This window comes from Diplotaxodon limnothrissa, linkage group LG12 (assembly GCF_057381915.1).
Source record: "Diplotaxodon limnothrissa isolate DT_005_m linkage group LG12, D_limnothrissa_male_GT1.1, whole genome shotgun sequence".
Lineage (NCBI taxonomy): Eukaryota > Metazoa > Chordata > Actinopteri > Cichliformes > Cichlidae > Diplotaxodon > Diplotaxodon limnothrissa.
This window is the reverse complement of record NC_140607.1, coordinates 19,824,878-19,896,966: the sequence shown is the minus strand read 5'-3', so window position 1 is coordinate 19,896,966 and position 72,089 is coordinate 19,824,878. Positions and strand designations below refer to the sequence as shown.

At 43.0% G+C, this 72,089-nt stretch overlaps 2 protein-coding genes across 2 annotated transcripts in view; one reads left to right on the top strand and one right to left on the bottom strand.

Annotated features, from left to right (window-relative positions):
* Positions 1 to 21,122: 21,122 nt before the first annotated feature.
* Positions 21,123 to 58,554, bottom strand: setbp1 (SET binding protein 1). Its single transcript, XM_085367273.1, has 7 exons — positions 57,773 to 58,554; positions 51,655 to 52,247; positions 33,786 to 34,207; positions 31,613 to 33,553; positions 31,284 to 31,491; positions 30,098 to 31,166; positions 21,123 to 25,528 (listed from the first exon to the last, which is right to left on the bottom strand). Exons 2-7 carry the CDS (start codon positions 52,087 to 52,089, stop codon positions 25,023 to 25,025), a joined length of 4,581 nt encoding a protein of 1,526 aa, XP_085223399.1. The 5' UTR covers positions 52,090 to 52,247; positions 57,773 to 58,554; the 3' UTR covers positions 21,123 to 25,022.
* A 7,247-nt stretch (positions 58,555 to 65,801) lies between these two features.
* Positions 65,802 to 72,089, top strand: part of cdk7 (cyclin-dependent kinase 7) — a 9,175-nt gene continuing 2,887 nt past the window's right edge. Inside the window, exons 1-10 of the mRNA XM_085368182.1 lie at positions 65,802 to 65,868; positions 66,104 to 66,163; positions 66,258 to 66,291; positions 66,376 to 66,443; positions 66,584 to 66,652; positions 70,267 to 70,377; positions 70,483 to 70,601; positions 70,815 to 70,914; positions 71,029 to 71,115; positions 71,248 to 71,397. Of these exons, the coding sequence (XP_085224308.1) occupies positions 65,803 to 65,868; positions 66,104 to 66,163; positions 66,258 to 66,291; positions 66,376 to 66,443; positions 66,584 to 66,652; positions 70,267 to 70,377; positions 70,483 to 70,601; positions 70,815 to 70,914; positions 71,029 to 71,115; positions 71,248 to 71,397 (864 nt within the window). The 5' untranslated portion in view covers position 65,802. The remainder of the gene's footprint in view (positions 65,869 to 66,103; positions 66,164 to 66,257; positions 66,292 to 66,375; positions 66,444 to 66,583; positions 66,653 to 70,266; positions 70,378 to 70,482; positions 70,602 to 70,814; positions 70,915 to 71,028; positions 71,116 to 71,247; positions 71,398 to 72,089) is intronic.

The following is a 72,089-nucleotide window of genomic DNA, read 5'->3' as shown; positions in this document are numbered from 1 at the left end:
TGACTACGTCCAACAGCCATGCACACTCTCTCACACACGCAGACAAACACACCCACCCACCCACACCCACACACACACACACACACACACACACACACACACAAACAGGCCATTCACTCACTCACTCGCTTACACACACCTATCCTAACTTTAACTGTTATTTGGTGTTATCCACAATCATTTGAAAAAGCCTGGCTGTTTCCATAAGAATTAAGTGGGTAAGTAGCAGCCATGAGCTGCTAATCAAACTTGATTAACTGATCAGCAGCAAGTGCGAGCACATCTATAAAAACCGTTTTGGCACTTTGCTCCTCTGGCTCACTCTGCCATAATCTTCCCAAGAATGAACAGCAAATTCACCCCAAGGTCAGATCGCACAATGCTCAGAGAAATTTTAATAAATCCAGGAGTCACATTTTCGACTCTATGGGCCCTGATTTTTATCTTAAATGTTAAAAGTTCAGGACTGTACAATTTAAAAAAACAAGACATCTTCTTTCTAAAAAGAAGATGACAGCAGGGCTTAGGTTTGCAAAATAGCATCTGAGGAAACCACCAGAATTCTGGTACAATATAGATTTGGAGTGAAAACGTTTGCCCATAATGCCGAGAGGCACAGTATGCAAAACCAAACATCATATCAGCACAAACACCTCATACCAGCTGTCAAACACAGTGATGGAGGGGTGACCTGATTGAAATGCTGTGGTGGGACTTTAAGAGAAGACGAATGAATGTCCAGAAACTTCAATGAACAGAAACAATGCTGACAGCTGCAGTAGTTAGCATTGTTGCTTCACAGCATGAAGGTCCTGGGTTTTTACATGTTCTCTCCATGTCTGCATGAGTTCTCTCCAAGTCGAACTAGCCAAGAAAACAGTTTTGCTACGAATAATTGCAAGTCTGTACAATGTGCTCTAAAGTGAAAGACACCTCTAATTCTTATGGTGCACCACTCACTTGAAAAATGTGCAAATGTGTGTGTATGTGTTCATGACAACTTCCCAGCACTTTCTGCATTCCTGACATATTTGTGCTGTGCTAAAAAGACATAACAGGACAAAAATGGTCAAATATTTAAGCTCCTTCGCCTCCTCAGGAGAGTCAGGGGGGAAAAAGACATATTGTGAAGCCAGATTTTTTTTTAAAAACAAAAAACATTTAAAATCCTGTATACTGACCGTTTTTATCAAGGTGAAACCAATACAGTTATCAGTTTTCATCCTCAGGATGTCAAATACTCAATTACCAGACTGTAAAAATATTATTTATATTTAATTTATTACTTACTTCTTTGTATTGACGTTTCATGAGGACAAGCAAGGCAAGCAGTGTTTTGGTACGTTTTGTAGACGTCAATTAAAACATACTAAAGTAAAGTGAACCCTCTCCTTTCATCTCAGACAGCACTGTCTTACAGCTCCTCACCTGTCAATGAATATGTGCATCCGTCCTTGACATTACTGCCATCTTTAAACCGCTTTTGGATATTGTTGCTGACGTCTGTGCTTATTTCAATCTTATAGCAAAGTGTTGTTGTCTTTGTCTCTGAGGTCTTGTGTCCATCTCGTGTTAACAATTATTGGAGCTAGGCAAACTGAGCAGCATCTTGTTTCTGGTGGTTTGCCCGTGCATCATGGATAAACAGGTCTTTGACAGGAAACAGGGGCTGTGTCCCAATTCAGGGTCTGCACGCTTGAAGTACGCACACTACGCGTACTACGTACGGTGCGTACTATAAGTACGAGAAGTGCGGAAGTGAGAGGCTTGTGAAACGGGACGGTCTAGCCTTCGTCGCGCTGTTCAGGTTGCCAAGCAACCATGATACTAACCGCGAGAAACGTTACATACAGCTTTGTGTGACAGAAATGAAGGAGAAAAATGTTTTGTTGGTCATTCATTTTTGTCATGACATCACTGTGATTAGTTGAGTATCTGAGGCTGAGACCACGGGACTGTAAAACATGATTGTTAGGCTTCATTTCAGTGCTGAACAGTTATTTAAGATTAGTTAGTAAATAACAATTAGCTAATGTTGTTCATGAGACTAAAATCATCTCACTGTGGTAATGTAAATATAATATGGCCAATATTATAGTATTGTCAGATTATTATGATATATATATATATATATATATATATATATATATATATATATATATATATATATATATATGTGTGTGTGTGTGTGTGTGTGTGTGTGTGTGTGTGTGTGTATAAGGCTTTACAACCAAGTTAACGCTGAAAGTACAAACATCACTAATGTCACACAACTTTGCCGACACGTGACCAACAGCAATGTTTTAATGCTCTTCGTTATTAAAGATTCGCACATAAATAAGTGACATCATATTCAGTACTTACTTTTGACAGTTCACTCTTCGGCCGCTCCCTTCTGCCATATTTTGAGGCAAAATTATCCACACCGACCGCCGTGCTATGAATTGTGGGATATATGGGACCACGAAGCGTGCACCGGACCACGCTTGATATTTGGGGAAATCGACAGCGCATTTGGAGTAGGGCTGAACGATATATCGCATTTGCGATAATATCGCGACATGATCAAGTGCAATTTTCTAACCGCAAAGGCTGCGATTATACTGCGATTATATTATACAATTCATGGGCTGCATCCTCCTGAGGCCGCATTTGTAGACCGATTACGTCACAGCGACGCGCCGAAGGCTGTCCAAATTACTACCATATCCCAGAATTCATAGCGCGGCCCAGCCAAACTCCAGTTTCCAGCAATGGCGGCCGCTACTAAGTTTTAAAATTACTCATACTAATCTTTCTGGGTCACAAAATAAACTTTTAACATATTTTCAGGCGAGAAAGTAGTTGTGTAAACATCAAATATCTGCTCGGTTTATCAAGATATCCCATATTTGCAAAAGTGCTTCGACGTTTTCAGAGGCGTCTGCTACCCACCAGCTCGACAGCTAGCCGGGAGCTCGAGGGTTACTGATGCGGCCGAGAACGGCACAACTCCCGGCACATCATTTTCAGATCACCGCGGAGTTTCGCTGCTCGGGTTAAACGTAATATATAAGTCACTTAGACAACCTAAAAATGTTATTGTTGGGCTTTTTTCAGTGTTTTGTTTGTTCGTGAGTAAATCGGTTTGGCTGAGATTAAAGTTATTAGATTAGATAAAATAAAACTTTATTAATCCCCCGGGTGGGTTCCTCCTTGGTTTTCACACAGCTGACTAAACGTCAAACAGAAAACTTATTAAACAGAAGTATGAGACAGTCGAGAATTTACACCAGTGTCTGGTTATATTTTAGATAGCAAGAAGCAGACGGCCGAGTTTATTAAACTCCACCGAGACAGCGGTGACGCTAATCAGAACTAGACCGTCCAATTTCACGCCTTTAAATTTTAAAGGCGTGTTTGTGTGTGTGTTTATACAATTGCTATTATGTTTGCACTTTATGTGTAATGTTACTGACTGCAGAGATCAGTAAGATGTGTGTATTTTTTATTTATTAGTTTTATTTATTTAATATTATTTTTTAATTGAATGACTGTCTAGTAGTTCACAGATGTCGAAAAACTGAGTGTGGTAAAGCCACTGATTTTTTTTTATGTATATTTCTGCAATCTGCACATTGTACTGACTTTCATTTTAATGTTTACACCAGGGTTCCTTGTCAGCACTTTATGCTCAGATGTTTGTAAGCTAAAAATAAACTATTGTGTATGTTCAAATATACTGTTGTGATTGAAGAAGTTAAATAAAAATGTCAGTCATCAATTCATGCATCACCTCATGTCATCATAACAGAGGTCTGTCTTCCAGGAAAGAACAGTTTAAAATTAATGTAATATAGTATTGGCCATACTATATGATGTATTGCTTGTCTTTGTTTAATAATACAGAAGACAAATACCTTAAAAAATAATCGCATATCGCATCGCAATCGCAATATTGGGGCAAAAAATCGCAATTAGATTATTTTCCATAATCGTTCAGCCCTAATTTGGAGTACACTTCGAATAGAGATTGACAGACTACGTGACTTTCGCGCATTGCATGCCGGGAACTCGTGGCAAAACAATCCAAGTACCGCATCAAATGCAAGCATTTGCAGCACCGCAAAACGTTCATTCTCCGGTTCCAATCCCTTTTTGCTTTTTCTTTGCCCCCCAAAAAGCCATGTACAAAACGAAGGAGAACAATGCCAGTCCGTACAAAGACAGACTTGATGAAAAGGCAAAGAAAAGATACGAGGAAAAAATCAAAGGAGTGAAAGGTTTAGACCCTTACGAGCACACAGAGTGGACAAAATACGTTAGCGTGCTGCCCAACTTTCACCACGCTCATATTTATAATTATACGGTTCTTGGAGTGAGTGCATACACTCATGAAGCTTAGTAACTTCAGGTCACTGCAACAAGCCCAGGTACAGTTTACCGCCGGATGGGTACAGGACCTTGAAATGCACCGTGTAGAATGAAAGACCATCGTACTAACAAAGGTAAGTTTACCTCACAAATCGTCTTCATAAATACACATTCGTTAACCGTTTATTAATAGGACCTTTGAGCTCAACGGTAATTAATTAGTAGTGGAAATAATTTCTGGTAGCATCACAGAAATGTAGCAGTGACAATAATATTGTATGCTGTAATCCTACTGTGCAATTAGTGATACAAAAAAACTGTTTTATCCTGTGAATAAAAGTATATGTTTTTGTCAGTGTACCATGGTAATAACAGAAGCGAAACGCAATATTGTGTCAGGACAATTCACTATTTATGCACAATAAACAAAGGAGAATAGCGCGACAATTTCTGTTCAGCGCCAGACTTGCTTGTAACCTATATCACCAATTATGTTATAAAAATGACGTATTAACTACTACAAAACACTGACCTTCGTGTAAATGCTTGGAGCAGACTAACATGTGAGCTGGAGTGTTCTGGGACGTTATATTTGGTCTTTGAATGGCTGCAATCCAGGCCATCCGTGGCTCTTTGTTACTTCGGAAACATGGCTCGAACAATTTCTCTTCAACGACGTAATCCGATAACAACCGATCTCTTTACCCGTCGGCTTCCCGTGGCTGTCATGCGACCGGCTATTGCAGTTAATAATACAACAGCTTCTTGACATTTTTGTGTTTCTTTTTATCGCTGTATAACTGAGTTCAAGTGAAAGTCTGCGTGCGCTAGTACCTCTTGACACGAGTTCCCAGAATCCTTTGCGGTTTTACCCCTGAATGACGTCACATTTTCAATCAGCCGTCGTCGCGTGGTGGTGACGTAATCGCACTTAAAATGCGTACTTCAAGCGTGCAGACCCTGAATTGGGACGCAGCCAGGGAAAACCGGAGGGTGAGGCAAGCTGCCACTGGCTCAGCTTTTGCTGCTCTGAGATCAGTTACAATCTGCGCCTAATATGGAAACTCTGCTACCATTAGCAACTAAACAAGCTTCAGTGATTTAACATTATAACAGACGAGTTTTCCTTTTGCTAACGTGCTTGGCCATCAACCAGGATAATTATAACCATGACAGCGTGGGGACAGCAGCTCTGACCGTGTCCCATCTAATAAAACAGGCAAGTTGAGCAGGTGTAGGCTTAGCCAACAGTTTCAAATTAGCATCTGTGAGAATGTCTGAATGTAATAAGTTTAACCAGCAGGTTTTTTTTTTTTAAATAAACACAGTTTAATATACCTTAAAAAATCAAATGTAGGTCTGTCTTTCTAAACTTACAAACAACTATTTTTTACTAGATATATGTTCCTCACTGGACAGCACAGGCATATGATTTATAAAATATAATGCTGGACATTTAACAAAATCTCAATTATAGTATTAAATTATATAGTAAATTTATATTTAAATAAATGAGCTCAACCCTAAAGTTATGCAGCAGTAATATTAATCTATTTAACACTAATGGGGAACATTTTTCTGGATTATAATTATTTTAACTTTTCATAATTCAGTTTCATGTGTAGTGAGTGGAGAAATGTTTTCAAACCATTCCTTTAGAAAAAGAAGCAATAAAACATTAGGAGAACACCTACTTTGTCATGTTTAGCTAATAATAATTATTCTTTGGTAATATAGTAAATATTTATTCAGCTATAGTAGTTATTATCTCTACCTGCATTTCTCTAAAAGTCATCGCCACCACTGGTTGCAGGTAAGTCGTCCTTTCTTTTATAAATTCATGTTGCACAAAAATCAGCTCTGATACCTCGTGCATGGACTGTTTTTAAAAACTGCATTGTTACTGGATTTCTCTTGCAGCACAGATATTTCTCATTTTAATTGCATGCATTATTAACATATACACAACATGCTATAACTTCTCATAGAGTGTAGAGTCTCTATCTTAATTTTAGAGCTGTTGTCACTAAAACCCTCCAGTATCAGAGACCTGCTCCCTTCCACACCTGTAACACACCTTCAGCGCCATCATGTGACAGTAAGCCTTAGGTGCATGACTGTTGTATTTATTGATTAACTCAATAGTTTGAGGAATTGCAAGGGAATGAGTTCTTACTTGAAGAAAGCTGTTATATTATAGTCCTAATGATCCGTGGCTTGATGTTGAGAGTTAACATGGGAGTCTGAGACAAAGCCAGAAGGTCAAGGAAAGGGTGTTAAAGCAAGTTAATTTGCAATTAATTGCAGAAAATAGTTTTTTTTTAAATGATGGCATAAATTACTTGATTTATAGTTTTATGGTTAATGACCAAAATGACTCCTCAAAATCCTAAAATGCTGACAGTAAAATACAAAAAAAAGAATATGTGGAAATAGATTAAGAGAGAAAAACATTTTGCTCTTCAGGTTATTGAGGATCTTGCAAAACATAACATACACCGTGAAAAATGTCTGGTCAAATATGAGTCCTGCAGAAATCATTCAAGGCTTGTTTATTATCTATGTGGGAAAGGTAGAGCAGATCAGATACCACTGATACTGCTGTGTGGTGTGTTTCTTTACAATTTGATGTGACCACAGATATTGTCTGAGAAGCATATGTTGTTTAAGGGCAGATTAGATTATGAAAGATTACCACGAATATTCTGCTTTGCTGACCTTTTACTAAAATGCACAGTTGGGTGAGCAGTGTGTTGCTATTTTAGACTTAGAATTGCAATGCTCTGAGCTAGCTGTGCTGATGTGTGGCATCATACATAGACAAGCCTTGAGGCTAAAAGTACTATACCTGACCGCAAACAAGCAATGAATGAAGCAGTTAGCACAATAAACTTGACAACACTTCGTATAAAAAAACCTCCAGCCCTTCTTTGTCAAGAACACAACTTCAGTGTTGTATCACTGCACAGTGCACAAGCTATGAGAGCATTTGTAGACACTTAATTTGGGGGTGGGGTGGACACCTCAATAACTCTGTCTTCTGATAGAAATGGGTTTTCACTCCAGAAAAGTCTGAAAAACACTTATGCAGATATTTTGTGTACTTTAAACCCAAAGCTGTGTGCACACTGGAGTTATGAGAAAGCTTGTGCAAGGTTGTACTGTAAGTGTGTGCAAATTGTTTAACACTGCAGAACAATTAAATTCAAGAAAAAACAAAGGCTATGGGCGCTCAGACTGGTCAAGTGAATAATAAACACAAAATAGCATGTTAACGTAAACTAAATCTGCATTCTGCCACAAAATATCTGTATCTACAGCCGTGCAACATGAATTATAAATGACTTTTGGATGACTGGATGAATTCATCTGTTGTTCCAAAAATCTCTGACCAGTACTTTGGTGTTTCCATTTAAACAAAAACAAAACAAACATTATTCTGGATGCTGTTCGCTTTCTTTAACATTCAATAAACTGCAGTTCCCAGAAACCCAGACATGATCCAGCCATTTGTTCGTGTGTGTGTGTGTGTGTGTGTGTGTGTGTGTGTGTGTGTTCAACAGCCGGAGAGCGAGGGACAGCCGCAGGTATAAGGGAAAACAAAGGCTCGCTTGTTCACAGCGGTACTTTATCCTCATTACACTCCTCATTTGTTTACACTGTTAAGTCTCTCACTTCCTCCATCCTTCACTGCCCCCCTCCCCCACCTCCGATTCATTTAGTCCACAATCTGTAATCAGTGTTTACACTCTTGACGCCCTTCGTCATGGCATGAGCTGCAGCTCCGACATGTTACTGTAAATTTGTCTGCCGTGTTGGCGGAGCATGCGACTCACAAACATTTCGCGTTTCAGGAGGAGAATCACACCTAAGGAAAGTGCATTTAAGCTAACAGTGAGGAAGGTGAAGTAGTCTTCATGCAAGAAAGGATTAAAAGAAAAACAAAAGCATGAGTGGAAGTATGCTCTGGTGGTGCTGGAGAGGTTAAATCTGTCGAGGCAAGGAGGATGAGAGTTAAGACTATGCAGAAGAATTAAAATCAGACAGACGGAGAAAATGGGAGCAGAAGGAAGAGATCAAGAGGACAACAAAGCAAGGAAAAAAGAGAAAGAGGCCGAGCAAAGGAGAGCAAAAGACAGAAAGTAATTGGTTCTATGATGGCTTCCAGCTGCATGGCACCTGGCCAAACCAACTTTTCATATTATTCAGACACACACACACATTCACACACTTTTCGAGGGAGTTGTGCACCATAAACATTAGATCTCGGTAGTTTGTGACAATATATGTTAGGAACTGTGACATGCTCGGTTGCTCAATGTGAAAAATCCTTTGTGAGATTGCAATAATGACCTGTTCCTCTCAGTAACGAGCAGATTCCTTCCTGTGCTCAGTGCTGAAGGTGTGCAACATAAATAAAATGCAGTTATACCGCCAGGATTGAGGGGCCAAAATAATTCTGTTAGAGATGTATCTTTGCAGCAGAGACTTTCCAGGCAATTCATCTCCCCCTAAGGTGCAGATAACCAGCGTCTGCATTATGAAGGGAATGATATTAGGCCAGTAGCTCACTTCAGTAATAGGAACATAGTCTGTGTTTAATAGAGACAGAAAACAGTTAGCTGATGATTAAAACTTTTTTATATGCTGTTGTAATGAGTCTCTTGTGAGTTGTTGAAACTCAGCTGGAGACGTCAAACTCCCGGCGACAAAGACTCTCTGACAGTCGATGTAAGCACATATGGGCAGATGTGATATACGCTCGCGACGATCTGACTGCAGGAGGCGTGATGTGACATCTGTTTGAGAGACAGTAAATTAGCAAGTTTGCCTGGCGTTAAACTACAACTCTAAAAAACAACAACTGGCAGGCAAAAACTAAATAAACAGCTACAACAGTCTCAGCAGAAACTTTGATCACTGGTTGTTGCTCTCGTTGCTGCAAGGTGCAAGCTACCCTGGATCCAGCCTCTCTGTTGTGCCAGTAGCTCATTCCAGAGGATGCGGTTCCATGACTTGTGAGCCCTGGGATCATTTTTTTAGTTCCTTCCTGCCTTCCTTCCTTCCTTCCTTCCTTGGTTGCAACCCTGCCCATCTGTTCCCTCTGCTGTTTGTCCCTTACTTTCCCTTTTTGAAGGGATGGACTGGACAGGTGTGATCCATGAGCTGATTGTTAAAACATATAGAAAAGTTTTGCAATGTCTATCAACGAATGAAACTACAAATTAAAGCAAATACAGCAAAATTTGCCTTAAAAGCAGAGGATCCCTGGTTCAGTCCTGGGAAGAGACACAAATCTCATTGGGGCCACATCACGAAGGGGATCCAGTGTAAAAACTGCCACCGCTGTGGTGACCTCTTGTGAATACGGGAGCAGCCGACAGTCGTGTCTTCTCTACTTTTGCTGTGTGACATAAGCATTTTCAAAGTCAGTGTCACAGGGAGCAGGAGGCTTTACAAGTGTGAACATGTCTTTCTTTTTTTTTCTTACTTGGAAGGCAAAGAAGAAGAAATAAAAGGTGGAAAAGTAAATCTGTCTGCCAGTTTAACAGCTCATTTTCAGTTCTAGAGTCTACAAAGAAAATCTCTCTAATTGATATGCAGCTAACACTTTGTCTTACACTGAAGGTTAGTCACGGGCTGTTCACTGATACTGTAACTCCTAAAACAAGGCTTCAGATGGCTAATCCAAGTCTTGAGTCAGTAAAGCCGTCTGCTGTTTGACATTCTCACAGCTTCTTGCTCTCTCCCCCTCCATCCCCAGTTGCCTGGGGGCTTTATCCACTAAGTCTAAACATTGGCAGCTCCAATATTTTAATTCCTTCTTGAAAACTGATTTTTCCCCTTTATGCCTCATGCTCATCTGTTTTTTATGTGGCCGTGACCAAGACTATAATGTTATTAGAGTCCGAGTTAAGACAAAAGCGCCATTTGGATCAGATAAGCTTGATGAGGGCTGGAAAGAGCAACTATGAATCCGTGCGGCTTTCTCTACATTTCTTTTTCTCGCTCTCTTGCGCTGATGGATGTCCTCTTCTCTGCTCTCAAACAGATGGCAGTGGTATTAGGACTTGGATGTTCAGGAACAAGAGAACTAAAATTATTATCTCTGACATTTCAATACAGCCTTTAGTGCGAACTACCACAAGGGCTTCCAAATCCATTCAAGCTAATCTAGACCCCTCTTCATACAGCTTATCCTTCTCAAGCTTCTTCCTCTTTAAGCTCCTTGGATCACTGCTCGTCAAAATCATCTCAAACAATTTACAGTGTGTAGAGCATAGCCGCAACATAAAGACACCATCATGTAATGACATTTAAGCCCTCAGACACTGACTGGAAGTGACTGGATCCATTTCTCATGGTGTTTATACTCTCAGCAGGAGACGAGCCAAATCCCAGGCTATGGCATGGTAAATTAACATTGACTGTGGTCTTCACTTTCACAGCAATACGAGCAGTTATCAGAATCACACAATCACACAAGAGAGTCTTATTATGCATGGTAGTAAATGACTAATCTTTAATGAGACCCACATTTAACCTTCTAATGGCTCTTTATTAGACTAATGAGCTATGCCCTAGTGTGTGTGTGTGTGTGCGTGTGGAAAAGGAGGAAATGTGTGTGTGCAGACTGTAAGTGAGTGCAGCAGTGAAACACTAATTAAGCTGTCGGATGGTGCAGCAGATTAGGCAGGGCCCCCTGCAGAGTCTTCGGCCCCGGTAGGCAAACAGGCTTCATCCCTCAGCCAGCCAACCCAAATACATCCCAGCCCAGCTCTAACCAGAGCTCAGGAATAACATCAGCGCTCGCTTCACCCAAATATCTTCAGCCCAGTGAGGACAGATCAGATGGCTAGCCAGAGCCAGCAGCCCAGACTGAAGGCTGGACAGAGATTTTCGCCTCAGCTGTGGAGGAGATTAGCAGCTTTTCTCACACTCTATATGCACACATATTCAGGGGACACATATAGAAGCACATGCATGAACGCAATGAACACAAGCATAAAAAAAAAACATTTGCCAGAGATAAAGTTCAGAGAGGAGAAATGAGTCTGTGTGCATCGGCTGCACATCCTGACCTATATTTAAATAAATCATTGAGGGAGGTTGTGCATGTTTTTACCATATAAATAACAAATAATACATGACACTTGTGTTGCAGATGAATTTTTGTGTGTGTGGGGCTGGAGGCCACAAACTGTCTAGAGGGAGCACCAAAGAATAACCACAAATAAACAAAAGATTGCATTCACCTCCGGAGTGTTCACATTTGTATCTTATATTTTACCTGTTTGGGATAAAAGCACAGGTTGCCTGTGTCTGCTGCTCATCCTGGAGGATGTAAGGCTACTCTCCCAGGCTCTTAAAATGGCCGCTTGGAGGCATGGAGACAGAGGGTTCCTTTTATTAATGCTACACCTTTGATTAATCTCAGCAAATCTGTTCCCCATCCAATGCCTGACAGCTCTGGGGCTGATGCAGGGACCCCAGTACACACGCAGACACACACACACACACTTGCGTATGCACAAACACTGTCAGTGAGTGTTGACACAGTCCAGATGTTGGCAGCTCTGTTCCAAATGAAAGCAGGGCAGCCGGCCAACAACCTGAACCACTCTCCCCATCAAATTATATGTTTACAATAATACTTTTCTGAGACTCTGGAGACACACGCACATGTGTGCATGCATGCACAAAGACAGTCCATACACACACATACACACAGCATGCAAGTGCATTCTCAAAGCAAGGGAAATGAACTAATGGAAAGCAACGTTACCACATTGGGTGCAAAGGCATACCAACTTGTGGTGGGACAGATGAGAGAGATGAGACCAAGACAAGGAAAGTTTGGTATAGCAGAAAGTAGAGAAAGGCAGAAAGCAGAGCATGTGACAAATAGTGTGATCAAAAGAAAGGAGCGAGTCATTATCATTGCCTTGTTTGGATCTGTATTTCCCCCGCTATGTCAGTCAGACAGAGTGAGGCAGGGGATGGAAAAATAATAGTGTAGTTATGTAATGTGCCCGGGAGGGCTGGAACTGCAACAGGCAAAGAGGGAGGAAAAACACCTCTGGTTACACAGATTGGGGCAGTAAAGGTCAGTCTGGACCTACTGTTTTCTATAGCAGTGTCACTCATATATTTCCAACCCCTTGACCTCCTTTCCATCCTCCAAAAAGTCAGTGAGAACTAGTTTTGCAGGATTGAGGAACAAAAGTTGTACAATTCATTCCCACATGATAATTTCCAAGGTGAAAAATAACAAGGTAGTGCAAAACTGTCAGAAACTGCACTTCCTTGAGGGGCCACTTGAGGCTGGCTCCACAGGTGAGACTCCACTGTTAAGTTTACAGCAAAAAAAAAACCGAAAAAAAAAAAAAACAGGTCTAGGTCTCTGCTGCTAATTTTCCCCATTAAAACAACTGTTTAAATGTAGTTTAGACTTAAACTTGTGCTTAATCAGGTCCTCTGCAGCTTTGACTGACAGGTGGCTATTACCACTAGCTTTCAATGAACTGCGTCAGAGCCAAGCTAGAGGAGTCGTTCAACTTCCTAATTAATAACACAGTCGCAGAATTTGCTGCAATTCAGCTGGGACTGCAGCAGAGCGCTTTCATTAGAGAGTCATCAGTGAAAGAGAGTGAGTGGAGCTATACAATAAATATATACACCTGCTTTTTGATTTGATATTTAGTTTCATTTGAGATTTTCTTACAGGAAAACCAACATTCTGCTTATTTTTTGGTTAATGATTTATACACATTCCCTCAATAGCTTCAGTTTGCAGATGATAACTGGACGTTTGAAACATTAGATAAACACAGATGAAACTTACACATGTGTATAAGAAGCAGCTGGTTGTGGTGGTCAGAGGTGACTGCTATCAGGTGACAGCCTCATGCCTGAAATCAAAACATCTTTTGTCTCAAAAACATGTTTGGACCATGAAATTTTGATTTTGGGGTTGAATGGTAAGTGAGCTGGTACTTACACAGATGTTTTCTACTCTAACTGAGCACTCAGAGGGCTCTTTTTTTTTAACCACTAGCCACATTCACCAATCCAAACATATATTCATAGTGTGGTTTATTCTATGTCTTGAAGCATTTCATGCACTCACACTAAGATGATTGCATTGGGGGAAACTTGGGGTTCATTATTTCGCCCAAGGACACTTCTACATGCAGACTAGAGAAACCGAGGATTGAACCACGGCCTTCTTATTGGTAGACAAACCACTCTATCCTCTGACTCAGAGCCACCCACTAAAGCGCCCATTCATTCTGGACTGCGGGGTGAGCAGAAGTCTGGGTTTTTGTCTGGAGCTTTAAACCATGCTCTTCCTTTAAGATTATTTTCAGTCTAATTATCTGACACATGCCCTTGTGGTTTAAACATAACAACAGCTTATCCAGGAAGTGTGTGCTCCGGATTGTCTGAGTTAAATGTTTTCATTTTATTTATGAAATGTATTTTACCTTCATTGATTCATATCCTATCATCCTGTGCATGTGCATCCGTCTATGGAAAGTCTATGCATTTCTTAAAAATCTGAATCTCTGAAAAAGAGCAGAAATAGCCATAAACATTGGATGCATTGGATGATTTCTTTCATGTTGCGTGATTGCTTGCACATTAATGTTGCCCTGTGTGGCTACTTTTTGTTATAGGCTAACTAGACAGCCAACCTAGGGCATCGCCAGCTGGAGGGGCATTAAACAGGAGAGAAAGTATTTTGTCATTAATCATACATACAGACGTAATTTCCTTAGGGATTAATAAATCTGACATTTGAAAGTCTGCCGCTGACATCCTGTGCATACCACACATTGTTACACTACAATAACCAGCTAATGCAGACAGACTGAAGGAAAAGTGTCTGAGGGGAACTGGTTCTGAAATATCCTGGAGTTATTTAAAGCTTTTTGATCTGCAGTTCAGTTGCTAACACTGCTAGGAGGATTAACATATGAGTAACCAGGTTTCTGACGTTCTCCACTAGCATTAGTGTAATATAATCCACTCTGTGATAACTTATAATGCGGATAATATTGGTATGTGCAAGTCTGAATTTGTATGAGTTAGTGTGTCAGTAGCTCAACAGTAATGGGGATTCCCACGGTGGTCATACTGATACCCTGTGAACTATAAATCCAAATGTTAGGGGGACATAATATCCAAATCTCGCCTAGAAATCAAAATGAGTAGAGCTCTTGTTTTCAACTATCCTTCTCTGTCACAGACTCTTGTGTTGACAGACTGAAGCGTCTGCACAGGTGTTTTTATCTAACGACTGCCTGAAAATGTTTCTATATGTCGGTACGTAACCAAACATTGTCCCATGCATTTAATGAGCAGCCACTCAGTTCCAGTCCAGTGACTTTAATCATATGCCTGTTCTCAGCATGTAACTCCTGACACCAAATGCAAATCTGCACGGCTGCGTTCACAAAAGTGACGGTTTAGTCAGATAACATTACACGCACAAACATACAAACAGATATTGTTGCTGAGATGTGGTTTACCGTTTCCTGGGAATTTAGCAATCAGATGGCTTATCCTTGTCATTGTTTGCAGAAGACAAGCCACTGCAGGCCTGTCTTTATCTCAGAAGAAGGGAATGAGTGCCTGATAAAGACCTTAATCTATTCATAACTTCCAACAGGACTAGACAACCACCCCAAAAAAATGAGAAAGAAGGAATAAACCGTTCAGAATGCAGATTGCGTGCATGCATGCTGTAATGCAAATGCTCTCAGATTCACTTCTTTCTGTATTGGCTTTTTAGCAACTGTATATCATAAACTACTAAAAATATCACCAACATTTGATAGCATTTGAGACAAATTCTGAATTCTAGAAATGTTTAATTTGATATATCAAGAATATCAAGAAAATATTTTCTCATGACTTTGGTTGATGACACTACAATTTGGTGCAAAGCACACTTACACAGAGGCCTTCTGTGTGGCCATAGACTCTAAATGAACTTAGTCACATAGAGGAAAAGTTGATGCACTCCCAAATTTGTAAGACAATATATCATTGAAGCAATATAGCATTGGAGAAAATTTGTCTTGGATGAGCGTGCTTCACCACTGTTGCTCGAATTGCCTGGCACTGTTGAAACATATGGTATGAATTATCTGCACAGCTCTGCAGAAGTGGGAGAGACAACGAGACACAGAGACATGGAACAAAAATCTTCTTTCTCTTTTTTTTTAAATCCCAGAAATGTTAAAGTTAATAATTGAATGTTCTCTTATATTTTGCTGTTTTCGGCCTTTTGAAGCTTGCGCTGTTCCGTGCTATCACGGGGCTGATGGAAGTGTAATGAAGTGTGGAGGAACAGTGCCAGCTTCAGCAGGAATGCCTGTGGTTCTGCCTTCCAGCCCAACACTAACAACGCAGCAGACGGGCGACGCAGATGAAAACTAACAGAGGAGTTGAAATCATTTTTTAAAACTGAGACACCACTCCCCGTGCGCCACATAATCTCATCCACTAAGGGGTGTATGTGTTCACTATGGGGGTCCATTAATAAAATATGACTGTATCATATAATAGACTCATCTGCCAAATTACAGGAGACAAGAGGAGGCTTATTAGGAGGATTGAGAGGGAGGCGTGTGTGTGTGAGAGATGGAGTCTAAATAGTGAGATTAAGTGGCCTACTCTCATCAAAAAGGCACATTACCTAAGTGTTGGCATCATTAATAAGACTCAGGCAGAGCCAATCTGCTAACAAAGACTCTAACTGTGACCAAGGAGACATGAGAGGTGGAAATTACTCTCAGCACAGAGGAAATTTTGTCAGTTTTTTTCCCCCCCGTCTTTCACAAAGCACACAAACTGCAACCGTATATGAAAACATTTACATACTGTATACGCAGGAAAATGCTTATACACACACACACAGACACACACACACAAAACAGGGCACCTAAATCAAACTGCTCTGAGTCACACTGTCACCGTGGCAACAGTGGCCGGCTCCATGCAGAACGCACTTTGTCATGTCTCTTGTGTTATTTTCTGTTTGCACCCCACACACACACCAGCGCGCACAAACACCGAACCATCGTTCAGCTGCAGTAATTCCTGCACTGATCTCTCAAGTGGATCACTGAGCAAAGCACTGCAGGTGTGAGTCCTTCAGGTCACAGGGCAGATTTTTATCCTTTAAATCCTTAAAAATAGCATTGCATCTTCCCTGTTCTCTGCTACACAAAGTGCATTTGTTCAGCTGCCACATTTTCTGCTGTAACCGCAGCGAGTTAGTTGTTGCTCTCTGTCCTGTGGATGTGACATGAAGGCTTTTGAGGGGACTGTAGTCGCACTGATACGTTTCACCACCAGATGGTGTCTCCCATCGCTGTGCAGAGGAGAAGAGAAGAGGAGGGAAGGAGGGAGGAAGGAGGCGCTTTAGATGTTGCCTGCTCTATCCATCTTCATAAACACAAGCAACAGTCATCCTCTGAAAACACCAACAGAGATAAATTGAGAGGATGCTTGGTTACGGCAGGCTTCCTAGTTAGTTGGCCTGGACTGCAGGGCTATCTGTTGTAAATTTATGACTCTGTCTGTTGTTGGTGGTCTGTGTGGCTTTGGATGTGCTTCAAACAGACACTGATATTCATTGGCAATCACTCGTGCATCTTGACTCAGGTCAACAAAACTGATTTTCAACAAATCTGGCTCTGCGGTTTGAGTCTCACCATGAAGATTTTTGTATTTGTAGTATTAGGCTTTGATGTTTATTAGAAATATTTTGGAAGCAGATCAACATTTTGGTAAATGCACATATTCTCTTTCTTGTCAAATGTTAGATGATCGAATCATTACTCTTGAGTTTGTCTGGTAATTATGAAGCTGGAGGTTATCACAGCATAAAGCGGGGTGAATATGTGCCACAGTGATTTATGCAACGTAAGAAAAGGGCACTATAACTCAATAACTAAAGCAAAAAATGGTTAAGAGTGATTACAAAAAAATATTTTACTAACATAAAAAAATAATTATCCTGCAACCTTCAAGGTGTCTGATACGCACTAATGCATGGCTTACTGATAAAATACTGCACAGGGATCTAAATAAATGGCAGTGTGGTGTCAATGCAGTCTTTTGCCTTTTTGGGGAGGTGGGGGGGCTGGTCTTGTTTTTCATTGAAGATTGTGATGGGCTGCTGGTTGAATACAACTCTGTGTTTTGCTCATGTGAGGCATAAAGACACTGAGATATCATAAACTGTATATAAAAGATGGAAGTCATTCAATGGATCTCAAGGTCTAGTTAAAATCTTAAACTAAGTGTTTTGACATCCACAAAGCATCATATATAAGATATGAGAAAGTAACACAAATCAATGAGAACTAATAAATTAAAATCTAAGGGGAAGCCAGGCTATCCATGTTTATCAATAGTCATTTGACATTAATGTAAAGCATAGTTTAAGTGCTCCTTTAAAATTGGTCAAAAATAGAGGACTTGCTATAGAAAACTTCCTGAAGCCACTTGTGTCACTACATATTAGACCACATTAACAATATCTTAAGGCTATATATACCCAGGCATCAATTTTCTGAAACACACATCCATACTAAGTCAAACTGAATGGGTAAGTGGTTGGCAACTGCAGTCCATCACATAAAGATAGAGACAACCACAAACTATCAATTCGAAGCCTACAGTCAATTTAGAATTACCAATAAACCTAACATGCATGGCTTTGGCCTGTGGGAGGAAACACAAGCACCTGGAGGAAACCCACATAGGCAGATGGAGAACATACGGATTTCACAGTAAATGCCCCAGGCCTGCTATTAAACAGCAGTGCTAACCACTACAGCACACTGTCACCAAGTGGTATATGTGTATGAAAATATGTTTTAAATTATTTTAGGCTTAAAACATGAAAATAAAAGTTCCAGAGGTACAAAGGCTGCTTTGGTTTGCATAAATATGGACGTGAATAGAAGACGACACAAGCAGCTGTTTTAGTTTACAGTTAGTTAGGACGATTGTGCTGCAGATGTTGGTATGAAAAAGAAAACACTTTCTGTACTTTTTCTTCCCACAGACTTGCTTCTTTGCCGCATGAATACAAGTGGGGTTAAAACACTGATTTGAGGAGTTGGTGAGACTTTAGGAAGAAAAATCAGCAAGCCGAGATCACAATCACAATACTACCAAAAACCACTATCACCAAAGCAAGCTCATGCTCAACACGCACAGCTTTTGGACCATGAGAAAAACAATTCAACACATTACAAATTACAATCTGTAAAAAATTAAAGTTATTACAAATGGTCAGTTTTGCCTGCAAGAAAATGTACAGTCTGCAAAGAGACAATCTAAAGTCAGAAGAACTAAGTAGATTACCCTAGAAATTAAAAACTGCTGGTCAACTTGATTTATGCATATTTTAAGAAGCCTGTGCTTCTCCCTCAACCCCAAATCTACATTCCACAAAAGGGTGGACCTACACAGGGTTGGGAGGAAGATCCTCCCAAATTTTTGAGCCTTTTGTTTAAGTTTGAGAATAGTAAACCTTCAGCCTCTGCTACAAACCACAATTCATAAAACATGTTCTCCCCCTACACTCCATGAGTCCAAGTATTTAGCCCTGCATTTCCAAGACAGTCTTTATCTTCAAATACCATCAGCATGACACTGATGCAAGCCTCCCAAAATTTTGGTTAACTTTTTATTTTTACTCAAAAAAAGAAAAAAAGAAAAAGGTGTGTTTTAGGATTTTTAGGCTCTATTGGACAGGAAAGTTGGAGACTGAGTATAATGGGAATGTCACCCAGGAAATGGTCTGGGATGGCCCCTGCAGAAGTGATTTAAAGGTCTTCTGTGCAAACAGGTGGGCCACAGTGGCAGCAGTCAAAATATTTTTACTGGAATAATTCGGCATAAACAGATCAGCCTTCACAGAACTGTCATGAAACAGAAAAGTTTTAGATACAGTGTGGAGCAATAAGACAGGAATACCAAAAAGTACCTGTGACAGAAATTCCCAGTGGTTTTCTTTCTTTTGTCCAGGATGGTGGCTCCATCTTCTGACTGCTTAGAATCTATTTCTAACTTAATTATAAACAGATTCATATATATATCTATAGATATATATCTATAGATATATATATATATATATATATTCGTATGGGCAGAGCTGTAGTTATCACGCTAGTATTTCTCTGCATGGATACCCTGGAGGAAGCTGGTGCCCTTTGAAAGCTCCAGTTTCCCTTTTTGAAGTAATATCACTTAAGTTATTGTCTGCCCATTTCAGCCAGATGACTTTTAATTATCACGGGCATTCATCCAATCATTGATAATATTGCATGTGTTTTATGTAGTCAACCACAGTGTCTCAGAGTAAACCGCGGTTTGACACTAAACCCTGTGAGAAAATCCACCTATCATCAGATTGATGATTCTCTTTTCCCTCCTTTAATTGTAGCTTCTGCTTGAGAGTACATCCATCATACAGGATGTGTTTCGCTGTTCTTTTTTTTTTTTTTCACTGTGATCTATCTCATCCTCCTGTGCAGAGGGTGGAGTGGGGCCGTGGGCTCATTTACAGGCATCAGTAGTGAGTGATTTGGGTGCAGCACCACTGCAGCCTTGACTGCCATCAAATGAAGGGGGAGATTTTTTTTTTTTTTTACCACAACACCGGCGGTGCCAACGGTTCAATCAGCACTACAAGATACACTGAGACACATTTGGGCAGCTCACCCTGCAACCATGGTAACAGAAGAATTTTACTAGTTGGCAGCAGCCAATAGTGGGGCACTTCCCACTCAGTTCTGTCCAATAACAGAGCAGCCTGCAGCCCAGCCCACCTAGAACTAACACTGATGGGCTAGTGCAGTGACGATTTAGAGATGTAGGCTTGGTTAATGAACAAGTACAAGAGTAAGAGTGTGTAGGTATGCGTGTGTGTGTGTGTGTGTGTGTGTGTGTGTGTGTGAGACTGAATGAGGCTGTGCTATAATCTGATGAGAGGATTCCCTCTCGTTTAACCTCGACACATTGTAGAGTAGTACTCATTCACCGAGACCATCTGACATTCAGCACCAACAGTGCAGCAAGTCCCCTGTCATCGCACTCCCCTCACACGTTACGTGCACATGCATGCTGCACACACACTCACACACACCCACGAAGCACCTGGCTCTCATCACAAAATCAGACAGATCGGAAAATCGAATGCGATACGGTCTTAACCAGAAAGAAGCAAATGATCCCATCAACTGTCAATAAAGTCATTTATTATTTCACACAATGGATAACATGAACAACTTGAACTGTAGTTCTTCGTAATAAGTGCTCAACGCTGCCAGCCAACAGAAGGGTAGCAAAAGAATGAGCCTTTCTTTTTGAGGAAAGAGAAATAATAATTAAAAAAAAGAAACCTACAAGATCATGAAAGATAAACATGACCAAAAGCATGCCAGCAGACATGGATATACATATATATTACAGGTATATATGTGCTTAAGACACATATCTGTATGCCAGCAAATGCAAATACAAAATATATGTGTACATTTTACACATACATACTGTGAAGGATATATGCATATGCATGCGCCTCTAGTATTTACTCTATATGTCAAATATTTGCAGTTTTTAATATTCATACAATGTACAAAAATGTTTCATGAATTAAAAAATTCATTACAAAAAGAAACATATCAAACAATGTACAAGTCTTCCTTCAAATTCAATTGAAATTCAACTTTCGGCTTGTCTAAAATATTTATGCATACAATCAAGTTGAGCATGCAAATAAAGGAAACCCACTCTAGAAAAAGGCTCAAATACACTATGTATACAAACTAAAATATGCCCACACTGTTAGAAGAGCTCACTTTGTGCTCTAAAGAAGTACATTTATTGGTTTTCTCAATGCTTCATCTGCACTTTCAGCTTCGAACATTATAGCTTAGAAATGGTAACGTATGCTGTGAGGATGACTACATGTACATTTATGAGGCTCTGTTCCACACGACCCCCTTGCTCCATGTGTAGGATGCACATCAAAGCACGCTACATATTGAACGAGGGGCGAAATCAAAACTTAGGTGCCATTATCTCTCATCCTAGTTGCTGTGTTGAAGTGGTAAATGCACACTACAGGAAATACACCCCACACCGCTAACGTAAGGTCAAACACTGCTGCGCCGCCCTTGGTGCTGAAGCCAAAGACGAGGTAAGGGATCCTTACATCAGTGTTTAGGGGCCTCCGGTAGCCACCGGTCCAGATTGGCTGCTAAGTACATCACAACAACAGTGACCTTGAACCCTATACATAACCACATCCCCTCTGCGGTCTCTGTGTAGAGTGAAAGCTCTGGATTAGGACAATACTTGTCAGTGTTAGAAGGCACCGAAGCATTGGCTGGTAGGAGAGACAGACAGGACAGACAACACCTGGGGTCTTTAACTCTAGCATCAGAGACCGCTGACTGACCACAGTATGAAGGAGTAAGCTGCCAAGTGTGTATCCTCTACACCTCATCGCCTCACATTTCTAGACCCCATCTTTGCCACAACAGACTGCAGACCCACCTAGCAAAGCAAGGTTACGCACACTAACATCAGGGCGAGTGTATTTTTGGCTATTTCCTCTGAGAGCTCCCCGAACAAAACAACCCTCTTACTTACTCACTGCTACGGCGCTGCCCAAGCTGGCCGCAGGCAAAGTAGCTACAAGTCAGCCGGGATTTCCTATTTTTGGTCGAGTGCACGACGTTGGGGCTTCTATCCTCAACTTTTAAAAAGCGCGGTAAGGCAAATCGTTTTAGCATTCGGTGTAATTTAGCCGGCCGGAGCCATGACTGTCAATAGACAGTGGAATTTGTCAAATATTAAAATCACTTGAAGTTGTCATTTTTCTGAATAGTTCCTTGGGTCTTGAGCAGCCTTGATAGAGAGATAAGGTCTACTGTGGTTTGAGGAGACAGTCCCAGCATAGCTGAGCCTAACTGGTATCCATGCAGGATGGACATACTAACACTATTTACAACAGACACATTAATACTGTAGTTTTACATCTGGTTAAGGCTGTACTGCATAGAGCTGCAGTCACTATAGTTTTCATGAGATGATAGTCACTTTCTGCACAACTTATTACAAATTATTACTGGTATTATTCACAATTCTTGATACATGAATTCAATTTATTGAGTAAATAAGACCACTTATTTCTCTTTGTCGAAGGGTGGACCCAGAACAGAAATTCCTTTTAAGGTCACTGCCAGGCATGGCCTGATGCATAGCAAACAACAATGTACGAGAACGTGATTTCCATAAAAATCTCGGCTGTTCCTCCTTTGCCAAGTATATAATCAGTTATATCTCTCATTATTTACTGGGCAGAGTAAGTGGTGTTTAATTATATATCTAAGACTCTGGGTACAATCAATATCACTGGATGGAGACACATCTGATACACTGTCCACCTCCGCTGCTATAGCAGTATGTAGGTAGGTATATGATGCGGATTTAAAACAGTAATATAATAGCTCCTTCAGTCCAGCCCTTCTACCTCTGTTATGATGATATGAGTCAGAAAATAAACCAGGAGGAAGCTGGGAGACACCAGACAGCAGTGTCCAGCGACAGAAGATGCTAACTATGGAAGTTGTGAAGGGACGCCGGCAGTTTCGGGGTTCTCGTGAATAAGACACACGTGTCATTTGCACAATCATGAACATTTTGGGTCGTTGTCTGGGGCACTCCTTGCCGCTTCATATTCCTCAGGTCAAATGGTAATTTGTGAGAGAAAGAAACATAAGGCACAAGTCGAACTGCTGCAACTGAGAATCCCACCCCCGGCCGAACAAAACAGAATCTCCTGAAACAAAATTTCAACAAGGTTGCCAAAGAAACACTGATCCATTGCTTATTATTCAGAAACACCTAATCAAGAAAATACCAACCACTACCCAAAGCCACAGATACTGTCGATAGAGTTTAACAAAGGTTTAACATATTGACACACGCAAAAAAAAAAAAATATCCAAGATGGCTACATTCTACAGTGCACATAGGAATGCTTTACATTGGTGCCAACATGGTGGAGAGTTTGTCAAACTCTGATTTAGATACTTTTAAATTATACACTGAATACTGAGACTTTGGTTTCTAAATCTAAATACTGGATTTACTTTCCAAAAATATTTTTCCAAGGATATGGATTGAAAATTATGTTAAGTAGAAAGACTGGGATTAGCTTTTTCAAAACACTGACTGTGTGAGCCCTCTTCTGCTGAACTGTCCAATTCAGACTCGGCGGGCTTCGGTTTGACGCTTTTGGCTGCGCAGCCTGCATATACAATTTGATTAAAATAATGTATGGTCTCTGGACTGGATAACCACACCGTCGAATGCCGAAACATAAGGCTGGAACAAGCATGTAAGTGCTGCATTTGATTGATGAAAGTGTATGTCTTTTTTTTGTTGTTGTCTTTTTTTAATAGTGCATTTAACCAATTTTTTAAGGTTTACCAAAAATACACCTGATATTCCTCCTGTATGCAATGCCCCCTGTTTATAAACACAATAATGAGTGTATGAATGAATACATGTGGTTCTTGTCTGTCTGAAAACAAGCTTGTCTTGAGTCACACCCATGTCTGTTTTTTTGGTTATAAAACAATACACACTTTCATTGTCTATGGTACAACAATTCTATTTAATATACTGTGTGCCAGTACACATCTATGAGCTGGTTTTCCCATTGTACAAGGCAGGCAACAGTGGACTTTGTTTCTATGTACAGTCTGGGACAGTCTAACCCACCATATTGCCTTTATGTCACTGCCCAGGAGAGGCCTGAGCAGGGAGAGAGGGAAAAAAATGACACAGCGGGTAGGTTGAGGGAGCTCAAGAAATGGAGATGTAAAACATTAGTGGGAATAGGTGAGAGGACAAAGGGGGATGGATTTAAGCGGCAGGCACCAGGGAGGGCTAAAGAATTGGGGTGAGCGTCAAGCAGGGAGGGGGACCACGAGTGCGGAGCTGCCAGGAAGTATCAGTTACTTCTCAAAGGGAGCGAGGACACTAGGAAGGTATAGATGAATGGGAGCAAAACAGGGAAAGTAATAGGGTAAGGTGGCTTAATTACTGAAGTTATTATTCCACATGTTTTTGACAAGCTTCCTCAGAAAGGCAAAAATAAGCAGAGCTGCACAGTTTTATATTAACCATTCCCCCCTCCCCTTGCTGGTAAATATATGGCTGAAGCCACATTCAGATACAGTATCATAAAGTACCATACACATCACTGTATCAGATACATAAAGAGTCACATAATATCCTACACTATCATAAGTACCACACAGTTTTAGAGCATCAGATTCAGTATCAAATAGTACCATATAGTGCCATTGTAAATAAAGGTCCATTGAATCTTTGAAAGGCCCATGTCTGGTTGGGTGTAGCAAACTGAGGGATGGCACAGGCCAGTGTTCTCTCCTCTGGCTCCACCAACCCACTGTATTCCTCACGACAAATCAGAGAGGAGGAACAAGTCAAAGTGCACCAAGGAGTCCCAAGATTAAGGGCACTGCATCTGATAGGCTTGAAACACTGCCTCCGTTAACTGCTCTCCAGTTCTGCTGGAGGTGCTTTCTCCTGCGAGTCTAGTGACTGGAGGGAGCCCACAGTTCGTCCCTGCTGAGGCCCCTTCCTTTGCGTTTCCCCCCTTTGGCCAGTGGATTCACAGACCGCGCTTGATGCACCACAGTCTCAATAGTTGCTGAGATGGAATCGTGACTGGAGAACTCCAGAGGCTCGGGGGTCAGGCTCGGCCTGAGGCTGTGTCTGCCTGGCAGGTTATCGCACCTCTCCAGAACAGGCATCCCCAGAGTCCTCTCATCACTTCTCCTGCTAGCCAGCATGTCCAAGCCTCGAACCTCAGCCCAATCTTCCTTCCTCGTCTTGGTTGGCTCCGGTTCCTCCAGAGGTTGTTTTCTGGGTCGTCCGGGTCGTCTTTTGATGACATTGTTTCCTGTTTTGGCTTGTCGCTGCAGGCGCTTGGCACGAAGGATCTTCTGCACATGCTCAAAGTTCAGAGAATGCATCCTCCTTACGTCCTTCTGGATCTGTTCCACTTCGCGACGTTTATACCTCCGCTTACTGGGAACACCTGGAAGAGGAGAGAGGGAGAAAGAATCAGGTGAGAAATGTCAAGGAAAATAAAGAGCAAAGTAAGGTCTATAAAAAGAAAGGACCATTTGTGCTTGCGTGTCAGTTAAAAAGAGCAGTCTTGGAAAGACTAGGAAAGACATCATGCCAATTTAGCTCATGGAGAGAAAGTCTTTTCTTGCTTTAAGAGCTTCCTGCTAATTTTGAGATATTCATGTAAGCTTTTCAAATCCCAGCTGAGCCAGGAGAGCAGATCCTATCCTGTAATTGTCTACTAGAGAGCAGAGAGAAGAGGGGAGAGGAGGAGATCCTATTCTGCTAGCAGGAAATGTCTCCTTCAGCCATTTAATATGTCGCTACACAATAACAACCCTGTGCATCTGGAGCACAGACTGCCAAAAAGCTAAACACACACAGCAACACAAACACACATATCGGCACTCTTGTCCACATGCACATGCGCATACAGACACAGATACAAAAACACACAGATGCATACATACACATGCACAAAAAATGAATTCAGCAGTTCAGAATGGCTGAGCAGAAGAAACTGGAGCCATATTGTTTCCGTCACACTGGTGAACTGGGCAGTATGCCCTTTACACATTGCTCTATCCTTACTCTTTCCCCGTCACTCACATTCTCTCTTCCACTCGTCTCTTCATGGGCGGCAATGTGCTACTCTCTAATTTTCAATTAAACTGGTAACACTGCACCATTTCATTTCCATCTTTATTTCAGAGACCGCTTCCTGATCTTAGTCTGTCTCTGTCATTCTTTTTGTTTCCCATCTATGTCCCATTTCTTCGTTTCCCCCTCCTCCCTGTCTGGGCACTGTTCCCGGGGCTCGGACTGAGCCACAGCCAAAATGGAGGAAAAGCACAATCAACCACCAGTCCCCAAGCAGTGTGCACGCAACATGCTTCGTCTCTTTTCCTTGAGCTTTTTACTCCTATTGCTGGATTCCTGCGCTCTAGCCTTTCTTCCTTTCCCGCAGACTCCTGCTGATATGGTGTAGCAGGTTTCTTCAGTGCTCTAACATTTGATGAGTACATTAAATCAAAGATGCTTTTTCAGTTTTATACTTTAAATATTGTTGGCTGTGTTACAGGAAAATGTGTGAAAAATGATGCTCAAGACATTTAGAATATGTCTCTTTCATAAAACATAAGGGGGAAGCATTTAATATTTAATAGATTTTTTTAAAGATTTGCACAACGTCAGTGAACTGCCACAACTAGCAGAATACAATATTTTTTTCATCTTAAAGAGACCAAATGGTAATGATGGGGATGAAAATTTGAAAAGCACCGCACAGAGCTGTTTGCTAATGAATTAAGAGTAAGGGAAAGATAAAAAGCCGCCTAACTACCTCCCATACAAACCGCAGAAGAATATCACGCTGTTGTTGGTCAAAAATTCGGGCCTGACAGTGAAATTAGTTAATGCACAAAGCACTAAGTAGCAGTGGTTTATGAGCTGCAGCAGAAGTGAGCACATGCTCAGTTCACACACACACACACTACAAAGTAGCAGAAATTTATGAGCTCCATACACGGAACATAAAACCAGTGACCTTCAGCAGTGTGAGAGGCAGTATAGTACCGAGAACCTGTTTCTCTGTGAAATAAGAAGTCACAGCTATGCTCACTTATCCACTGCCTGTGCTGTAGCTGAGAGCACTTTTCGGAGACAGATTAAAATAATCCTTGATGTATGTCATTTAGTGTAATTTTTTTTTTCTGGATGAAGGTCTGTGCATGTGTTTAAACAAGCTGCGTGACTTGCCGGACTACCGCAGGTCCAGTCACTTCTCTATCCTGGCAGTGGGTGCCTCTTTCCAGATGTTTTGGATCTTAATCTATATCCTCGTCTTCTCCTCTTGCACTCTCGACCCCCTAACCGAAAGCTGCTTGATGTCCTCCCAAATCTACGCTTCTCTATTATCTATTATTTCTGTCATCCTGTCTGTTTACACTGGTAATTTACTATGTTGTTTTATGGCGTACACAGAGCATCTATCACATGTCCTATCTTATCTGGACCGGGGATCAGTCCAGATAAGTGTGTTATATGCTGTGTAGACTGCAAAGCCCCTTGAGGAAAATCTGTGATTTGTTATACTGGGCAAAATAAATACAACTTGGCTTGACTTGCCACAAAAAATTATTCCGAATTATTCATTAAAGACTTTCATTCAGACATTCATGTAAGAAAGTTACAACTGATTCAGCGAGGTCTGCTTAAGAAGCAAACGCACAACACACGCAGAGACACGCGTGTGCTTAATGATTTGTCCATGACCGACAAACTCATTGTTGCACGCTCAGATAATAGTATGAATTTTACATCTGGATGGGGACCCGTATATCTGTGTGTATGCGGGGGCCTGCGCCTGCATGTGCAGCGAGCATTCTCATGCACATGCGTCTGTGTTTTAATTGGACTAAAGCTGTGAAGTGAAGCAGTAAGTCATGCTAGAGGAGGAGTGTGTGTGTGTGTGGGGTGGGGGTGGTGGGGTGGGGGGGGTGAGTAAAGAGAGTAATGGGAAAATGAGGGGGAGGGGAGACAAGGGGAAAAGCAAAAAGTGAAAGGGAAGAAGAAGAGAGCTAGAAGGGGGAGATGGAGAGAGAGATGAGGCAGAGGAACAAGGGGAAATCTGCGTGTGGATGTGGGAACCACGGGAGAGAGGCAGAGGGGGAAAGCAAGGGCAAGAACTGCAGAAGCAGCAAAAGGGAAGGGAAGGACACAGAGGGTAGAAGAGGTATAACAACACTAGAGGGATAATATGGATGGGTTGGGGGAGGAGGAGTCATTATGGGGGGAGGGGGGGGGTGTATATGAGTCATCCGTCCTGGATCCCCTGGGGCGGGGGGGTGTATTCTAACTGAGCCCCTGGCTTCTCCTCCCCGCCACTGGACTAGGCCCCAGTCATTAAACCCCTGGCTACCAGCCAGCTCTTTTAACACAGGCAAGGGCCTTTTACGGCGTGTCTGTAGAAAATAAATCATACTGTGTGAATAATATATCTCTGGCAAAAGCATTGGCAGGAGAGAGGGAAGGGAGGCAGGGTGGGGAGGTAGGAGAGATTGGTGAATTATAGTCGTCTCCATCCATGCATTACGTTCTCTTTATCCCCAGCCAGATGTGCTCAAAGACAGCAGAATACAGAATGTACCAAAATACACATTCATTGGGTGGTGAGAATTCGGTGCTACCCAGTCTCTTTGTCTGCTTTAAGCCCCGATAATGATGTGCATAAGCATATTTATAATAGGAATCACCTTGTCATGCATTACTAAATCTACATTTAAAATGGGAAAACCCAGTTAACTGACTAAATGTGATAATCCAGCAAATAACTGAAGTCAATTAACACTCAGGAACAGAGTTTAATATTAGTGTATAACCTTTTTTTTTTTGGCAAACATGCTCTCATTTGGCTACATTAACAGTTCTGATCACATATAAGTGATTAGTAAAAGCATGTATGTGTCTCTTTCTTCCAGTTCCACGGGCTAGCATAGTATCATGTATCAAATATCATTCGTATGGTTTTTCTTTCATTAATAAATTCCGGCCTCCTACTTCTGTCTAACAGATAGGAACCTTGTTGTTTTATATAAGTAGTGATGTGATGTAATAAGGTCCACTGCTGGTAATGTCAGCTGCTTACACGCTGCCGATGCTTCAGATCATAAGCTTTCCACATGTGATCCATTCATGGGTTTATTTAGAGGTAAAGTCAGCCTGTGTCTGGACTCTTCACTCCCTCGCGCATTATATAGCGCATATAAACTTTGGGAAATCACTAAGGAACAAGTGCAAACAGCTGTTCATACATTTTGGACATTACTTGGACGCACCGCTGTCTGTTCACATAAACACGTAACAGAACATGTGCACCACATTTAAGATAATGGACACAACAACGTTGCTGTTATTTTGTAAAGGACATATCTCTCTCACCACCAATCCAAAACGCAAATCTGTGCACATGTAACTTAACATAAAACATACTTCAGCTAAACATTATCCCCCCTCTACAAGCACAATGGGAACCGGAGCTCTAACTGTGCAATTATATGCTAATCTCCAGTATATTAATTGTAAATGAACATCAGTCATGCAGAGCAGTCAAATACATTAACATAACCATTTGCTTCAAAGTGGTGGCCGTGTTGATGTTATAGCGGGTGTGCAGATATTTAACAGGGTGAGCACATTTGTAGTTTAGACTGGAAAATGCAGCTCCTGGATGCTACTTTTAGGGGAGTCACATTATGGTTCTGTAGGCCCCGTACAGTGAATGATATTTACAGCTCAGATTTGGAACACTGGGTGAGCCTGTGTATAGCCATGAATGAACGGCTTGGATAAGCAAAGACAAGCAAACAACAGGAGTTACTGCGTTTTAGGCAAACCTCAAACCTCCAACACTTCATTAAAGAAAGCAATGTGCTTTATCATGCTGTCCCAGTGAACAGAAAACAACTGCTGCTGTTTTTATTATAAGTCCAACATGCAATGCAGTGCGCTTTCTCATAAATATAGCGTATTCTCTTACCAGTGAGGGAGGGACTGGGACACTTGTTCATCTGTTCTGGCTCCTGCCTCGTCGTTTGGAATGACATTAAGCCCTGATCTCCAAACACAGTGAGCCTCGTCCGCCTGTTCCTTCCGCCGCACTCGTCCTCTTGTGACCCCGAAAATAGGTCAGACGCTGACTCTGACCGCTGCGACTGGCTACTATAGCTGCCCATGAAGCTCTTTTTAGGCTGCCCAGTCTGAAGGGAATGGAACTGACTGTCAGCAAGAGAGTGTGATGACAGCTGGTCAGACTCAAAAATCCCTAAGCTGGATCCCAGGTTTGAAGAGCCTCTGCCATTGCTCCTCTGCTTGTCCAGAAGCTTTGAAGGACCCTGACTGGCCAAGTCTCTCCTCTCACTCAGCATGCTGAGGCGTGCATTGGTCTTAGCTCCGCTGAAAAGCCCTCCCAGGTCCTGCCGGTCTCGTGGTGAAAGAAGAGGTTCATCCTTGTGCTTATGTTTATGCTTGTGCTTCCTCTTGTGGAGACGAACCCCTGCAAGACCACCTGCGCTGCTGCTGCCCAGGGATCCCAAACCCTCTCCCCTTACAGATGGCCCCTGAAGTGGACCACTAGTGGTGCAAAGCTTGGCACCAGGCTGGATTTTTGAGTGTCCGCTGGAGTGGAAAGCCTTGGGAGGGGGCACAGCAGGTCTCATGAAGGGAGATGGGGGCGCCGGTCCTAGCGAGTGATGGGGCAGATAAAATGGGGGAGTAGGGGGAAAGTAGCCCAGACTCAGAGGAGGAGCGTAAGGCATCGCATACGGTGCTGCATAGTAATTTCCCCCTGCCAGCGGATAACCATATCCTTGAACAAAAGGCAGCTTTGATGTGATTGGCTCGCTGGCTTTGGCTGGACGACCGCGTCTCCTCTTAGCCTTCAGATCAGCACTCCTGCGGAGGTATGAACTGGAGTCACAAGGGTACGAGTCGTAGGTAATAGGGTAGTAATGGTGGAAGTTGAGGCGGAAAATGGAAGGATAGGGATGCTGGGGGTAGCAGGTGAATCGTCTGTGAGACACTCGTAACTGCTGGAGCTTTAACACGACCTACAGGGAGGAAGGAAAGAGGAAACATTTAGAAAAACAAACACCCTTTAGTGCACGCTTGTACATTAGAGCGGTTGTTAAAGGCTCACACGCAGGATTTGTTACAGTGTTTCTAACCTCGTCCAGTTCAGAGAGAAAATGAAGATGATCCCGACTCTGTAGGCACTTCCTCTTCCGCCGATGATGCTTTTGCTTCTTCTCCTGCTGCGACAGAAAGTTATCGACAGCCGTTACTTGGCGCTCGCAGCGTGTTCTGCCACCTCTGTTGGATGCTTCCAAAGCTGCTGCCTCCGCAGCCTCAAACCCACACAGATCAAATGAGTACCTGTATAAACACAACATAAATCACATTAAAACAGCAGGTAAATGAATGCATGCCAATCTATTACATACAGAACAAAATGCCTATAAAGCAAGTAAAGGAGTATAACAGCAGTCTACTGCACCTTCGTCGAGAGGCATGACCCTTCTCAGTTTGATCTGAGGTACTGTTGTTGTCCGTCCCAATCCCACTGTCACTGGGAATAGTCTCCTCACTGTGGGACTCGCTGATGGGGGACAGAGTTACCTCCTTCACTGACGCCCCCTCTGACAGGTGGGATGGTGAATTAGCCAGAAGTCGAGGAGGAGACAATTTCCATCCCCCAGTGAGAAAGCTCCTGCCTGCTGGTTTAGAGGGCAAGGCTGAAATGGGCTGCAAACTGGGCATAGCGGCATCAGAGTGACTGGCTCTTATAGACGGAGCACTAGAGCTGGGAGATGAGGTGGAGGAAGGCACTGCGGGGCATTCGTAGAGACTCGATGTGGAGACAGACAATGCTGGCTTGTCCCGAGTGGTTTTGGGAGGAGTGGAGCCTTGAGTTTCTGCTCGAGGTTTCCGCCCTCTCTTCTTACCAATGTAGATGGTTCCTCTTTTGCTCACATTTATCTGTTTTCCCAGTCGAGCTTCAATGGTGGATGCCATGGCACTCATAGCTGAGGTAACAGGAGCAGAAGATGACTTCAGAGCCAGAGTGCCATTTTGACTTGATCCTGAAAGGATTTCATTCAGAATGCTCTGCATTTTCCCAAGCTTCGTCTTATTCACTGGCCTGGATTGCCCCCTTCCACGCTTTAGTTTGAGACTGTTGGCATTGGTCATCGTGGAAGCCATTTGCACTAAAGTGTTCAGTGTGTGCGTCTTCCTCCTACGATTTAGCCCTGCAGTGGTTTCCTGGGCCAATGGGCTTGGAGGTGAGGTGGAAGTGGCCTCGTGAATGGTCTCCACAGTTAGGAGTGGCTGTTTCTTGGGGCGTCCTCGTTTCCTCTTAATGGGAGTGTGGACTGTCAGGCTGTCAGTGTTGGTGTAGAGCGGGCTGGAAGGGGTAATGGGGAAAGCAGAGGGCGGGTCAGCTAAGGTTGCGAGGCTACCCAAGGTTTCTCTCTGCGGTGATGTAATGCTGGCATGGCTTTTTGATTTCAGGTAGGACCACCTGTCGTTGGCCTTGGTCGGTCTGGAACTGGCCGTAGAGCTGGTGCTGTGACTTGGGCTCGGACTCATATCGGCTCTTGATCTGGGGCTTGGACTGGGGCTGATGTTTGCCCTGGGTCTGGGGCTGGGGATAGGGCTGATGTTACTCCGGGGGCTGGGGCTGGGGTTTGAGCAGGGGAATCTAGGGTTCAAGCTGAGACTGGGTTTGCTGATGTGATTGTGAGCTGGATCTCTGGGTTTAAGGGTGTCCGCGCTGATCTTAGGACGACCCAAGGGGTTCTTTTTCATCCTGTTTGCGCTCAGATGTGACTCTTGGTCAGCCCCATTTGTAACTGTCTCTCCCATTTCCACCCTGTCCACTCTCTCTCCCTTTTCTCTTTTGTCAACTTTATCTCCTCTTTCTGCTTTATCCAGCCTTTCTGCGCTGATATCAGCTTGACTCATGAATCGAGAATCATTTTTGTGAGTTTCTATCTTATGTGCTCCTCTGGCTTCTAAAGGCCCAGGCTGCTGCTTCTCTGTTGCATCAGAGTCCAGAGTCCGCTGCTGAGATTGCTCCTCTACAGAAAACGAATCGTCAAAAGAAGGCCTTCTCCGCCTCTTTCTTCCTTTCGCTTCCTCTGCCAGCATGGGCATCCCTCTGTCTTCTTCGTCTCCTTTCCTCCCAGCAATTGCTCGCTCTCGTTCCTCTTTTCTCCTTTCCTCTCTTTCTTCATGGAACCGCTCAGCTGTCTCCTCTTGCCTGTACTTCTGCCTCTCCTCTGAATTATTTGGGCTCTCTGATCCTTTCTCTGGCTGTCCCCAATGTGAATCAGCACTGTGGGGATTACAGAGCATCCTCTGGGAGTCCTTCCTGCCGTACTTCCTCTTAATGTTCCCAAAGAGCTGCTCACTGACCTCTTGCAGACCCTTCCCCCTGGAGAGATTTACACAGAGAAATAATTAGGATGAGTGCGATAAAATGAAGAGAATGGATAGTTTTGTATTTCACCAACACTGCGCAGAATACTTACTGCCTAATTTGAATCACCGTGTTAATTAAAGTTAATTAAAACGTCTTCCTTTTAAATTTCACTACTCTAACTTTCACATTCCATTCACAGTGCACAGTTCATGATATCATGCATCACAAGGAAATTAAAATATACCTGCTGAGAGAGGTCAAGTTGAGAATACTGGCATCTGTGACCACTGGCAGCTGCAGATCTGGAGTCAGAGACCGCTGAGGTGAGGGACTTTGCGTCGCCGTTCGTGAGAAAGCTTGGCTCGGATCTAGCAACGAGCCTCTGCTGTCTGCTGCCAAGTCTCTGGCTGCCTCAGAATCCGCAGGATGGGCTGGAGACGCAGAAGGTGCTGCAGACGGGATCCAGTCTGTACCGATTTGGTGCTGGGGTGCGTGAGTGTGTTGAAATTTCTGAGTGGGGGAGTGCTGCGTTTGCTGTGTGTGCGAGAGTGCGTGTGCAGGATGGAGGGAGCTGCGAAGCTGGTGTTTGAGAGAAGGATTATCTCCCAGTAGTTGCAGCAGGCCTCCCTCTCTCTGCTCTGGCATTCTGAACTGGCGCTCATATGTCTGGGGATGACACAAAAAGAGACACAAAGACTGGTGACTACATTTAAACTGCAATCATGAGACAGCCTTATATAGCTTCAGGGATAGACAAATGATATGATAATGATAATGTGATCGTAAAACTATGACTGCTATATTTCATGTCTTCTTAACATTGGCCTATCTCCACAGATATAACATGTGCATAGCACAGCAACCAGTTCAGCATATATTATCGTTTTTTTGTCAGCACTTATCACATCTCTGATTTTCTCTAATATGACAGCTTTTGCAGTAGATCTGAAGATTTTCATGCGTCTCGCGTGCATGAGAAAACAGTGTGCAACAGAACAAAAGGCTTGTTTACAGAGTAATTAAATTCCTGTGGCAAGGATGTTACATGCTGTGAGAGCTAAGGGAATCAAGTTGGGGGTGTCTGAGTACTAAACACAGTAGCATAGCGAAGCTGCGTCCCTGCACTAGATCCATCATTATTTACTGCAGATCATATTTATGTTTGTGACAGCTCTCATACGCTTTTCTCAACTATAACTGCAGTGTCATGCTGTCAAGAAGGCGCCGTGCACAACATATGTCCCGGAAGTAAGATATAATTTATATACATTTTCTTTCACTGAAACGCCACAAATCTGAAGTAAGCCTCTGCTCGGTTAGACTTGTCCACTTAAAGGAGAAAATACTAAACCTTAATATACTGTATTGCCCCCACATAACTCTGCTTAATGTATCACTGCTGCATAATCAGTGTACTGCTGGAAGATGAGAAATAGAGCAGCGGATGGCCTTTGTGGTTTAGCCTGTTATTAACAGACTCAGTATGACGCAACGAGACACTGTTCTGCTGCGCTGCAGGGAGATGTAACCTAACCACAGGCCTGCCTCTCAGCATGTACACAGGGGCGTGCAAGTGCACACGCACACACTCACGCTTGTATACAGTAGATGCACACATTTCAAAGACTCAAAATCCCGGCTACACACGTTTGAAAACGCTAATCTGGTCTAGATGGAGCAGCTCCTTGTCAGTTGATAAGATATCTCCTCTTCACAGATAAATATACACAGCCACACAGACGCACAACAATAAAATCTATCGTGCACTTTTATGACAGCGTACATATTTGCGAGGTCAAGAGTGCCATATATTTCCCTTCCCTGCTAACATCCAGTTCAGCCTTCATCTCCTCTGTTGCTTCCCTATCACTCTCTCTGCTCTCCCGACTGCTGTCGGTAGTCAAGTAGTGACACTCATTATGTTTCCACACTTGTTGCAGAAGCTGTTTATTGGCCAGAAGCAGTCTGCACGAATTCACAAGCACAAAAACACACACACACACACACACACACACACACACACAAAAATGCTGAGAGGCACAACACTCACAACACATGGGTGAAAACACATACTGGGCACGTGCGCAAATGCTGAGCGCTGTAAATGATTAACGAAGCCAGCAAATGCAGGTATGTAAATGCACCCTCAAATTTATCTCCTGAACGCACTGCCATGGTATCCTTTCAGTTGTGAAGTATATGTGTGTGTGTGTGTGTGTATACACATTGACACTGGAGAAGAGGCGCTGTGAGTCCACAGAGGGGTAAGATGACAGACACCTGATACACACTTGCTTTCTCATTTAACCTGTCCTAGAATACCTGCTGTTTCAGGTTAAAGGAGGGCACAGGTAAAAAAACAGACAGCAGGGCGATGGGGGCGGTTAAGAGTGCGACCGGCAGACATACACTACGCACACAGAGAAAATGTATCTTCCCCACTGACCACAAATGTGTATGTGGTCAGTGGGGACCAAATGTGTATACACACACACACACACACACACACACACACACACACACACACACACACACACACACACACACACAACCACAGAGAGATAATAAAGAGAGGGACACCTTTCCTACAAGAGACAGGAGAGCAAAAGAGAAGAAAAAAAATTAAGAAATAGAAAGCCCCCTCCTCCTACTTTTTTCCGGTTGAAGCTGGGTTGCTGGCACCAGTTCAGCTTTTTGTTCTTAGTTTCCTCCCTTCTACCACTCTCCTCCGTCTCCCCTCCTCTATGCCTCTTATACTCGACAAAGCATTTCCAGGGAAAAAACACGCAATGTCTGATATTCCAGCAAGCAAATACAAATAGTTGCCATACAAACTGAGGCACTCCCATAGTTGTTGTTGTTGTTGCTGTGAGCACAGTGAAACTTTCCTTCTTTGTCTTTTCCTGACAGGGTCAGCTTACTCACTTAACCATTCACTTATTCACATTTTGATTTACATTTCATAAAGAACTCCAAATTTGCACTTGCATGCTTTGTATTGCCCTTTCATCACCACACTGGTGGTCAATACCATTCACTAAAAACTTGTTACTCATAGGTCTCCAGAGCCTGCATAAGCAAGCAAATTGATTCAGATGAGTTTTTTTCTAATGTTTGTTTTATACACTGCCTGCTCTTGTGGTGCACTCTGTGAATAAGCCATTATCTCCCTGTGCTACTGCTGACCTGCAGCAGGGGGCAGCGGTCGGGAAATGAGCATAAGCGCTGGACTCTGACCCATGTGCAGCTCACAAGCGAAAAAGAACTGTGAAGCTTCAACCTTTTTCCACACAGGCCATCTTTCTACAAGACCCCTACTGATCACATAACGATAAACACCAGCTCAGGGCCGAACCAAAGCATCTTTGCTTCTCAACCCATCCGACGCACTCTTCTTCCCCCCGGGGCCCTTGGAGCTCTTGGGGCTGTGTTTACAACACGGCTGAGTCAACTGCCTTTTTTCTAAGATGTCTTTCTCTGGATCAGCACCGCAGCAACATGGATTTAATGCTGGCTGTCCAACACCTGAGTGCAGGCAGATATGGAGCTGTACATTCCTTTCCGGTGGTGACGTAACCATCAGATAAGGTCAGAGCACAGGAGGAGGAGGTCATGGATAATATGTGACTAAGTGCTGCAATCACCCAACTGAAAGGCACTTTGCAAATGAGTCAGCATATATTTACTGACAAATAAGTGTGTGTGTGTGTGTGTGTGTGTGTGTGTGTGTGTGTGTGTGTGTGTGTGTGTGTGTGTATAAATGTATCACGCTGAGCAGGCTGTTTTAAATGACAATCTGGATGTAAAACACAGTGTTCTTCTATCCTCCAGTTTGATGTGAGGGGAGGTATGTGCCGGTCCCTGCTGTCCTTTTCCTCTCCTGCAACCTTTCATTTCTCCACCAACAAACTGAAATTCAGGAACTGCTCCCGCTCCCTGACACACACACACACATGCACATAGCACCCTGGCTGCACCATTATACTGGGAAAGAACACCCTAAACAGGCACACCCAAATCTCACAACCAGACCCGCATATAAACACACACATATACAGGGGCAAACATATACACAACCTCCTTGCACGCGCACGCGCACACAGACACACAGACACACACACACACACACACACACACACACACACACACACAGGCGCACACAAACACGCTGCCCTTCAAATAGTTTTTCGCAGCCTTTTATTTGGCTGCACGCCCAGCGGTTAGAGTGTTTCATTTTTCCCTGTGTATGGAACTGGGCAGCTGTCCAGACAGACACACAAAGAGAAAAAGAGAGTGAGAGAGAGGCAGAGAGAGAGAGAGAGAAGGGAGAGAGTGGGAGGAAGGAATGGGGTGCAACTAAAAGAATGAGAGCAGCAGAAAGGGAGGGAAGAAGAGGACCAGCAGAAAAACAAGAAGAGAGGTGCCTAGACTCGTTTGCTACTGGTTCCCCTCCGAAACCTTATGATTGATATGATCCTCTCCTTTCCTCTCTGTAACACCTTGTCACGCAGCCTCTCTTGGTTTTGACACCATACTGTCTCCCTCTGCCCCCGTGGCCTTGTGCACTAACCCCCCCCCCCTTCATCCCATCGTCCTTTTCTTCTTCTTCTTTTTTCCCTTTTTTTGGAGCTGACCATTTTCCTCCTGTGGGAACTACCACCCCACCACCCCGCCCGCTTCTCCCCAGCTCCATTCACAGCGCTGCTTCTCTGTGATCTGTGTTTCTGACAGGTCTGCACACACACACACACACACACACACACACACACACACACACACACACACACACACACACACACACACACACACACACACACAGAGTTCCTCTGCAAACAAACACCATGAATACTAACAGGGCTTTGTATCCACAGCACTTAAAACGGGATAGAAAGGCGCGGGTTTGGAAGAGGGAGGGGGCGGAGGGGTGAGCGCAGAGAAAAGGAGGGAAAAGCGATGGAGGAGAAAAGAGGAGCTGTGGCACTGTGTTGATCTTGTGGCCACTCTCACAGACCTCCCCCCTCCCTCCTTGCCAACCCCCTTATCCTTGTTTCTCGTTCTCTCGTTCTTCCCACCAGTTCTCCCGGGAATAAAGACTTCCATTCATGCGCCTGAGGCAACCCACAGCAGGGGAGAGAAAAGAGGGAGGAGAAATGGGAGGAAAAAGGAGGGGTTGTCAAGGTGGGACAGTTTGTGGATCACTGGGATCAGGCCTACTGCCTAAAATTGTGTTTGTGTGTCTGCATGTCTGTTTTCACTCAGCATATTCCCGCTCAGCCAGCGCTTTACTATCTCAGATCTGGTGGCATCTGTGCCAGACAAAGCTTCATCTGGGAAACTTGGGTGGGAAAGTTTGGAAACTGGGCTCCATTGAAAAACTTCCACTCTCCACTTAATGCTGCAATTCCAAAACTATGCGTTCAGCCTACAGCCACAGTAGGAAAAAGGGGCTCGAGCTAACTTTTTCTGCAGTATTTTCTTTCTTACGTGCCTTTTTATGTACCCTTCCTGCTGAGCATGATCAAGCCTTCGATCTATTGTGTATTCTTCCTTTAGATAGCTGTAAAGCACAAGCCGCATTCAAGGCACAGCAGTAGGTCTCAAGTAAAATGTTTCCTCCTACGTCCACAGCAGTAATCCTTCAGATTGGAGTGCTCCTAAAGATAGCAGCGAAACACCAAAGAGTCTCCTTGTCACACTCTCTTCAGACACGCTCAGAGGTAGATGACTCAATCTGAACAAAGCCCGTGATTGGCTGAACCGAAGCATGCTATTATGGTGCATTTGGAGGTTTTCACCCCCTCAGTAATGACAGACACATTTACATGCTACATATAGTGTATATCTAATCCCTGCGATTAGCATTAATGGTGTGCATGGGCGCTGGTGTGCCCGGTTTTTGAATAGCTTTAACAACCACATTTGACTTTTTTTAAATGGCAATTATCCACAAATTGTTCCCTGTATGTACGTGTTCAAACAATCTATAGATGTCATTCAGCACATAAGTTTAAAAACAAAGAAAATGTACAACATTAGAACAAGTGTAATGCTTTTTGGATGCAACATGACTACAGAAAGTTGTTAGAACAGCGCATCTTTTAGGGTAAGGAAATTATACAACAAAACAGGCACATGTGCTGCTGCACATAGTATAAAACCAACGCATTGTGTTGGTCACTTTACTCTGTGCACCATATGACCCAATCATAGCACTTCTGTACAACAGGAAACAATTAAGCTCCAATGAGCTGCTCAAAGTCCTTAGGGATGACTTCCTGTGTGGAATGATGGGTAATTCAAGACAGAAGCTGCGCTGAGATTAAACACTTCCTCTCTGGCAAACAGCAGTCTGTAACAGCCCCACTCACTGATTAGCTACTTAAAAATAATTCACTGCAAGTTATTGTTGTCTGTCTGGTTAGTGAATCGATATGCAGCCACATCACCTGCAGGTTTTTTCGCTTCTTTACCATCCAGCATATATTACTATATAACACTGCAATATCATACTCACATTGATAAAGAAAAGCAAATGAAAAACTCATTGCACATTACATTAGCCATGCATCTCATGTATTAGTGTATATTTCATGTATGTTTTTTTCTGCTTGTCATGGCATATGGAGTAAGGACACCTTAGCGTGTCACGCCACATGTCACATGTAAAATGCCTGCAAACAATTGTTAATGGATGACTAAATATATGTCTTGTAGAAGGACTCTGGTGTCTGCAAGGCAAGTTTTGAAGTTTGCGAAGGAACATTTTCATTGCTCGGTCTGAATGTTTCTGTGAATATCTCAAGTCCTCAGATGATCTCTGGCTTGTAAGGGTGTGGGGGAGTGGGGGTGGCAAGGAAGGAGACGGAGAACAAGTTAGAGAGCCACCGTAATGACATCCTCAGTGACAGGGAGAATGGGCAAAGTGAGACACAATAGTCTTAACCAATCAGACTGCCTGCCTCCCCTCAGGCCCCCTCTCACCAACAATAACGCCTTTGTGTGAGGCTGCACTCCACTCGTGTGTTCGCACACACACACACACACACAGACCGCAGCATCCTACACTTTCTCAGATGGTCACAAAAAGAGGTGGGTGAAGGAGAGCAGCACATCTACAACAACTACATGTATGCATATACAAACCTGCCAGAATTAATGTCTTTTAGCTAGCTAGAAACCTGGCTCTCTGTGTATGTGTGTGTGAGTGCGTGTGAGTGTGTACGTGCATTTCCCTTCAAGCCCAGGCACATGACTGCAGCTGCCCCCTCACTCCCTCATCTAAAGCAGCACCCCTCCTTGGTGTGGGTGAGAGGTCACACAAAGTGGCATTCCTCTCGGTCTGAGAGCGAGCGAGCACTGAGCAGAGGGGGAAGAGGGAAAGAGAGAGAGTAGAAAACACCAGGGGTCAAATAAGCAACAGAGCGGGGCAGGTAAAAGATGAGGAGCACGGGGCATTCGTGAGTGTGTATTTCAGTGCGTGCATGTGAACATTTTGTATGCCTGTGTGCTGAAATGGACCAGTAAACAGAGGACCCTTGTGGCTCTTCTTTGCTTCATAAACACAGCTGTTTGTTTAGTCTGAGCTGCCCCAAGGGACAGACACACAGACAGAGGGATAGACAGACACATTTATATCATTTATTCATGTCTGTATCCATACTTAAGAGACAACGAGCATAAACAGCAGAAGTGCAGCATGATTATTTTACAAATCCTGGTGCAAAGAGATAAAACTGGGCAGAAAGAAAAAGACTGTAAAAAGCAGCTGGCTTCCATGCTTTTGAATGTTCAGTGTGAAACATGTAGCGCATTGATGTGTTTATATAAAGTTCAGAATCTTTTCAAACCAAACACTTGAAGAATATTAACAGTTTTAGAGCCTGGCCAACATTGGAAGGGCTAGGTTGAAAATTTTTAGCGATACACTTCTACGATGTTTAGATTGTGTATCGATCTGATCCGCATTCAAAACACTGAATCGGAAGTCAGTGACGATCTACAGCTGATCCATTCAGTTTAGCTTTACAGCTTTAGCAGCAGTGCGTCAGGTGCTAGCAGGAGAACTAAAGCAGCATGAAGGAAGCTAAAAGCAAAGGTGTAACAGGGTGGAGGTATTTAATTGGAGCTCCACCGACAGCTTTTGTATCTTTACAACAGTTTTTGATTTGTGGTTAAGCGAGCTTCCTCTTTCTTTTAAACTTGATCTCACTGTCATATTTCATACAACACTTGTTGTACGGAAGGTTTTGCTAAAGTTACGGTAACATAACCTGTTATTTTTACACATTAACTATCTTCAGTAGGCTCCACTTCACACACAATGTGTGTGACGAGCAGTAAAAGGCGGTGCCCTCAGACTGAGGGCTCAAACATGCTTCTGTTGTGGTCGTACGGAAAGCTCTACCGTTCGTCTACATATATATATATTTATATATATATTGTATATGTATAATCTTTGATGTTTGTTTGCACTTCTGCTCGTCGCTCCCTTGCCTATTGCAGCCAATTAGCGCTCGGCATAGCCTCATGCATGCATGTTGCGTGGTGTTGGGTTTTTGGAGGATGGCACAAAAGCGTTTTTGCGTAGGTTGAAAACTGTTCAAAAGGACACAACTGCGGTACCATAAATTAAGCATGAGCATCACCATATGTAACAGCAGTTTGCAGCAGCCTGATGACTTTCATACTGAGCTGAAAGCGAAACTAGTGGGTGATCTATCGGGTGACTAACACAAATACATTATTTACTTTTAATTTCATATGCTTTCAAATACCATGAATCCTCTTCAGTTTATCCAGTTCTCAGTCATGTGGGGGCTGGAGCCTATCTCGGATACTAATAAATACCAATTCAGAAAATATTTATTTGCTACATTAAATTTTTTAATGTTGAAGTTGAGCCTTATGCATAAAAGAAAGAAATTCCAGGCTGTGATGAACAGCTTAATAATTTAATGCTGTTATCACACTGTGGCTTGGTATCGGTACCTATCTTAAAGGAAGGATTACAACTGTAAAAGGTCGGCTTGGTGAATCTCTCGTATCCATCCGTGCAATACAATACATCAATACAGTGTAAAAAAAAAAATAAGTAGAGATGAATCCACTAAATTTGATGAAAACATTTGTAAATGCCAAAATGTCTTTTATCGAATTATGTGTTGTGAACACTGTAACCTCTTTTTCAGAAACACACACGCCCCCAACCTTCTGACAGGCACATCCCAGACAGCTGATGGGCCCCATCAGATTTCACTGACAAACACACTTGCAGTGAGACACAGTGAAAGTCAATACTCGTCGCCTTCTTCCCTTCTCTTCCTTTGACTCCCCGTCTCCTTCACTCCTCTCACCAAACATCCGCATCTATTCCTGTCGGACCTCCTCTGAAAACCACAGCATACACTCCTCCTCACACAGACAGACACACACACACACACTGACTAACCACAGAGGCAGAGGCATGATGGAGCCACACTAACAAAGCAGCCACCGGGAACACATGATGCTGTGACTCAACATCATCCGTGCCTGCAGAGGACATCAAAAATGGCTGCCCTCCAGATCATCCCACAGTCAAGTGAGTCACAGTCAACCGCTGTGCTGTCGCACAAATCAAATTCAGGCCTGTGTGTTTTCTATACAGTTTGCTCTTGATGTTTATTGCAATCTGTTCTTTTTGAAGACCTCAATGAATAAAAAAGGGCAAACAATGTCAAAATGATGTATTACAATTACGTTTTTATAAACAAGTCATAACTTCCAGTTGAGTTTACAACTATTCAACAGTGCAGTAATAAATATTTTATGCTTTTTATAAAATTATAGCCTGGATCAGTCATCAGTAAAGGGAGATTACACGATCTCTCGTTGGTTTTTCAGTCAATATCTACATTACAGGGATCATCCTGATGCTATAAAAAACGAGTTGGTAATGGAACAGTGGAAGTCTGTGAAAGTTGTGCTATTAGGCTGAAGCCCCCCTAGAGTGAGAAAAATAACAATGGCCCAGTGGCATAAAACCATGACAGCTTTGTGAAACTTAGTGATTTTGGCCACAGCAGCAAACAACAGCAAATGTGAGGTAAACATATGCTTATTATGCCTTATTTTAATTTCAGGAATGATATTCCAGGAAGTTTGACTTTTGTTCTTTTTATGACCCATATGAGGTTTTTAGACACGAGAACCACAAATATTGGTTTAGACATTGCACATGTTCTCACTACTAGAAATACTCTGGTTTAGGTGAGATTACTGCCTTACTAGAGGATTCAAATGGCAGGATAACCAGTCACTCGCTGTGAATTCACCAGATTATTAAATGGTAAGCATACTGGCACTTAAAGAGCTCTTGTAATGGAAGACTCAAAGCACTTTTTTCACAGCCATTTACACACACATTTATAGTGTACTTTATGCTATGCCTTTAAGGGCTTGCTGTCCAAAAGTCCGCTAGGGTCCACTTAGATCCCAGTGGCAAATTATGGTAAGTTGGTAAAAGTAAATGACATCTTCAGAAGGTGCGAGGGTCAGTGCAGACACCTGTCAGTTTTTTGTGACCACGTAGAGCTGTTCATGCCAACTTTTCATTATAATGCACCAACCAAGAATCCACCACAAGCAGCAGATTTTAGAGAAGTATAACAGGAATGACTGATGAATGATGTCCATTTCCATGTCTGCAACAGAGTATAACCTAGGCTTCATTATACGGACACATCAGAATCGAAGGGGCAGTTTGGGGCTGGGTCGTGAACGTGCAGACTGAGTGAGGCGGGGATTCAACCACCAACCTTTTAACTAGTAAATGACCTGTGCAATCAAATATCTGTTACACTGATACTGGTATAGTTCATACATCTACATTAGCCATATGCAAAAGGCCAATGCAGAGGTCCAAGTTTCCCATTCTTCCCTCACCTGCTTTCCTGTCTACACTACCCAATGTAGACAGGCATGATGCAAAAAAATAAAATATTGCAATATCACAGGTTTTGCAATTCAGAGCTAGCAGGTTAAATTAATCGAAGTTGATGTTTAATTGTAGCTTCAGACAGTTCTCACGTGCATCTCTGTTGGGTAATGTCACGCTGTTTGAAAAAGGCTGAAGCCTATCAGCTGTATCTTTAAAAGACAGAACCTGATATGTTTGTTTTGTTTTGGGTTTGTTTTGTTTTTGGAAAATATAAAAATATATTTGCCAGAAAAAAAAGGCAACACAAAATGCCTTCATGTTCACTGGCAGATGCTGCCTAAGTGACCCACTGGCATTTCTTTAAGTGTAGTTGCCTCAGGTCTTTATTAAAATGTACCTTCAGCTAGACTGCCTATTATTGCTGCCCTGCATCAGACTTAAGAGGAAAAGCAACCCACTGAGACTGGATACAATAGTGAATGAATAGGTCTTGACCTTTAGGACAGATTGAGAAGATGGTATGTGTGTGTCTGATTGAGAAATTAGCTACAGTTCCAACCAAATGGTCAACACAAACACACACACACATGCGCGTACACAGACACCAAATCCAGCCCTGAGGCTAAGAAAGCAAAGGCCAGACTCCAGTTGTCTCAACCCTGACCCACTCTCACAAACAAACAATACAGCACACACACACAGGCAGAAACACACAGCATACACACACGAACACACACAGACACTAGGGCTTATACAACTGTGGAGTTCAGCTATCACCTCGACTTCTGAATGTCCAGCAGGGTCAAAGTTCATCTCTTCTGCTGCCAGCCTTCAGCGCTCCTTTGTGTGTGTGTGTGTGTGTGTGTGTGTGTGTGTGTGTGTGTGTGTGTGTGTGTGTGTGTGTGTGTGAATGTTTGTGTGTAGCATTTACATGTGCTCACTAGGAGTGACCTTGCAGAGTCATTCATTGTGGATACACTGCAGCACCAGCACTACCGCAGAGCTTATTAGGGAGCAGTCTTCCTTAGTGTGTGTGTGTAGATGTGTGTGTGCCCTTGTGTGTGTGTGTGTGTTGTAGGGACAGACAATCAGTTTCTGGGGATTCATCTCACTTCTGATAATAAGGCAAATGATTAAATTTTAGTAGGAAGACTTGGCTTGAGGGTTAGGGTTAAGCAAACAGTAGTTATATCCAAAGGAAATTAATGTAAGTCTGTGTTATGATGAATGTGAGCACGAGTGTGCCTGTGTTTGGAGGGAGAAAGGCCGATGAACAGATTGTGTTTTGTCTGGACTTTCTTCAGATTTGAGAGATACTGAAGAGCAGATCAGAGTTTAGACGCGAGGAGACGTGTCTGTGTGTGTGTCTGTGTGTGTTTCAAGTGTGCACGGGGTGTGTATGGGGGGTCAGACACAGATGGACAGCTGGTGTTTCAGCGGTGCTAAATCACTCACCCCTCCCCAGCATGCGAGCACACATGCACACAAACACATTCACATGTCCCATCCCCCCATCCACTACAGGGAAACGCCCCTTTAAAGCATTCCCGATCCGTACTCTCAAAGACAGCACAGTGAGGGCACACGTACACAAACACACACACTCACTCACACACACACACACACACACACTCACACACACACTGAATATAAAAGCCTGGGTCTTTGGACCACAGTGACAGTCACCAGAGAAAAAAACTCCAATATGACAGGTGGGTCAGGCCATATTATAGGTGATCATTTCATGTTCATACATATTCATAAATCAGTCAGGGGGTGCTCTCTGTGGGTAAGCACGATGCTATCCGCTCAAGCTGACGCCCGCACACACACACACACACACACACCCATACACACTCCTATTTTATGAGCTCATCAAGTCCCTCAGGTCACCAACCGCCATTTCAGCCAGGGATAAAAAAGCTCACATCAAAAGGCAAACCATTTCACACACACGCATGTGCACGTACTGCATACACACACTTGGCGTGGCGACTGTGGCAGCATTAATTTCCTTGTGAATGCACTTGACTAACACATAATAATCCCAAACACTGCTGGGAGACCACCAAGCAGCAACGTACACACACATAGCCAGGAGGACCACCAAGCAGAGGGGCTGTCAAGACAAGATAAGTGTGTGTCTTACCGTCGAGCTTTCGCGTGCACCCACTAATACACACACACACACGCAGACACATATACACACAACAACAACAACACAAGGCCTGGTCTGGACTCCTGGAAAAGCTCTGGCTTATCTCTCCCCACAGATAGTGAAATGGATTAAGAGCCACATTTGGCACGTCCAGGGAACTGGACAGATAACCAGGAAAACACTCTCTCTAACTGCAATCGCTGTTCAACATGATTTGTATGTATGTGTGTGTGTGTATAGAAGAGATAGTAAAAGAGTGGATGTATTTTAGCTAGCGCACGCTCCCCCATGTGAAGGCATCGGACCGCTAACTGTGTGTCAGTGTGTGTTTCTAAGTGTGTGTGTGTGCGCGCGAGAAGAGTGTGTGTCTGGAGGAGTGATGCAGTGGTTGACCCAGGACCCAATCCATTAAAACACACACATTCATCTTCCAAACACACACAGCGCGCCCAGACAAAGAGCCGTGTGTGAGAGGACGTTCAGCATGTGTGTGATGTCAGCTGGAGACAGAGAAGGGGAGCCCATCATATCCCGTTAATGTGTGTTTGGGTCTGTCCTCTGACACACTACGCTTCCTCATTGACTTCCTCGGTTATGGATGCTCGCTATGAAGATGATAGGTGGATGAAACTCCCCTTTCCCTTCCCTTTAAGACAGGCTAACTCTGCTCTTTTCTCTTGCCTTTGCAGCCATGTTCACTGCATAATAAATAGCATTTTATAGAGAGCGGTAAATAAATCCAGGCCATTATTGGTCATCATTGACAGGCGTAGAGTCAAATGAATATAACTTTTAAGCCTATAAAATGTGATGCACTGCACTGTGCACTGTAATTATCAATGCCAGCGATGGATCCGTGCGGTATTTAAATTTTACACTGTGAATATGGACAATCATATAAAATGGTCAGGGGTAAATACTAATACAAGGGATTGCAAGCACAGCCTTTGTTGACATTCTGCCACGTCTCTAGTGTAAAAATGCAATTTGCATAACTCGGATTTATCTTTTTAGGCTGCTGTTTTTGGGGTTTGCAAAACGACAGCTTTCCCACATGGAATAACCTAAAATTTTAATGTTATTACAAGTCAGCAGAGGGAAGAGAGGAGAAGGGGCCTTTCTGACGGCAGATTCTTAGGCTGCTACAAAAGAAAGAATGGCTAAAAAACACAATTTCCATCTGTTTCTTTGCACCATTCTACATGTTTGCCTTCTTATCTGTCTGCCTGTCTCTTTCCCTCTCTGTCTATTAGAGTCAAATCTCTGTCTTAATGGGCTTCTATTGTATCCTGCCTCTCCCCCTCCTCTATTCACCACACTACCACACGCATATACACACTCCCTCTGAGGAGGCCCCTTAACCAGGCTCTCCATATGCCTGACCCCCACCTCCTTTCTCCTCCTCCTCCTCGTTCCACGACCCCCTTCCCCTCTACCCCTCTCTCTTGCTCACACTCTGGCTTCTGCTCTGTTGCTGCTGCTGCTGCTGCTGCCCCACGCTGCCATCTGCTACAAGACAACAGAGGGTGAAAGAGAGAGAAAAGCACGATGAAAGACAGTGCTTGGAAAGAGGAAGACATAGGGAAAGAAAAGCTGGAGGGGGAAACGTGTGGAAAGAGAGATTGATTAAAAGAATAGAGGGAGAAAGCATATATGTGGACACAATACAACAGAGAGGAGAGAGGCTGTCCATCTGCTCCCCCTCACCTCCCGTCCCCCTCCTGACTCACAGCCTCACGTACACCACAAAGAGAGTATTTAACCTCAACACACACATACAGAAAAAGAGTGAGACAGAAAAAGCAGCCCGGCCTCTCTCTTTAACCCGTTCCTCTCCACTGAGCCTGCCTGTATTACACCCTTGGGGTGGCAGGTGATGGCTAGATGGAGGGAAAGGATGTAAGGGGGAAAGAGAGGGGGAGAGGGATGGTGGGGGTGTGATTGAGGGACAGAGTGCAAGGGATGAAGGGTTGAAACTGATCTGAATCAACACCAACACATCCTCCACAACCCCCCTCTCCCCTCCCCAAACCTCAAACCTCAATAGAGACCAGCTTGCTGCCCGTGTCACTATGACAACCCCTGTCAATCATACTGTAGCAGTGGGCTTCCCAGTGGGGGCCGATGGCGCTAGATTAGGAATGGCTGCTAAAAACATCACAGCGCCGAGCTCAGCTCATTCAGCTTACTAATGGATGTAAACACTGAAATTTTTCAGAGGCCTGTTCATACTTTATTTACAGAAAAGCTCAGACAAGAATACACATCCTGAAGACAACTACTGGAAATTGTGGCTGTAAATCACACTGAAATCTGCCAGCAACAAAGAAATGACCATGAATTTCTTTTCCAAGCCAGTGTTCCAATTGTTGGAAAAACACAAGTGTAGAGCAATCATGTTGGCGAGCAATCTTTACGTAAACTGTTGTCTACCAATTGCAAATATCTATAAACAACCAAAAACTTAGAGAGGACTAGAACGATCCAGCAATTCATTAAAAAACGTAAAAAACAAAACCTTTTCCCATAAAGATATTATGAAAGTGCAACTTGTCAAAGCCATTTTCACACATGAAGTCTGGACAATTGTAAAGTTACAAAATTTGTTTTATTTCACATGTAATACACAACACTACTGGAAATGCTTTGTTTGTTCGGGTTAGCATTAGCATTGCTGCCTGGATAGGTCACTCGTGGGGCGACACTTGACACCCACTCACTCCCAGTTTATTTAGAGAACAATCTGCTCGCTGAGTTGTGACTTAACAACCTGCCAATAATGCATTTTTTAATTCTACTTTATCGACCGAGGCGCTCATTGAATTGACGTGTTGCAGGGTTTCATTATGCACCAAATTACTAAGACATGGGGCACGGCACTGTCAATTGAAGATTTCACCAGAAGCAGCATTTGTAGTGAATAATGTCATCGGAAAAAGTTGATCCTTGATTGATACTACAAAAAACAATCAGCTGAAATACTCATTTCCAACAGTATCGATGTCAGCAGCACCGGCTTAGCTTCCTCCAGCTGACAGAGAACTTCATACAGCACCTCTGCAAACAGACAGGCGTGCAGCCGCTGCCCTCACTAGCAGCTGAACACGTGAACACACGAATACTAGCAAAACACGTAGCAAAGCATCTTAAAGTTTGAAACCCCCAATCTTTACGAAGAGTTTCCTGAGGTTAATAAAGTTCTCATTTCAACAACAGAAATTTGCCAAACAATAGTCAGAAGTTTTGCCCTGGCCAGTTTAACTATTAGCAATTATATGACAGCCATATTAGCCAAATTAGTTAGGTTATCATAAGGTAGCGGCTAAAGTAGCAGCTATTGCTAATGCTAGCGGCAAACTTTATTCACAATCCTGCCTATCGGTGTGTAAACTACTACTAAACTACTATAACTACTGCTACTAAACAGTGATAAGTTGACAGGGTAATAGAACTATTTGTGTCTAATAAGTATATTATGAAAGGTCCACAGGCAGCTAGACAGAAACAGTGCTCAGCAGCTTTGCTCAGCAAAGAATTATGATACCAAGTAGTCAGAAGCAGAGGTATAAATGAAACAGGGCTGTAGCTGATTACATTTGACTGGACCATCATTTGTTCTAATATATATTTTTAAAATGTGCCTCTTAATTTTGGAATATAAATGTTGTGACGAGTACCAAATATTTTCACGGGTATCGGTATCAAGTTTAAAATTCTACTGTTTTGACATGCCTACTGTCAATAGAAATAAAAAAATTAGTTTTCTTTGTGTTTATTCTCACTACTCATGACACTCCACTTGTAAGCTAAACACTTAAAACTACAATACAGCCTTTAAACACATCATAAAAGCTAAAGTCAACAAAGATTTCTTTTTTTTTTTACTAAAGATATTTCAAAGAACCCTTCGCTATATTAAAAACTAACCTCATATGCACTCTAGTCTGCGGTTTTGTCTATTTTCTGCTGTCTTCTTCCTGCCATATGATTGCACTTATTTCTGCCACTCTTGCCCTCGCAGGTGCTGTACCACACTGCTTGACAGCCATAAACTAAACTTTTATTGAAAACAATTTCAATAAAAACTTCTTTAATAGCCTAACAATACCTCTGTAGCTAGCAGGGTGGCAGATAATTCGATGGTGACTAGCCTGAATGCGCGAACCCTTTCAAGTAAAATGAAAGCCCCAAATAGCTGAATGCTGCGCTTGTTTTCACTGCCTTACTCTAAATCCATCTACTTGAGAAAAATGAGAAAAACATCCCAACAAGTGACAATATCATGTTCATCTTGGAGCAGCCCTCGCTTGAACTTTGACCCAAAGCGTTTACTGAATGGAGACTAGGCAGGACTGTTATTGACACTGATGAAAAAACACCAATCACGGGCGCGTCTCACGAGCCAATTAAGAGCCGAAGCCACAGAAGTGAGGCACAGTGGAGGAAAACACGACACAACATCATGTTGACAACATGACGCCTTTACTCCTGCTTGGCCTGTCGAGCTCGGTGACATCGAGATGGCTGTCAGGTTTGGACACACACACACCACTGTGTAGGTCAACACACACTGCAAACACTAGATTCCCCCAAGGACCTGTACAACACCAGTATAGTGTGTAGAGGGTGTGATGGAGGCAAGAGGAGGGGGGCGGCGTTGAAGGCACTGACCCGCAAAAGCTGATTTCATTAAAGGGAAGGAGAGGAAAGGAGAGGAGAGGAGACAGTAAAGGTCTCTGTGTATATGACCACAAATGGAGAGAGCAGACGCCAGCTGTCACTTGCTTATGTCAGCCCTATTCTCAGCTCTTATGTGAGTGTGTGTTGTGTGCTTGTATGTGTGTCGCTGTGTGATCTCAGTTAGGCTGGTTTCAATTACGGGGCAAACTTTGACCCCGTGTAACCAAGCCGGGAAGGGAGCTACCGAGAAAGGTGTGTGTGAGAAAGGGAGCGGTCAACTCAGAGATCTCGAGAGTGAGAGAAGCCTTTTTTTTCACTCAATAACGCTCAAACTTGCATCACAGTGTCATGACTTACCCTTTTTCTGGGGGGCCCTCGTTCTTCTTCCTTTGGGGCCCGCCCCGCCCCTCCTCCACTACCTGTTCGCCCCTGCCGTCCCCCTTTGCCCTCTCCAACTGCAGGTCTGATGGTCGTCCGGATCTCCGGTGGGCAAATGTAGTTCTCAAGGCTCTTTGGGGGCTTCTTGGTGCGCTTTGTGGTCTGTATCTTCAGCTTTAGACTTCCTTCCTGGAAACTTGCTTCCTTGATGGAGAACTCCTGCTCCTCCATTAGCCCGTCCCCCTGTTCCTCTAACCCCTCACCTTCACTGATGGCACCGTTAATCACATCATCGCTGCGTGCCAACCCGATGCCTCCTGCTCCTTCTTGGTCCCCTTCATTTGGCCCCACCCTACCTCCCTGAAGGTCAGCCTCTTTGGGTCGGGCTGAGCCAACCAGATCCCTTTGCTCCATCCACTCTCCCACCAGAGCCAGTCAGGATGGGGGAAGCCTTGGCAGCCAGCCAATAGGAAGATAGAAAGCAGTAGTCTGTCGGGCTGGTTGGTTGTTGTCAATCAGCTACTGAGGTTGTGTTGATTGTCCCACAGGAACACAGCGAAGCCAGGGACAGTCTGCAGAAAGAGCAGGTGAATGACATAATTAGGAAAAAAGGGCGTATGAGACCCGTTCCGTCATCCCCATAGCTTCCATTCCACTGCTACCTCTCAGCACAGGCCTGTTCTCTGTCATCGCCATCATTGCCTGCCTGTTAAGTATGAAGACAAACACACACTCATCACAGAGCTGCAGAGGCATGCTGCCTAGCTATCATTTGCATTTTGTACCTCGCATAAACAAACTCATTTCTGACACCCACTTGCCTTCCTCTCTTCCTGCTCTCTTCTTTACTCCCTCTTTGCTAAATCTTCTCTCTCACCCTTCATTACTTATTCCATCCTTGTGACAGATCTGAAGCGGAGCTGCGCAGACACTAGAGTGATCAGTGCAAAATAAGACATTCCTCTTCTCTGCACTAAAACCAGGCTGAAGTTAGCCTGAGGACACAACACAGAAAAAAAATGAACGAAGCTGGCTCCGTTTTTTTTGTTGTTGTTTTTTTCTTCTTCAGAGGAGTGAAGGAGGAGGGAGGGGAACACACAAGGGGGGAAAGGAAAAGCAGCAGAGAAAAACGGAGAGAAGGAATCTAAATTCTTTCCCCAGATGTGGTTTACGAGCTGGTCTGGAAAAACTAGCGTCTGAACCATTTTACACACGCATGCAGCCGCATTGCTACACACATACACAGTAAAAAAAAACAGTGCGCGCATCCACACAGACGCACATCCAAAATGACAACGTTGCCATACACATGCTGCACCCCCTGCTGCTATTCCTGCTCTCTGGAGAAAAACACTGTGGCCGCTGCTTGTCAGGAGGATTCAGGATTTCTGTTTTGGATCATTGCACGTGCAGACACAGATCCATATTACACGCTCACGCCATACGTACATACACACGTGCGCTTGCACAGGCCTACTTACACACAGGCGTATAAACAGAAAGCAACCAAAACAAACAGTGGACTACACTTCTCACTACAGCTCGAGGGAATCCCATCAGTCAATATGACATGAGGCATGACTGAGTGGGAAGTGGGGAATGCTGTCTCACATGCTGAGCTTAGCCTGACACCATTTACACTGATGTGAACCCAGACTAGACCACTACCTGTCGACATGACTCAAGTAAAGGGATCTTGCTTCCCGCAGACTTAAAAAGATCTGAAAGAGCACAACTGGCTCAGAGCATATATCAAGATTTGCATACCTATTAACCTAATACACTCCCTGGCATGACTACTACAGTCATTTTCCTTTAGCTGTATGTGTTTTCTCAGTGTGCTGTACTGTACCAGCCCACGCTACTGTACAAACAGCTGATCCCATCATAATATCTAAGGGGCCTCAGAGCACATGCTTGCAGTGTGACTGAGCAGTCTTAATCCACAGCAAATTTTCCAACAAACCATTGCAAGACTGCACACAGTGTCCAGCTCTCAAAGTTAGCCGTGTGTCCTTTTTCTTCTGCATGCCCTTAAATTAAAAAAAGTCAAAAAAGACTTGTTTCAACGAACCCTCTCTTTAACCGTAAAGTTTGCCAATCTGAAACCACTTACAAGGGTTATTGATGTAGGTTCTGGTAGCCCAGTGGCGGTCAAGGATCAAAAAATTTAAGGGAGCGTAACAGCGGTTTTGCATGTTTAAGCTTATGAAGCCCAAATTGCTCACATGGCTGTACTGCCAAACATTTCCCAAAGCACATTAATACATTCTCAGATTGATTTCCTACCTTGGAAATCACAGGTTTTCATTCAAAATAACTGGTTTTTAAACTTAGCTCCTCGACAGCAGCCTGTTTAATGGAAGAATATACCAAATTCACTTTTTTTGCTTTTTTTTTTGGGGGGGGGGGGGGGGGGTGACATCGTGACAACTAAGAATTTAAGTGCAAAGCTTTCTTGGCAGGGTAAAATTTCACATCCCAGAGCCTCCTTCATTTAACTCTTTGACTAACACGAGTCTTCAAAGCAGACTGTGCTCAGTGCACAACCACACCATGGCAAGTGTTACATCAATCAGTAACACTGAGACATAAATAATGCTCAGTTTGATGGATAGCCTGTTTCAAGAGTGATTTTGCATACACCCTGCCAGCAAGAATGAAAACTGCTGACTGCCTGGAAGTTAGAAACTCATTCCCGCAAACTCCACAGCCATCGCCGTGCTTGTACAATCACACTTTTAAGCATACAAAGTTTTACAGATATAAACAAAAGGCGGTGCAGTCCAGGTGTAGTCCCAGCCTGGTCTTACAGTGCCCACATGACCCCCTTTGGTCCTTCAGGAACCTCCCAGTTCCTAATGTCAGCTCGGTGACTCGCCCTAATGGCATGTGTGAAAGCTGCCCTGGATGTCATGTGACTGAGGACAAAGACAGGAAAAAGAGACAGCTGCCAACCACAACATCACTCACTCAGTCACACACACACATTAAATAGACGCACATCCACTCTGTGCCTACGACTTAGTACCCCTTCACAGCTATCGCTCAGTATGACAGCAAAATGGCATCGTGCATTAGTACAATTCTGGTCATTCTGGGCCATTACTGCATAAGCCCCTTAGCTGGGTCATGACTATTCCTTCTCCCCTCCCTGCTCGCTGCCCTAAGCGGTGTTAGTTCTGTTACTGGCAGACAAGCTGAGAGTTTATGTAAGACTGACCCCTCCTCGGGCCTCCCTCACTTACTTAGCCTGAGCCTCACTGTCTCCTCTCCCCGCTCTCACTCTCTCTTTTATGCACACAAACACAGCGATGCACACACACACATACACGCACACACACCTCGACCAGCCTCAGACAGCAGGGTGATTGTAAGAGGCCAGACTCGCTGCATAAATAGCTTTATTATGTTCTCAAAACTGCCAGCGCTAACCAGCTTCCCTCTTAAATAGCATAAGGTCATTGCCTGTGCTGGATGTGAAAGGCTGTGAATGAGACAGTCCTCCAACATTTCGCCTTGTACTTTTACCGACAATTATGATAAAGCATTGATAATGGAATACAGATGGACAGAACGGTGATGGTGAACGATACAGACGGCAGACAAAACAGGTAGGGGAGTCCAAGTGTGAGCGAGAGACACAGAGCGGGAAAGAGAGAGAGAGAGAGGGATGGCAGCAGAAACACAACCTTTTAAGGCTGCATACCCAGCAGCCCAGTGCCTGAGGTGCACACACAAATAGCTCATACACAAATGCAGACAGATGCACGCGCGCACACGCACCAAACGCCTGCGTGATTGCACAAGGTGAATATCCTTTTTTTTTTTATTTCATGCTTTTTTATGCAAACGTAGCAGAAGCACGACCATCCCTGGATGTAGATGAGCATCTTGGTGTGAGCTGATGATCCTAGTCTGGCTGTCATTTGCAGTTTTTTTCCCCTTATTTTGTTCCTCGGGCTCTCAAGTGAAGTGTAGCCACATATGCCAATGTTTCTAGAAGGTTCCAGTCTTTGCTTGGAGACAAACCAAAGAGAATGGGCCCAGATTTCTAGTATTCACAAGTCCAATGGGCACAGCATGAGGTTTCAAGTTTGATGTCTATTAGTCCCTCGGAGCAGAGCGAGGTGATGGAAGCCCTAAAAAGTGCCTATTTGGGTTTTTTCCCAGCAGGATAAATGCATATATATATTTGGATATGAAATACAAAATAAAGCCCTCTCTCTCTTTCTCTCTCTCTCCCCAGTTCATGTGCATGTGTTCAGCTGCAGGGCAGCGAGAAGGACAATCGTAAAATATCATGTGTGGGACAGCCATAATTGAAAAAGATGGCCTTAAAGCTGCTTCACGCAGTCACGCGCGCACATCCACTGGATGAGCCATATGCCAGGTAGCACTAAAACCATCCTCACGTAACTCCCCGGCTGAAGCAGATGAATGTTAAACCATTTTAACTGCAGCAGAAGCCACAAAATGGCTGTCAGCAAAAACACCTCCCCTACTCCCCAACTGTCTTCCTCCTTCCCCTCACCTCACTCCCCCTCAACCTCTGTTCTCTCCCCTCTCCTCATTGCTACCTCTTCCCTTTCCCCTCCACCTCCCTATCCCTCCCTCCCCTCTTTCTGTGCGCTCTGCCAAAAGGTGCTCCAGTGCTGATATTCTGTTAAGAGAGCCTGCCAACAGTTAGATTTGTCCTTGGATCCCGTTCACATTCCCTCCTCCCCCACCCACCTTCTCTGTTATCCTATTTCGACCCAAGGTATCCAGCGCAGAAGGGGATACACCTAATCGATTTCTCATACTTTAATTTAAAGGTGGCATGCAGGCATCTCATTACTTAACCGGGAGTCTAATAGCCTGTTTCATACTTTCGCACCACAAAAATGCCGCCAGGTCTGGGGGAGCTGAAACTGTTAACAAGACAAGATCGATGGTTCCATCCGAGCTTGAATCACCTCTATTATCCGTTCCTCAGCCTCCTTTCCTTCCACCTACTCACGCACCTCTCTTACAGTTGTCCTTTACTTTAACCCTTGTTCTTTTTCTTTTTATAAAATCAAGCCCTCATATATATCCAAGAGAACCTGATCGCACGTCAGCCCGCAGTGAGACTTGGTCATGTTTATCCATTGATCTTTTGGTGGTCTGGTTGTGACAGAGGTTTCTAGGTGCTAATGATAACCACCGACCCCCGGTCCTCACCTTCCTCCACAGGGCCATGGCATTTGGACACGTAGTTTCTGACACCCACGTGAAATTGATGACCTGCTGATAAATGCAACCACAGTGGGCAGAGCTGTTTTACCAAGCTACTACATTTGGGCACACATCTGTGATGACGATGCTACAGTTTGTGCACACTGTGCTACTAGTAAAAAATGATGATAATCAGAATAAAGATAAAGTCAACATGACATCACATTTTTCCCTCTAAAACAACAACAACAAAAAAACACTGAAAACATTTAGAAACAAACATGCAAACAAAAATCACAGCTTAACTTCAGATAAAGGAACAACTGACAGGTCGAAAGAGTGACAACCATCTGCTTGCTGCATGCCACAGATTGTGATGCTATGTGATGGACTGTCCATGTCAGTGAAGGCGCAGGTGGTCCACTACAGCAGAAACAGATTTAAACTTAAGAGGCCGAGCTGTGGTTGAGTTAAACCCTGATCTGAGCAGTGGACACTTTATCCCATTGGCCTTAATTGGTTGTTTTCTCTTACCCGCCCCTACCACCACCATCTAATTACCAAGGTATTACACAGTAATAACAGATGGAGACCGAGTAGTACCACAGTTGTTTGGGGCTGGTGTGCGTCTCGTTGAGTGGTGGCGCGAGCATGTGCGCGCGTGCGCGTGTGTTTCGGGCGATTTTGCTGGCATGTGACTGCAAGCAATTTCACATTTAAGGAATAACAGTCTCGCGGGCAGAATGTGGAAGGCTTTGTAGGAGGTGACAGGCAGCTCAAACAGCACACATGGAAAGCAGACACAGGCGGCCAAGTGGCGTTACAAACACGAACACAGTTTTTCACCGGAGAGGTGCATTCAGGTGTGGAATGTGGTCAGTCAACCGGGGCTACTTACCCATGTCTAATGTTGTCTCACACTCGGCTCTAACGTGTAAATATTTTATCACGATCATTTACAATCCATTTAGAGACATTTTACGAAAGCGACGGATGGGGTGACAGCCTCCCGTGGAGCTGTCAAACGGTGCCAGAAGAGACGGATATGTTTTTTGACAGAAAATCCCGGGGAAAATGGCGTCAACGGTGCTTTGGAAAGCAAAGAGCGAAAAAAAGAGAGCGAGAAAATAGGATTTGCAGTCGATCTGGTGGCAGAATCAAGGTAGCCGCACAGGGGAGGAGAAAAAATCCAATCGGAAACTTGGGTCCAGTTCCTGGTAGAAATAAGATCTTTAGAGGCTCTGGCGTGTTGACTCGCGCTGTGGAGAGCCGCCGCTGACGCCGCCGCCGTGCGCACTGAATCTCCGATGCCTTGCGGGATCGCTGGTCACTCGGGGAGCTTGCACGGCACTGAGATCCCTCGCAAATCCGCTACTCGGCTGGTTTGGGAGGAGGAGGGGGTGAGAGCAGGACTGTTACTGCAGTCAAAACAAGCCCGCATCCGACTACAAGCCCAAATCCAGCAGCGGGGGGTGGAATTTCAGCGACAAGACCGCGCTTTTAGTCGTCAGTGGGCTGCACAAGAGGCAGGAGATGGTGGTGGGGGTTGCTCGTCGCCGGTTGCACTGGGTCAAGCTTTTCTCTACCTCTCTCTCTCTGTGCCTCTCTCTCGCTCGCTCTTGCTCTCTCTCTCTCTGCTTTTCCGATCGGTGAATGTCAGGTCCCGGAGCCTGGTGTCTGGTAATGATCTCACCCAGCAGACTAAAAGCTCTAGCAGAGCAAAGCAGAGGGGAGAGATGAGAAGAGGAGGAGCGACATCGCCTCCCCCTGGCAGCAAACAACCTCAACGAGTCTCCCTTTCCCCCCCTTTTTTTCTTTTTTTTTTCTTTTCCAAACCTCCCCCTAATTCCCAGGGCTTTCTCCCGTGGGACTGCTCTCATACTGGCACGGTGTTATTTTAATGTAATGCAAATAGGGAAAGCAACATCTGGCAAAAGGCTTGTTGTTTTGACTGAGTCACTGCTGTGAGGAGAAACATGTTTGGCACTGGTTTTCAACAGGTTCAGATACGTACCTGCATACAGAGCAGAAGAGACTGCGACTGAAATAAATATTTTAAGGGAAATATGCATCTGATACTATGTAACTGTAGTCTACTGAGCCTGGCTTTAAAATGCCTGAATTGTAATGATAAATAAATATTTAATGGTCTTAGAGCTGTGGGATTTGATTAATTGGCTGGACATAAACAAACAGGGGTAAAATATGGACTACAGCTAAGTTTGAGTGAATATAATTTGTAGGCAAACTAAGAGTTGGTGTTTAAATTCACTAAAGTTTCATTAAAGTTGTAGATTTTTTTTTATTGTTATGCATTGGTGTTTTGGGGCTGTTGACTTCTGAAGTGGGGGCAAGCCAGAAAAAGTTTGAGAATCACTGTCTCAGAGCAATTATACCAGACAACAGATGTTAATTCGGCTCAACATCTGGCCAGTCCTGTTTGAATCAGCATCTGAGCTACTGTGGCTTCATTTGAACACTAACCGGGCACCTGCATGAACAATTGGGCATAATTCAGCTGTAGCGTTTTATTTAACCAGTAAAGGGCTTCACTTAATTTAAGATGAAAAAAGCTCTGTCATCAGAAAACAAATTAAAAAGCACACAATTAGCAGCCTTAATGATATAACAGATATACTAAAGGCAAAAAAAAGGTCCATCCATTCATTCTCTTTGGCTTATCCTTATCAGGGTTGGGGTTACAATAAAAGCTATCTTTTTCCATATAGTCAAAATGAATAAGAGATAACCGATTTAGAATATTAGAGATGCTGTGATCATTGCCTTCACTTCGCTCATCCAGAATAGGCGGCTTCTGCTGAGTCATAACTTAATACATAAATCTTATCAGTAGTGGTTCTAATGCATATCCTCTGGGGGTGTTTGACATGAAACATTTTGCAAGCCCGTGGGCTGAACTATAAATAAAGTTTATCACCTTTGTCTTCGTACGAAATGGCTTGTGCGCAAACCACTACTACTGGAATGAGCTGCGATGGTGCTATTTGGTGAGCGTGGTATTCATTTATTCTAATTCAACGTGTGTGTTCAGCGAGACAAACGCTGCCACTCCACGCTGCGCTGCTGACACGTTGTATTCAGAGTAAGACAAGGTGGGTGCGTGGGTGGGGTTGAGTTGGTGAACAAAAAAGGCAGATTAGAGTGGGGTGTGCATGTGTGTGTGTGTGAGTGTGTGTGTGTGTGTGTGTGTGTGTGTGTCATGCTAGTGCTGGTGCTTTCCCCTTAATATGTCACATTAGAGGAGGATGGAAAACCCACATCAACCAGGCATGAACAAGCCGGAGTTGTTCCATTAATTCATCTTTGTCAGAAGTTATGTTTATATCGGGTCTCCATGCAAAACTTGACCTTCCCTGTATGGAAAACATTCTTTAACATTAACAAGCAATGCAAATGATGTCAGATGACCTTTCTCTCTTGGTGCCCCACAGTTACTAGCTGTTACTCATCCCTGGCATGTGTGTGTTTGTCTGTATGTGTGTGTCCGTGAGTGCATGCATGCCCATGTGTCCCTGTGTAGAGCACCCACTGGGAGATGTTTCATTAGCCAGGGTGGTGTGCTCAGTAGCACGTAAACACTCGGCACAATTTCAGACTTGTAGTTAAAAATCTGCAATGCCATCAGCAGTGTGGATGCTACTGCTTTGCACGTTGCCTGCTGTGCCACATTGACTAGTTTCACAATTGTGTCTGTGTGTCTGTGTCTTTATTATATTGAGAGCGCTTTCATAACAGCGCCTTTGATCATCTCTCCATATAAGGGCATGGGGCCGGTATTACATTATAGCGTGTGTGTATTTCTGCGTGTTTTACTTTATCTTTATGTAGACCAAATGTTATGACAGTGAAAGCAACAGTCCCAGGATTTCTAAACAGATTTGGCATGATCTGCTCAACATATTCATTAAAATAAGGCTCAGGTTTATGGCTACGAGTCAAGGCTACCTTTAAATTTGAATTAATCTGGGAAGGGGTGATTTTTATGGGTTTTGGAGGAGAGAAACAGAAACTGACTCTAGAATAAATTTAAAATAGCAAAATCTGTGTGTGTCTGTGTTCACGTCCGTGTGTGTCTATTGATCTGGGTTGTGTGCAAGAACAGAAAGAGACCCCTGAGAGAGAGGGGTCAACAGCTGCTCCCCAACAACCAATCAATTGCAGTGTATCAGTAAACATTACACTCTCGCTCTCTCTCTCTCTCTCTCTCTCTCTCATACACACACACACACATATGCGCGCGCACGCGCCCGGACACATAAAGACAGCACTCTCTTCTCAAATCTGTTTCCATGGATACCAGATACAGGCGGCCAAGAGGGAGCAGTTTTCCAGCTTAAACTGTAAATATTGAATTATGATGGGGAGAAAAGAGACAGCAGTGCAGGGCAACGTTCCTGCCTGAATGATCTAAATATCTGGATAATCCTTTCATCTCTATTCACCGCTACAGGAAATCTGGTGCATCATTCATGCTCATCAAGTTCAACATAAAAAGATCAATCTGTCTTACGGATCCAGCCACTTATGTGACGCTCTATAACAGACCGAGAGCTGCCCTCATTCCTTCATCTCTCCCTGCCATTTTGTGTGTGGAAGATCTTCATTCCCTCAAGTGGGATGCAAAGTAAATGCTTCCCTGTGCTTGATGTGCAGCACATAACAGTGAATTCAAACCACTTTAGCCGAATGCTGGGCTCCTCTGTGGTTTGATCAATGGGGAGAGGGGAGATTGAAAGATTGAGATGAAGACGTGGAGTAGGAGGGGAGAAAAAAACAAGTTAATTAATAAATGCTTTGACAAATGTTTCAAGTGCGGGGGCCACTAGAGAGCAAAGCAGAGATGCAAAAGCTGAGAGGGAAAGCAAAGGTGAATGGCAGTAATTGATTTGGGGATCTTTATAAATATTATAATCGCTGGCATCTGCAGAGGTAAAATACTAATAACGCACTTGTATTCATAACAGAGCTACGCAGCTTGACTGCGCCGTGAGTGAACACACTAACCTTGAGCTGACATTGTGAGCAGCCGAGACTCACGGTCAATCAGCGAGGGGCTTCTCTCAGGGAGTCCACTAATCTCGCAGGGCAGCGGCGGGCTCATCAGAGCTCCGAGACCTCTGGGACTGATGGAGGTAATGGGGTGAGCTGAGAGAGTGGGAGAAGGAGTGTGTATATGGGCATCAGTGAGGGGGGGAAAAAAATAAAGAAACACAGTTGTGTGTGATGCAGACACAAATGTGCATAACCAAAGTGCATCTGTGCACACATGCGCATGTCTGTGTGTGTCAGAAGGTGCGAGGGCCGTGCTGATGGAATGAGAAGTTAATGGGACGTGTGACAAGGTTGATTACTGAGGCCTCAGTGATCTGACTGGGTCAATGAAGTAAATGGCTCTTTGGATAGCACACCACTGGGGCCATCTCTCCAGATCCTGATACACACAAACAAAGTGGCCTTTTCTTCCTTTGCCTTCCAACTATAACTTCCCTCACTGTGCTTGTGGCCATTGTGGGTTTTGAATTAATCTTGGTGCTACATTTCACATATTCTTTCATCCCAAAGTTCTCTTACAACACCCTGCTGCAAACTAGAAGACAAATAAGCCTATATAAGAGGTAAGGCAAACAATGGAATATTTTCTGTATGTACAGCATTAAAACAAGGGAGCTCAGCACAGAGTGTTCAGCCTCTTTGAAGGATTTAAGTGGCCACATGTAGTTTGCAAATACAGCCAGACTTACATATTCAAGAGAAGATGCGCACACACGCACAAACACGCAGACAAACAAAGGAAAGGAAAAGAAACACTGCGAGACTTTGTTCCCCATTTGAGGCTGCGATAGAGATTTTTCTAATGAGAGCAATAATGATGTCTGAGAAAAGACACAGACCAGAACAAAACAACAATACAGATGGGTGCTACGACAACAACAAAGACGCCCTAAATGCAGCTGACTGTGGACTCCCCGCTGGCTCTGTCTATGTGAAGAGATGACACTGCGCCCATCCCCCTGCTACTTATAAGGACATTATCATAATGTTGGCTCCGTACGAGCTCAGCTATCAAGTGGGCTCATCTTGAAGTCGTCCACAAGCCCCGGTGTACGCAGATGCTTCAGATGCCTGAGGAAGACAGTGGTGAACAAAAACATTTCTGCCCTAATATTAATTCAGACTGACAGCTCTGGCATCTAACAATGCAGCCCAGGACTGACAGCACCAATTTGACAAATCTCTGCGTTGGTTGTAAACACACAGCAGCACGGAAAATAATGATTGTCCTTCTGTTTGTCCTTCTGCTTTCTTATTGTCTTGTCACTACAGACATCTGCAGAGAATGAAAGGGGCAAAGTGAAGCATGTTTGTGGACCATGTGTGGCTGATGCTTTAGCAGTAAGTCAGTAGTTTAAAAAAATGGTGTGCAAAACCTGGTCTATGTGCTTCAATAAAAAAATAGAGGTGAAAAAAAAGTAAAAATACAAATGTCAGCATCTATTAGACGTATAAATAATGAATAATTTGTTCTGAGAAACAGATATTGTTTGTCACGGCTTGTGTGAACCTTCACACCTCAAACATCCACCCTACAACATCCTGTTGTGTTTTAACTGTGCATGTGGTCAGATACAGCTGCATGTGTGTGTGTGTGTGGTGTATGTGTGTGCATGTGCGTGTGTGGGCCTGTGAGAAAGAGTCAGAAACATAAAGAAAGAAAGAGAGAAAGAGAGAGGAAAACTCCCTAGATGACAGAACGCAGCCACTTCCCCAGAGACTCTGTGAGTAAAAAGAGGACAGAAACCTACAGCAGCAGGTGTGTGATACAGCACTGACTGCGATAGCGCTGAATCATTCATCCCTTACACACTCGGTGACACCATCGGGGATCTTTTTTAACCTTTCATTTCTGAAGTATTGACCCAAAACACTACACCTAAATCACTAAAAAGTGGAACAGAGCAAATGATGACCAACAAAAAAGACCAAAAAAGAACATCCAGTGTGCATTATTCAACATTTTGGGGCATATTGTCGAGGCAAACTTGAGATTGTGACACTGCTCTTCTGCAGAAAAATTGCCTTTGCACTGCAACATTTCACTCCATCAACACATCTTCTATTCGGCATTTTGAAGAGACATGCATGGTTTGTGGGTGGCAGTGACTTAAAAGAAATCTGTGAGTGTGTGTAACAGCATGTGTGTTAAACGCAAATTTTTGATAAGGGCGAATAAATGTTTATTTAATTTTTTTACATCTCTGAACAGGTCACCCAAAATGCATCCTCCTCACACTCTTGTATAGCCAAATGAGCAGGTTATCATAGCTGTGCAATCAGTGTAAAAATTGTTTCTGAGGAAGAATTAGGTGGTCACATACCACACGCATATACATACATAAACGGCATTTGGTCTGCATTTGTTGTTTACTGTACATTGTGTGAACACTGTCCCATCTGAAGCTGCTTTCCAGCAGCAGGATGTGGTGGCGCGACACGTCCTCGCTTAACAACACCCACTTCCTATGAGTTTGATAAACAGCTTTGTGGTTTCACTCTCCTCCTGCCCGTCAAACAGAGGTATACACACACAGGCGCGCGCGCGCGCACACACACACACACACACACACACACACACACACACACACACACAAATATGCACACACCCGCTCAACAGCATCACCATCTGCTAATGTGACACATAACCAGAGTGAGTTATTGTTGTGCATAATGTTACCCATAGTGTCATGTGATTTACAGTGACAAACTATACAAACGCTACCAGAATCACTTATGTCTCTCTTCATCCACAGCCTCACCGAGACACGGAGGGGAATGAGCACAAGAATGTCTTTAAATCATGGCAGAATTAGTAGGCATCAATATGTCATATTTGTTTTAAAGCAAGTGATGTAAATGGATCTGAGTTATGTCAGCCGTGGTCATTAATGTCCCAAGCCCCTCCCCCCACGTGTGTTCCTAAAGTTTGATTGTAAGATAGTAAAGTCTTCTCTTCTCTTCTCTTCTCTTCTCTTCTCTTCTCTTCTCTTCTCTTCTCTTCTCTTCTCTTCTCTTCTCTTCTCTCCTCTCCTCTTCTCTTCTCTTCTCTTCTCTGCATGGTTGCATGGGCACATACGGTTCTGTCACTCACATCTGGGAGCTGTCAGATGAATGTGCACACATCTGAGAGGAGAATGAGGGGTGTATTAGGCCTGCTGATCCTTCACACCCCTCTTGTCAAACTTAACATAAAAATGAAAGTCAGTGGCGAGTGTGTGCGCGTGTGTGCATGTGTGTGTGTATGTGCACGTGAGGCAGCAGACGAGGAGGGTCAAAGGAGAAGAGCCATGCCTAATCCTGTGGGATGTGAGGGTATCTCGCTGCGTATGGAGATGAGATGTAGAGATGTGCTCAGTGGTGCATGGATCACAAAACCTTCCTAACTGACAGAAGAGACTCCCAGGAGACAGATGTCAAACTGCTAACTGGTGAAAGAAAAATAAAGGGGGCAAAAAAGACAAACTGTGAGGAAAATAACAGTACTGCATGTTGCATCATAACAGTAAAATGTTAAGAGGCGAATGAGGCTGGAACTGAGATTAAATCTCCCCTTCACTTATTATTAATCTTAGTATTAGTAGCAGTATTAGTATTGTTAGTATTATTAATATTAATATTGTAATTGAACAAACCTTTAAAAATCCAGTTAAACAAATGCAGAATAAATAAATCATGCTGGGTTTGTTTTTTTTTGGCTCTATAATTTGGTTCACGGTGGTGTTAGACAAATAAAATCGGTAGGTGTCGCTGTTGTTCAATTTAAATTTAAAGCCTCCTCTAACCCGGAAAGACTACTTGCGGTCCTTTAACAGAGCAGGAAGTGCCTCAGCACGACACTGACAGTTATTTATCATGGCGCTTGATGTGAAAAGCAGAGCCAAGCGGTACGAGAAGCTGGATTTCCTCGGAGAGGGTCAGGTAGGGGGAGAAATATTTAAGAGATATGTGTCTTTGCTTTTTTCTTCGCACGTCCTTAGACCGCTTTGTTTATTCTGTAGAAAGCACGATGGCGAGCTAACAAAGCATTAGCTGGTTGCTAATGTCAACAAAGCCTCGCTGGTTCATGCTGCGCTGCTTCTTGTGCCAGTGAATTTCACCAAAATAAGTAAAAGAAATTAACTTTTGGTTTTTGAAAGTTGTTTTTTCTCTGCAGTTTGCCACAGTGTACAAAGCCAGGGACAAACTGACCGACACAATAGTTGCTATTAAAAAGGTAAAAGAAACGAGCTGCTTTAGTGTTTTACTGCTGCCATTCACACTGTGTGTTGATGAGCCGCAGTAAACATTTATCTTTTTATTCCCTTCAGATTAAGGTTGGCCACAGGACTGAGGCTAAAGATGGTAAGTGCTGGGTCCTATCAGCTGCAGCTCATTTTCATCCATTTTATACAAATTTTTTTTTACGTATTTATTTTTTTTAAATAGGAATTAATCGGACTGCACTCAGAGAGATAAAACTGCTGCAGGAGCTCCATCATCCGAACATTATCGGGGTAGCTAAATGTTCATCGCACATCATCATAATCTTGTGTTATTTGTATCGATTGTATAGAAAGATACCTTAATCTTTCTATATTGTGCAGTTTATGTATTTTTTTAAAATCTAAATATTGTTGTTTTATGTGTGTTGCAGCTGTTGGATGCTTTTGGACATAAATCAAACATCAGCCTGGTGTTTGATTTCATGGAAACAGACCTGGAGGTGAGTAGAGACCTAAATACAAATGTGGAGGAATTTCATACACAGCGTTTGTGCATTTTAAAAAAAATATTCACTTTTCTATTAGTTTGTGTGTGTGGGTGGGGGTTAAAGGGGTAGATGATGGATAGAATAGGTAGCAGCTTCCCACTTCCTTAATATTTTTTTCTGATTTCCGGCTTTAATGATTCATCGAGTATCTCGATTTTAAAAAAAAAAAATGTATGTATGTATATATATATATATATATATATATATATATATATATATATATATATATATATATATATATATTAGGGGTGCAACGATACACAAAATTCACGGTTCGGTTCGATACTTTGGTGTCACGGTTCGATATTTTTTCGATACAAAAAAAATGTTCATGCCTTCTTAATTTGTCATTTATTAAAATTATAAATATATATTTTAACTCAAAAGTACAGTTTTTAAATTTAACCCTAACCCTTGTACGTGTTTTTTATTTTGACAGCGAATGCGCACCTGCGGACCACTTATGTGCAGCCCTGGTTATTTAGCTCGTCATATTGCAGCCACAGAAATTATTTTGTCCATGAAACCATAAAGCTGCACTTTCTTTTTGCCTTATAGTCTGATTTGTCATAACTTCTCCGTTTTGTGGTAAGCTTTTCTTTGGCTGTCACTTCTTCACCCTGACCTGTCTTATTTGGCTCAGCAGAACTGAAATGCTTTTACACACTCACTCACATAAGCTCAGCGATTCTCTGCGCGATCAACCTCTCACATGTTTAAGCTTGCTGCGGGAGATTTCACTTGTCATGTTTGCATAGTAAGCTAACGATTAATAAGACGATGTCAGAGGAATTGGTGCACAAATTATCATCACTCACAGATCAGTGCTGTCGCTCTCTATACACAGTTCGCACGATTGCAAAGTGAAAGCAAAAAAACAAGCGCAAATTCAAACGCGATTTCAATATGTCACATATTGACAGTGGCTCACCGATGCCAATGACATAATTACCCAGCTACATTTCCGAAAGAATGCAAAAGCATTGACATATATTTTTCTTCCTACAATAGCCCGACTGGAAAAATCGCTAGCTCCGGGACGTCGGGCTAGGGATATTGCAAGCCCTGTATCTGATTGAGGAATCACTCATCTTTGGAAAAGAGAGTTTATTACAGAGAAATGTCTCTTTCCAAAATAAAAGCTATACTATCCGCTTCTTCTGGGCTATATTCTCAGCAGCATAAGGAGAATCATGTGCTAACAGCTGTCTAAATGACTCGGCTAAAGTTAGTAGCATGCTTGTTGTTTTTGTCTTTGCACTAGGATGATGTCGGCGTAAATGTGCAGTCATATTCGTTGTGTTCCCACTAGTGCTTTCAGGTTAATCTCGTTGAAATGACCTTAACGCCACAACACGGCAAATCTCCGTTAACGAGCTACCGCCGATCGCCCCGTGTGTGGGGCTAGACGGCCAACACGTTAACGAGCTAACTGCGCTAACACACTAGTTCCCACCCATGTAATTGAGCATTGTGTGGCACATCCAACATACTGTTTTACTTTAGTCCATGACTCGCTTACCTTCAGGGTCATACGTCACATGAAAACCAAAATAATTCCAAACACCACATCTGAATGAGGGTGGGGGAGGTGCCCTGCGCTCTTCCTTCTGACGATGCTGTCTGTGTTGAGCGCTCAGTGGATCTGCGCTCGACAGTGCAGCCTAGGCGGAGTAGTCGAACGCAGATTCACTGAGCGCTCAACACAGACAGCATCGTCAGAAGGAAAGTTGATAAAATAAATTACAAATGTTGTATTGTTCGATACATATGCGTACCGAACCGAAAGCACTGTATCGAACGGTTCAATATCGATACGAATATCGTTGCACCCCTAATATATATATGTATGTATATATGTGTATATATATGTATATGTGTGTGTGTATGTGTATGTATATATATATATATATATATATATATATATATATATATATATATATATATATATATATATATATATATATATATATATATATATATATGTCTGCATTACATGTCTGTTCTCTAAATCCTTTAAATCTTCAAGCAAAAAATAAACTATGAATAAAAAATAATAATACAGTAAACCTTTCCTTAAAAACAGGAAGGTTTTTTTTCCCCCATTTTAAGAACAATTGCACTAAATATCATTATTCTCGCATCAGTTTTTGAGAAAATAATAATTTAGGTTTTCATCTTGTTCCATTCACACATTTTTGGCTAAGAAGCCTAATCTGTTCACAGCTTCAGGTTTAGTAAACATTCTTGCATAGCTCTGGTGTTTGTTTGTTTTTTGTGAATTTGGTGAACAAAGTGCAACATGTTACTAGACTTTGTTGGGACCTGTCGGCACTGCATCTTACAAACTGTCTCTTTTATTTCTTCCTGAGCAGCTGATACATTTTACTTCTCAGCTTTAGTCACCAAGGAAGAAGAAAAAATTGGGTCAAAAAATAATTCAAAATGCTGAGATTAAACTCGAAATAGTATTTTGATAAAAAAAACAAAACACTTGAAATAAGTGTCAATGTTATTTTCTCCACAACTCTATAACTTCTCTGTTGGAAAGGGGTGTTTGGAAGGCCACAAACACAACACCCAGCTGATCCGAGCACAGTGTGAATGCGTAAACAGAATACATTTCTTATCTGTAGTTAAATATTAATAATATAACATTTAGAGCTCTTAAAGTCACAGATTGCCAAATCTTAGATTTACTTATTTTATTTTTAGAAACATCTTCCAGTACAGTTTTGCTTAAAGAGTACAGTATTGTATGATATTATTTATTTGTTTGTAACAAAACCTGAAGATGTCATGTTTTGCATTATGACTGCTTCTGTCTGGAGATTTATTCAGTCATCTCTAATCTGTTAAACATGTCTTTAAAAAAAAAGTTTTCTTTTTTATGCTGCAGTTCCCTTGTGGGCCAGCAGGTGGAAATTTTACCCTTTGTTCACACTCGTAGTGTAAGGTCAGATTAAAGTCGAGTATCCAAGAAAGCATGAGCAAGAGGTCAAACAAAGTGTCACCAGTGCTAAGCTGGGTGTTACTCTGGCTTTTATTTGGATTATCTAAGCATAAAAAGGCTCCAAATAGGCGCTCACCAGCAATGCTTTAGAGCCTAATCAAATGATGCAAAATAAGATAAACGCACTTAAAAATAATCAATATCACTCTGCTTTTGGCTGCTCAGTGAAGTGATGCCATTACAGGCAGCAGAAAAACAGGATGCACATGAGGGTGAAATGTGATGCTGATCTTATTACCGGTGCTAAAAGCCTATATTATAAAAGCCTATATATTTTTGGACTGCGAGGTTAGCTTTAGTTAGACTCCTGCATTCAAAGGTGATGATGGTTCTTGTTATGAAGGCTGAACTGCTCTATCTTGGATGATTTCTTTATATGGATATTTTCCAGATGTTTTTGATTGTCTCGTCCGCTCAGTAAAAGTGTATTTTAATTTTGTGTGTGTGTGTGGCCTAGAGCTATGAAAAGCCATGAATTTATGCATGGATGTTATTAATTATGAGAAGTCTGGCTGTACGTATGACTCTTGGTCTTTGTTTTGTTGTTTTTAAGGTTATCATCAAAGACACTAGTTTAGTCTTAACTCCAGCCAACATCAAAGCCTACATCCTCATGACTCTGCAGGGATTAGAGTATATGCACCAGCACTGGGTCCTACACAGGGTAAGAAAACTTGTGTGTAGCATTTACACATAAATATGCTCATGTCTAATTTGTAATTTATGTTTTGGGCCTTTTCCTCTTAATTTCTTTCTTTTTTTTGTGCAGGATCTGAAGCCCAATAATCTGTTGTTAGATGGCAGTGGGGTGTTGAAGTTGGCTGATTTTGGTTTGGCCAAGTCTTTTGGCAGCCCTAGCAGAGTCTACACACATCAAGTTGTTACCAGGTCAGATTAGTCTCCATGTTACCTCATTAAAAATACAGAATTTCTCCAGGGTTAGTCTCATTAGCAATATTTTTTTTTTAATGTTTTCCATGAGTTAATCAAACATTTAACCAAACTAGGACTGGTTAAATGTGACAGAATTCTACTAAGAAGTCCAGGTTGCAAGGTCTGTAAAATATGTCTCTATTTATTGTTCATTCATGTCTTTCCCAGGTGGTACCGATCACCTGAGCTCCTGTTTGGTGCCAGGATGTACGGTGTGGGTGTTGACATGTGGGCAGTGGGATGCATTTTGGCAGAGTTGCTGCTTCGGGTAAATAAACCTCACTTCAAAGATATGAGCAGGCTGCGTCCCCTGAGACTGCTCAGGGGACGCAGCTATTTTCATATTCATGCTAATGTCTCTCTACACTCCCGTTTGCTGTAGGTTCCGTTCCTTGCTGGAGACTCTGATCTCGACCAGCTTACTAAGATCTTTGAGGCTCTGGGAACACCCACGGAAGAAACATGGCCTGTGAGTTTGTTTGGGGGGTTTTGTTGTTGTTGTTGTTGTTGTTGTTGTTTTATTTTTTTTTCTACAGTTTGGCCCAATTTTGATGAGATGTGGGGATTCTTGCTTACATTCTATTGTTATATCTCTCTTTAGGGCTTGAGTAGTCTACCAGACTACGTGTCCTTCAAAATATTCCCCGGCACACCGCTGGAACATATATTTAGTGCAGCTGGAGACGATTTACTTGAGCTGCTACAAGGTCTCTTTACCTTTAACCCTTCAGCGAGGACCACAGCTACACAGGTAATAAGCTAAAGCACTGTAGCTATTCTCCGTTTTATATTATTGAACAAATCATTTGAAATTATTGTTAGATAAGTTTTAAAATAAGAATATTAACATTTTTACACTGCAGTCTATTTGATGATTGCTAGATCGGCTTCAGCGCTGAAACCCTGCCACTTCATTTGTAGCTCCCTCAGAATTACAGGCCTCGCTTCAGGCAGTACAACTCTCATTGTGATCAGCCGGTGAAGAGTGTCCTTTACTTTAAGAGTGTAATGCAAAGATAAACCACTAATAGACTTGTAAGACTTGACTTTACACGACGTGCAAAACAAAAAGTAGACATTTCATCTTCGTACAAGTCACGATGTGGTTGCCACACAGCTTTGTGCTAGGAAAAATAAATAAATATAAATGCTTATTCTTTGCTTATTTTTAAATGCACATGTTTTTTGGGATGTTTGGGTTGACGAGTTGTGAACATAAACTGTACCCGAGTTAAGTAGCTGTTATCCTCTTCAATGCCGCTTCCGCAGGTTTTGTGCACCTCTGAGTCCCAGTGCTCCCACTGGTTGGAATTCGCCCTTCGAAGTTTCTTCTGTCCAAATTATAACCTTTTAAAATTTGAGTATTATTTTGAAACAAGAACATCACAGGGATTTAACTCTGGAAAGAAGGAGTGTTGGTGAGCAGCGATTGTGTTAGTGAAA

Bases quoted from the DNA above. Each gene is read 5' to 3' on its own strand.
- setbp1 (XM_085367273.1), bottom strand. From the start codon at position 52,089: ATGGAGCAAAGGGATCTGGTTGGCTCAGCCCGACCCAAAGAGGCTGAC. The intron at 33,554-33,785 runs GTATATTTTAAT...AAATCTCTCCAG, and splicing joins AACTTGACCTCTCTCAGCAG to GGGGAAGGGTCTGCAAGAGG. The intron at 25,529-30,097 runs GTAAGAGAATAC...CTCCTCTTCCAG, and splicing joins TCCCAGTCCCTCCCTCACTG to GTGTTCCCAGTAAGCGGAGG.